Source organism: Pyxicephalus adspersus, chromosome 10 (assembly GCF_032062135.1).
Source record: "Pyxicephalus adspersus chromosome 10, UCB_Pads_2.0, whole genome shotgun sequence".
Lineage (NCBI taxonomy): Eukaryota > Metazoa > Chordata > Amphibia > Anura > Pyxicephalidae > Pyxicephalus > Pyxicephalus adspersus.
The window spans coordinates 24,338,417-24,410,505 of NC_092867.1; the positions used below are offsets into that span (position 1 = coordinate 24,338,417).

The 72,089-nt window shown below is 35.9% G+C and overlaps 4 protein-coding genes across 6 annotated transcripts in view; all 4 read right to left on the bottom strand.

Moving 5' to 3' along the window:
- Positions 1–2,699, bottom strand: part of LOC140339685 (uncharacterized) — a 4,716-nt gene extending 2,017 nt beyond the window's left edge. Inside the window, exon 1 of the mRNA XM_072424483.1 lies at positions 1–2,699. This exon is cut by the window's left edge and continues 2,017 nt beyond it. Within this exon, the coding sequence (XP_072280584.1) occupies positions 1–2,506 (2,506 nt within the window). The 5' untranslated portion in view covers positions 2,507–2,699.
- Positions 2,700–7,053: 4,354 nt separating this feature from the next.
- On the bottom strand, positions 7,054–21,571 carry LOC140340141 (Y-box-binding protein 3-like). 2 transcript variants are annotated; one of them, XM_072425189.1, is made up of 9 exons: positions 21,331–21,571; positions 18,565–18,628; positions 17,932–17,965; positions 14,896–14,985; positions 12,879–13,001; positions 10,318–10,412; positions 9,947–10,133; positions 8,516–8,597; positions 7,054–7,632 (listed from the first exon to the last, which is right to left on the bottom strand). In XM_072425189.1, the coding sequence occupies exons 1-8, from the start codon at positions 21,428–21,430 to the stop codon at positions 8,541–8,543; spliced, it is 750 nt and encodes a 249-aa protein (XP_072281290.1). In that variant the 5' UTR covers positions 21,431–21,571; the 3' UTR covers positions 7,054–7,632; positions 8,516–8,540. The 2 variants fall into 2 exon arrangements, with proteins under 2 accessions (XP_072281290.1, XP_072281289.1); XM_072425188.1 differs by having other exon boundaries at positions 8,504–8,597; positions 21,331–21,570.
- Positions 21,572–24,507: 2,936 nt separating this feature from the next.
- Positions 24,508–34,049, bottom strand: GSTK1 (glutathione S-transferase kappa 1). Of its 2 annotated transcripts, none has more exons than XM_072425190.1 (8): positions 33,929–34,049; positions 29,953–30,034; positions 28,422–28,550; positions 26,980–27,080; positions 26,852–26,887; positions 26,121–26,237; positions 25,888–25,981; positions 24,508–24,796 (listed from the first exon to the last, which is right to left on the bottom strand). In XM_072425190.1, exons 1-8 carry the CDS (start codon positions 33,995–33,997, stop codon positions 24,753–24,755), a joined length of 672 nt encoding a protein of 223 aa, XP_072281291.1. In that variant the 5' UTR covers positions 33,998–34,049; the 3' UTR covers positions 24,508–24,752. The 2 variants fall into 2 exon arrangements, with proteins under 2 accessions (XP_072281291.1, XP_072281293.1); XM_072425192.1 differs by lacking the exon at positions 33,929–34,049 and adding an exon at positions 33,849–33,914.
- A 6,591-nt stretch (positions 34,050–40,640) lies between these two features.
- LOC140339963 (taste receptor type 2 member 39-like) lies at positions 40,641–41,510 on the bottom strand. The gene has a single exon (XM_072424892.1). The coding sequence runs from the start codon at positions 41,508–41,510 to the stop codon at positions 40,641–40,643; it is 870 nt and encodes a 289-aa protein (XP_072280993.1).
- Between the last annotated feature and the right edge of the window lie 30,579 nt (positions 41,511–72,089).

The following is a 72,089-nucleotide window of genomic DNA, read 5'->3' on the forward strand; positions in this document are numbered from 1 at the left end:
TTTCTCTAGAATTAATTGCATCATTGTTTCCTTCAGAGTTCAAATTTGCATCATTATTACATGTTGAACATGTACATTGTTCTTGTGCAGAATCTAAATGTGAATCAGAGCACATTGGTTTATTTTTGTTGTCGTTTGGAAGAGTTTTTGTGCAGAAATTGAAGTTGTCTCCCACACCAGAGTGTTGATTGTCCCAATTAATACTAACACTCTCCTGGAAAACATCATTTTCTTCATTAGCATTATGTTGGCTTGTTTGTACAGTAGTGTGTGCATCGATCATAGCAGATAAAGAAACATTACTGTCCTGTCCTGATTCCAAACTGATATCTGCTGTAGGAAATGCAGTGTTTAGTAGAGTGGAACAAGGTTCATTATGAGCCGATCCAAAGTATTTCACACAATGTTCCTGCTTTTTAATAACTTTTGAATGACAATTGCCTTCTTTTTTAACCTCATGGTTGATTTCCAGATATCCATTTGTGATTACATCATTACAATTCTGTTGTGGGTCTTTACATATGTTCCAGTTCTGGAACTCAGTATCAGTTTTTCCACAGCTAATTGATTTTACATCAGAAATAAACTCACCCTCAGTGACCACCATTGAATTGACTGTACCAAATGATGTAGAATCATTTACAATATTCTCAACTGTAGTCATTGTATAATCTGCATTGCTGGTTGTACAGTATAACTCAACACTTTCCTTAGTGACATCAATATCTTCATTGTGTTTTTCAAATGTAGGACTTTTTGTTAAATCCTTAGAAAGTCCCATATTTATTAAAGCAACAGACATGTCTTTTGTATCAAACTGATGTTCATTTTCTTTTCCTTGAATATTTAGGGATGCATCAGGACCCTCAAAATCTAATGGACAGATCAAGGCAGGTTGTTCAGCATAATTATATAGAGTGGTGGCTCTGCTTTTTTTCAACAATGGTAGAACTTTAGCTTTGTTTGGATAACAATGAATGTTGTCTGCCCTGTTTTCTTCCTTTGAATTTATTGCACCACTGTGTGAAGAGCTTTGCAAATTTTTCCGAGCTTCATATCCACCAGTGTAAGCATCCATGCATGAAATACATTGCTGGGAGGTACTACTTTCTTTATTAGGCAAAACAATTTGGAATGAAGGAATCGTATTTCCAGTGTCATCATCAACAATTTTCTGTACTGCATCTTCAATAGTACTTTTTGATTCCACATTTATTATTTCTGTTACTTTATTATTGTTCAAAGTAAGTTTTTCTTCCCCATCTAATTGGTAAATGTTTGTACCTTGAGAGTCTATCCTGCTAGATAGTGTTACATTTTGTTTAATATCTATAGAGACATCATCTTCTGATACTACATTTTTATGTGCTACAGATAAGGTTTTTTGAACAGGTGACAGCACTTCTGTACATGGAAGGCTATTATGAACTGCAGAACTGCCAGTGAAATTGTCAGATACCACAGGGACATTATGAGATTTAGGAATGCATTCATCATTTCTACTTCCTATCTCTGCTTCAGGAGCAATTGCATTGCATATTATTTCAACTTTATTTCTCCCACGGATTTCTATACTAGAAAGCCATGAAAATTCTTCTTTATCATATTCGATACCAATATTGTCAATATTGTAATTCTGCTCCCCTGCAAAGGTTGTATCCTTTATGAAATGTTTTTCAGAATGATAGTTTAAAACTCCATCTTCTTCATTTGGTCCATCGATCAACGTATCTCTTGTCACACCTATTACTACAGTACTGTGCTGTACAAATGACTCAGCACCAGGATTATCCTGAACATTTTGTTTGTGCTGAAATCCTGAGCACCTTGTATTCAAGTCATCAAAACACTCACCATAACTTGAACTTGTTCCAAAGCTGCACTCAGGATTGTGAATACTAGCTGACCTTTCAAAGAGCGGACTATCACACCTATGTGTCAGACGTCCAAAAAACATTTGATCCTCTGTAGCATTAGTTGCACAGCATCTAGTTGTTGCAGGGGGGATTGAAGCATTGCAGACAACCTCTCTTTGAATGAACAAGTCTCTGTCAGCTGGAAATGTGGTCACTTTATTTAACTTGCAGTCAACTGATGTCACCTGATTCTCTTTCTTAAGAAAATTATCAAATGATAAGTCGATTTGTTGACCATTTTCTTCTTTTGTGATGGTATTTTGAGAAATGCATGATGTTTCTGCAAAGTCATGATAATCCTTTTGAAATAGAATACACTTTTTCCCATCCCCATCACTGACCTCTGGTGGGTTTGTATTCCTCAGGGGGATTCCATCAAGGCAATCATTATAGGTTGTCTGTTCATCCTGAACTCTTGAACATAGGTTGTTTTGTTGGTCTTCCCTATTACAGTCTGCCTTTTCCTCCTTAATATCACGAGAAATAAACCGTTTGATAGCCACTGCTGTGGCAGCCGCCAATGCCAATGTCCCCAAGGCACGAACAAGAGCTGGGATATCCTGGTTGAATACAGTATCTTTTTCACTCATAGCTGTAGATACCAGTATTGAAAGAGGCAAGGTTGATAAAGACTACAGGCAATGCTTGTTTCTTTGGATTTAGAAGGAATCATACCATAAAGGCCCTGTACAGGTCACTTCATTTGTTGAAAAGTCTTCATTGTCACAAAACTCTGCTGACTGTTAGCTCTGGTTGCTTGTGGTGCATCTCTGTTAATATATCTCTCAGTAAGCCTCTCTGTAGCTGGCTGCACGCCACAGGTAATGTGATCAAGAGAGAACAATTTACTTAAGGTAGATCTTTGCATACACCTCCATCACCTGCTGACAAGCAGATTATATAGGTAATGTTTTTTAAAAATAAGAAAGCTTTATGTGCAATAAAAGAACACTTGTGTAGCTTCAAGCTGTAATTACAGCCTTTATTGTGAGTTTATACATTCTACAGCAATGTATGAGTCAGTGTTTCATTTTATTTTTATTGCAATAATGCAGCAATGCATGTCTGCTTGTATTACTAGAAAAGAAAATTTAGAAAGCAGTTTTTTTTAATAATAAAAGGAACATTTTGCAAAAGAAAAATGGACACATAGTTAAACACCAACACTACATAAGGGGTTACCTTCAAGTCATGTCAAAGTGACTAGTATCTAACAATACAGGCAACTAATGTTATAGGCAAAGCTATATCATGTCAAACTTGTCCTCACACTCTGACTTCCCAGGAATCCAGACTGTATAATAAATTCATGACTGTATAATAAATGGTCTGAATATTCAGACCAGGGGGTTTAGCGTTCAAACCTGCTCACAAAGCATGGTTAACATTGAACTGAAGGGTTTGTCTAGTATTCTTTATTTGACAGTTAAAAAGAAGACGTTGCTTTTTTTGGGATGCCACATGCACCATCCAAATGCAGTTTACTGCCCTTGCCACCTACATAGACTTAAACTGGTGCTGCATGCAAACAGCTTAAAAGTTTGCAAATGGATAATCAAGCCATTTCAATTCACAATAATTAGATAATTGGGGTGAATATTCACTTAATTTTTTTTTTTTAATATTAGGTGAAGGCCCCTAAATCAGCTTCATTGCATCAAAACCACGTATTTGGGGATCTTCTGTTGTAATATATGGAGAAAGAGTTGGAGACAGCCATAGCTCTATTATGGGTCTAACTGTCAGCCCATTACTATACCAAATCTTCCTATCAGTGTTTAGGAAAGCAGTGGTGACACAGCAAGGTATAAAACCCTGGGCCTAATATACCCAAATTGGGATATTTACTGTGTAAAAAATTTTTTTTTTTACTATCTGAATAATAGTTACATTGATGCAGCATTGTACCTGAAAAATTCGGAACACATTTCTTACTCATCAGCAAATTAGTAAGGCTAAGTTCAGACAGGCAATGAAGCTGTGGTGCAGTCACCACTTCCTTATGGACCTAAATTCTGCACGAGGTAAAGATGCTATGTGAAGTGTCCCACCTACAACCTCCTATAGAGAATGAATGAAGGTTGTAGTAAGCAGTTCAGTTTTTTTACACAAATGTTCCAATAAGGTTCATTAGGAAACGTTGCAATTGCTGGGTTAGCCAAACACCTAGCAAAGTGCCAAGCATTGAAAGCCACCCATTTGAACTTAACCTTCATCATCTCATTTAACAGATTATGTAATTATTTAAACCGGAGCCAAACTATGAAAATAAGAAACAGGGCTTTTCAAGAGGTGATCCTGACAGAGGGAAATAATGAAGGACACCAGCATGGGTATGTACAGGTTCCAGTATAGTAAATCTTACCCTTGTCATATGTTATTCTTGTTCAATAAAAAATCTTTATAAGATAAACTCTTATGTGTATATTTTACTGCTGGAATTATTTTTAAACACAAAAGGCAAAGAAAGCACAACAGGTCACCATTGATTGTTCAGAGGTAGCCCTTTTGGATACCTAATCAAAAAATCAAAGAAGCCAATTAGCTCTCCAGATTCCATCTATTACCAATATGACAATTTTAGTAGTGGACTGATCCTTTAAGAATTAGTCTTTAAATTTTAAGGTAATATTTATGCAGTGAGTACAATATATATAAATTATATCTATTATGTGTACACATACACAGAAACAGAAAACATTTTTGCAGTTTAGGTAGAACAGACAGTCTACCTTAACAGCAGCACCTTCCTATTCAAATATACACGTACACAGGTATATCATTACCGAGTCACAGGCTGCTCTGTGTCATGTTACCTTTGTTTATCTCTTGAAGGTACGGCCCGGGGGAGAGGGATGTAGACTATAATCATACAAGGCAGACGATGAGAGGTATCATAGTTAAATATACAGATATTTACCTATAACATTTAGTATCCATTTAATGATAATCTCTTGCTGGTTTTTAAACTTACTTTTCATGTACCTGTAGATTTTGTGTGCCATAATGTTTTAGTTATTGCTTATGCACTGAAAAATAATCTTTGGTCACAAAGGACATATGTTGCTAGACTACAGACCTCAGATAACCTAGTATTTATTTTATCTTAAAGGTACACTCCAATCAAAACTGGTATTCAGGTATACAACATGGCCTTGAAGCTGTGAAATGTAATAAATCAATTTAAAATCAATAAATAACATAATCAATTAGGTTGGCATGGTAAGTTTGTTAAATGATGAAAATTAACAGTAGCAATGCTGCGATATGAAAGCTTTTCTTCTCTCCTCTTCGATAGTTCATAGACATTTCACTATTAACTAAAACTCACTATTAACTAAAATTCACTAAAACATTGTAAATAATCCTGCATGTGCTGGCCTTTCATCGGTGTTGTCAGGTATAGCTTTCTAATAATATACAGTTCGTTGCTAAGATTTGTTTTTTCTTTATATTTTCTGCAGCAACTCCTAGGTTACGTTTGCAGTTTCACTCATTCATATATGTGTACAATCTGAATATTATCTATACTTAAGGATATAGAATTCTCTGATTTTTCTTTTCTGTAAATGGGTTTGGTCTGGGGTAAATGGGTTTGGTCTGGGGTATAGCATGCACTTCCCTATACTCCCTGTAATCATCTACCTCTTTATTTTTAAACATCCAGAACAGGCATTTTTAGTTTAAGAGATAGGGATCGAAACTTTTGATAAATGTAAACTAGTAAGCCTAGTAAGCCTATACTGTATATGCTATGCTATGCTATCCAACTTTTTCTTTTTTACAGACTCTTTAGCTTTAACTGTATCTGCAACAGTGTTTAGTACTTTGGCTGTAGTTGGGTCAATACTCATTTGGAAAGCTGCTGCAGATGTGGCTCCTGTAGAGATGTCCCCTCACACATGCCTGGGCCCTTTTTTTTAAACTGGGAAAAACAGATACACAGAGACGGAAAATTCCATCATAACCATGTTTTTTTACAATGGATAACAATACACCAAACATAACACTACCATCTTGTGGCAGAACTGCTCATCACAGTATATAATTTGAAAATGGTTGTAGCACTTATGTCTGTATAAACTGTATTCCAACAACAAATCATTACAGGAGTTCTTACTAAGTAAATCTGAGCCAAGGATTTGGTAGATACATTTTTGTTAGATATGTTTGTAAAGTTAGCATGTTGCATTACTTGATAGTGAAACATGTCCAGCATTTAAGCATACATACCTACATAACAGTGGCATTAAAAGAGCCCCAAAATACTTTTCTGGTCCATTGTAGTACCATAATTTATAACCATTTATCTGTGCAATTGGTTCATTAAAATGTGTTGTGTTGGAAAGCCTATTCATTTTGATTTAGATACCAACACACAACAACAGATACAAAAAATCTACTTTTACCTTTGTTACAGCAGCGCACAATTGTGAAGCCAGTCTAACTGAAATACTGAATTCCCCACAAGTATTGTAAAAATTTGAAACGTCAGAAGTTTGTTCTGACCATGGGTCTCAAATCTGGGCTGGAGGTGCAATAGTTTGAAGTTGAACTCCATATATATTTTTTTTATTCCAGAAACATATTTTAAAAAAGACAATAAATATTTTAAGGGATATTGTCCAATGCCCAATCAGCAGGGTAGAGAAATAATGTTGAACTGGATATATTTCAAAAGATGAAAATGGCCCACAAGGCAAGATAAACACTATAACAAATATGTTTCAAGTAAGACATATCGGTATACAGTATGTTTTTCAGCTATATGTTGAACTGTTACCTAATTCATGTTTTAAACCCCGTGGTCTATATACTATAACACTTGGCTACAGAGTCATGTACAACCAAGCCCCACTTGTGCACTATAATGAATCTAAAACTTCAGTACACAGGGGAAATTTGACTTTATGTATTTTTTTGATGCTAAAAGTTGCTGTGTGAAGTCAAAACAATGTATACAATTGGGGACATGGGAAGGTGTTGCACCTGCATTTGCTGATACCTGTTTATGATCATAAAAAATAAAAAGTTCAAAATATAAATATATGAAATTATTATTAAATACATTTATTAGAAAGTGTGGAAATAATTAAAAAAATAAAGAGTATCACAATAAAATAAGACACAGGGAGACTTTTCTGTTGTTCCAAACATAGATTTTATTGCAAAGGCATCCAAGGGTTGTGTTTGATTTTTGCTTAAAACAAATGTGCCAGCAATGTATCCGCGAACCAAGGTCAATATATGGCCTATGAAATCATCAGATGTGCAATAGCTAGGAGAGGAGAGATTTTTTTTTTTGTAAATTTTTTTGTAAATGGTGTCGCATTTAACCATTCTTCTTTAAGCGAGGTTTAAATTTGCTGCAACAACTGTACTATATTCATCAATAAAAATGACTTATGCCATGTCCAAGCAGAAGATGTCTGTATTAGGATTTGCTTAAATGGCCTGAACAGATTTCAATAGTAAGTGTGTAATAACAGTCATCAGCATCTGTTCTATTTGTATTTCAGAAGTTTTCTGGCTGTAATGACAAGTTGTAGGTTCCATATTTTTGGTGGTACCACTGATTACAATGTTCACATTGTAGAAATCCGCAGCAGGCAAGCTGAGCAGCAAAGATGCAGTCAGTACCCCTCCTGAGTATTAGGCAATTGCAGAATTTTCATTATTTGTCATGGTAAGTGGCCACTTTGATAATTCACATTTCCTGCAAAAGGAAAACATATCTATTTAGGTAATCTCTTCAATGATGTAGTCTTATCTATATTGTTCTGGTAGGGACAAATAAGGAACTAGGAGAAGCATATGATGTCCCATCTTATCCAGGCAGAACCTAAATCCTAGGGCATGCACTGAACAATTATTGATACAACTCACCCTTAACAGTTTGTTTTATGTACCTTGCAGGAATAATAAAAAAACTTTTTTTTTTTTTATATAGCCCAACCATGTAAGCATACAATAAATTTTTCTTTCCATCCGGAAATCTGACATTCACTAATACATTCCCTGGTGGATCAATTACTGTCATTCAAACACATAGACCTGGAAAATTCTCCATCAGGGAATGTTTCAGTGAATGCCAGAATTACTGCTTTATAAATAAACCCCTTAGTGTTCTCAGGGTCTCAGTTCTCAGTGATGCCAATTTTCTCAGTTTGTTCCAGTGGGTGTTTTTATGACTTTAATGCAGCTCCTTGTAAACCATAGGGAAGCCAAATGAATTAAACAGTTCTTGGGTTGTAGAGCTAGGTCTGCCTCACTCCTCCCACCCCACCCAATAAATCGGAAATAGAAGTAGCATTGCCTACCAAAATCTTTTAGTAGTAAAACAAATTTTGGATGGCTTTTATTTTTATTTGTTAAGCTTTTATGATACTGGTGTGAGTTTTATATTGTAGTGTTCACACATATAATTAGTGACATTGTTGAAAAAAGTGTAGAAGTGTGTGCAGATGATTAAGAATAAAACGACAGTCTGGTCTTCATGTTTAATGAAATGTGATCCATGATCTAAGCCCTGGCATTAGTTGGCTGGAGGAACAGAGGCAACTGCACATATTGTAACAGTAACTGACCTTCTCACTTACATGATGGTCGATCAAGTCACTCAGATTACACAGCATTGCTTTTCTCCACCACTGACACAGGCTTCTCAACTGTGCTTTCAGCCTGTTACACAGAAAACAGATAACAGTGTTATAGTAATGTCCCCAGTGGTTACCTAATTAAAGTCTCTGGTAATAAAATAGAAACCGTCACTACATAACAGGTGCACATAATAAAATGTCATAGTATGTCATATTTACTAAGTCAGACTTACTTTCTCTATATGGTGTTTTTATACTTATATTCTGTTTATCATTATGAGTCGATTAGCAAGGACATTCTTTTGGTAATTTTCCTAAAAGTGTCTCTGTAACCTAAAAAAAATGCTCAAAAGAGGTCAAATCTACAAGTACCTGTAAGTATTTGCACATACCATCAACAGATTTAATTGCTTGATGCATGCCTAGCTGCTGTTGTGAATAGGCTAATCGCTAACACTTTTTGGTAATGTTTCAATTATGCCCATTTCCACCTACCACCTCCCTCATATTCCTATTGGATTGGAAGAATGATGGGCTAGCTTACTGGCCAACAAAAATTCAAGAGAGAGTAGGCAAGATCTGTCTAAGCAAGAAATTGCCAGAGCATTGTTGGATCAGACATTAAACCATAAAGAAAACAGTTAAAGTTGCTCAAAGGTATGTGCAGTCATCTTTAGGTGCTTGCTTTTTATACCTACTGGTAACTTTGGTGTAGTTTTTAATTTTTTAATGTTCTAGAATCACTTTAAATGTCCTTGTCTAACTTCCTATTGAACAATATTCATTGCTATAAGAACAGAGCGTGCAAACATAACATCAGGATGAACACCTTGCAGCCAAGATTTATAAGAGTAAGCTGTGGCACCGTTTTATTGGTACAGGAAAAAAGGGGTAATCAGAAGCTGTCAGTAGTAGAAGCTCCTGAAGGTATTAAAAAAGGAATTTCATATTTTAGAATGCTTTAAAATGAATGATATAGTTATATATTTGTCACAAATAATGCTAACAGCTTAGGAAAATTACAGTGCTGAAGGAAATGAACTAAAAACAGGATAGAAATGAGGAACACGTGCAAGCTTCTTAACCAGCACCTTTCATAACATACATTTCCTTCTTATTGCTGTCTTATCAAGAGAAAAAAATATCTTTCCAAATAGGACAATTCATTATTTCCTCTAGAACCTGTAGATTTGTCTGTAAAATATTTACCATCCATGAGAGATTGTAAAAACCTTAAATAACTTAGAACATTGACATCTGATAGCATAAAACTATCCAAAGGTATAAGTCAGCAGAAGTTAAGTTTGGAGGTCGACTGAGTTGTCTTCTTTTGGGGGTATGTTTAGTCTACAAGATGCTACATTAACAATATAATTAATTTTTTAGGTTGTAATTTTATCAATATATAAAAACGTAGAGCTCTTTGCAGACCTTAGTTGTTTCCTTGCCTCCCTGTGTTGGAGCATTTGCCTGGTTAGGTCGACGACGATAGTTGTATGGTCTCCGGAAACCACGGCGGTTTGCTTGTTGCTGTTGATCGGGAGCCCCTGCCTCAAGTTGATTTTCTTTATTTTCATTTTCTCCAGTAGGTGGACCAGATCTGGGTTGAGACATGGGTCTGGGCCAAAATAAAGAATAAAGTTAATTCCTTTGGCAGAGCATTATAAATATCACACAGACTTTGGCAAGTAATCAATCTGGCCTACACTAAATATATCACACATTACCATTCCAGTTACTACTAATAACATCACAAAGATTTAATAAACTGAAAATGTTTTTTTCTCATGGGACAAACTTACCGACGATATCTTCCTCGGTAGTTGGTAGGTTGGCGAAGTGGTTGCTGGGGTTGAGCAGCTTCAGGAGCACCATCTTTTATTTCTCCATCTCCTCCCTGTGTCAGAGAGAGATATCCAGGTTAGAAGTGTAAACTACTATACCATTTTAGTCTGTATATTATTGGATCAGCATTGTTTAAAATTTGGGTAAATAAAACGAGGGCAATGATCTTAAAATTCCGACTAAAATTACTGCAGTTGTGAGAGAATTACATCACCCTGCCCCTTATTAAGCTTTATAAGCCCTGTCAAAACCTGACTCCTGGCTTGGAAAAGTTAAGTCTGATCTTAGGTCTACTCTCTATCATACTACGTACTAACAACATACACGGTAACAATAGTCCCATGACCTTTCATGTAAGACTTTCACAGCCAAGGTTCAATGTCTCTGTAACAAAACATCAATTGGGCTCATTTTATTGAACAGTTACAGGTTCTCTTTTAGAAAGAACTTTTTTATATTTTGACAATACTACTACATTTCAAACTTTTTTTCTCCAGCAAACATTTCTAATATATCTATTGAAGGTGTAAATCTGTCTGCAACTACTTATGATATCATACCAATCAAGCTGATCCTGTTTGATTAGGAATTTGTACAACATTTTTTATTCTTTAAAGTAGTGCAGAGGTGCCCAACTTTATTCTTCGGGGTCCACATGCAGGTCAGGATCTTCATTATAATAAACTATAACTTTATTATTGCTGATTGTTAGAGAAATACTAAAAAAATCTGTGTTTATCCCGGTTCTTAGGGATTGAAGTAGTAAAATGAACATTGCAGAGCACACAATTATATTTAATTTTGTTGAAATCAGTCTATCAAAATTGAAATTTGATTGATTGCTGTTGAATGCTCTTTCCCTAACATCCCATTTTAGGTTTATCTAAATACTGCTACCCATTTTATATACACCTAAAACTTATTCCAAATATGGATATTATATGAGACAGTCTCATTTGCAGCCTTTAGAACATGACAAGTCATTGTGGGCATGGCACTTAGACACATGTGCTTGTAATCTGAGTGATTCACTTGACTGGGCTTTCACACTCCTTTTTCTCTTATAATCCTGAGCATCTGTTTCTCTCCTTCACACAGTATGAAACTCAGGAGACAAATTTAGACTTTCAACAACAGCAGCTGCTCCACTTTATTCTTCATCTACCCTTTCCTTTCCAGGAAGACCTGATACTCATGTAACTTTCACTATGCATAAAAGAGAGTTAGAACTGTCACTAAAATTACCTATAGGAATAATATATGTATTACTTGTTAATGACGTGTGCATAATACCCCCAACTGGCATAAAATATGTTACGTATATGTGCCAAATATGTTGTACCCTATATCCCTTGGCTTTTTTAAAAAAAAACTGTCCAGTTTGTTTTAACAGGAAAAAATAACCTTTACCGAACCCCTAAAGCAATCAGAGAAGTCCATGATCATAATACCAGCACATTTTTTTTTTATAGAAGTCCAGGTAACATTAGATATTATAAAACAAGATATAATTATGTCATTGATAAATTACTATTGTGTGGTTTCACAGAAAGTATATGAATTTATGTTTTTTCAGTCCCAAAGCATGTTGATAAATAGCCACAATTTAGGCCAAGCAGGCTCATATTGCTTGCATAGGATTGCCAGAAATAAAAAAAGAAAAAAAAGGAGAAAGATGCTTTTTAGGGTATGCGATTAAAAAAAAATTCTAAGTGAACTAGCATCTTTATCTCATATAATTAATTATACATTTTATGTATTGAAAATGATAAACATAGACTATTATGTGTCTGAAGCAGCATCAGCTTTGTGCTCTATTTTTTATCAAGTATTTGAGATTGTATCCTATTTGAGTTCCCATAGCTCTTACCTATAAGAACTATTTTGATATTTCCCTGTACCAAAAACATAGCAGAGGGATAGCCAGCCAGTTATCAGATAATAAAGATCTTGGATATTCCGGTATTCTATTGCAGATTTATTTATAACCAGGAAGGACCATAAATAGATGAATAGATGAACAGATTGAAGTCTGTCTTTCATTCCTATTCCTATTCTCTGCAGTCATTTTCTATATTTTTCATGCCATATTATGTTTTATTTACCTTATATTGATAAGACTTCTAGGAACTGCCATGTCATGGCAAAAAAATATTTTTAGTTTTGAAAAGAATGTGCAAGGATTAGAACCCCATCAGGATTTACTGCTATCAGCAGTTCTGCTAGAAATAATTTACAAAACCGCCAACAGGGATACATACATAAAGAAGATGGAGACTTCACATTTCCCGTCCCCTGAAAAGCTGTCAGCAAGTAAAAGGGACTCTTTCTATTGGAATTAAATACCTGACAGCAGTTCTAATCCCAGACATATACCTTAATTCTAATTTACAATACTGTTACAAAAGCACAATTATTAATAAAAAGCTTCATAATTTTTCCAAAAAAAGTACTTGTGAAAGCCTAAGTTCTTGTGCTTTGTATATTATGATAAATATGAAAAATGATATGTAAATACCTCTCTAGGAGGCCCCCTTCTGCGTCCATAGTACCCCCGGCGGTATCTGCGCCGGTCTGCAGCATAGCGACTTCCTTGAACGGGAGCTCCTTTAGGACCTGTTACATTAGCTGCCTCGGCGCCCTAAAAATTATTAGTTTAGACTTAGAAACAGGTAAATTGTCAAAGAATAAAACAGTTGTAATTAGGTATATTGTTTTAAAGCATGAAATTATAATTCTCTAGTACATTTCTAATGATTCAGTCTAAATTGTCATATTTGCAAACCCTACTCAGGTTTATAAAATTAGGTACTGACAATGTAAAACAGGCTGCAGGTAGGAAAAGATTTGCACTAGGCTTCATGTAGATTTTTGACAGCTGCATCTGCAATCCTGAACAGCCAAGTGTGACGTATATGCAAAGATCTGAAATGACTTAAACAAAAAGTATGCAAGAATAAAGCAAATCTGTACATTGTTAATTATAGGCACAGTAACATTTTTGCTTTTAAAGGCATTTCAAGCGGTCTTTTTTTATCTTTCCCATCTTGTCACCTGACAAGAGCATGTGGATGCACAATGGAGCAAATATACTGTAGCTCTGTATATGTGTCAACATCCTAAAAAAGTTCTTACTTACTTAGGATTTCAGAGTTTTGGTAGCAGTTCAGAGCAGCAGGTAAGTCCAAGAATAGTAGAAACTGATTGCCTACAGTTATTTCAATAAGCTAGTTCCATCCCAGTATGGGCAAAGTGTACATACACTGTACGTAATTACCAGGGGTTTGTTTTGGTGAATTGCCACATTTGAACAACAAGGCATATAAAACCTAGATCCTATAAAAATCTAGATTTACTGTAATAAAGGGAGCACTGAGAAATATACTGATCTACTAAAACAATAAATCAAACCTGCCTAAATTGTCCCTTTGTGTTACCAAAACAGCTCACTTAAAGGCATGGACTCTGAAAGACCTTAGTAGCTGTCCTGGGATCTGGCTCTGAGACCATCATAAGATCCTATATATCACACTTTTTCGGTCTTTTGCTATCTCTTCCCAAGGAAAACAATGCACCTGGCCATGCATATATTGTTAATGGAAACATAATTTTTCAGACCAGGCCTTCTCTGTTGTTCCATTGTACAATTTTGACACTCATGTGCTCATTATAGGTGTTTTTTGAGGTGGGTAGCGGTCATTTCTGGCATTCAGGCTGGCCAGTGGGTTTGCAGCCACATATGCAACAAGCTACAAAGCCTTGTGATTGACTTTCCCCAATGGCCAGCATTAAATCCGCTTAACTAGACACCCCCCCCACACACACACACACTCACACACTCGGGTTTTCTCCAAAGACACATTGATGAGCCTTAAGTGCCTAGGACCTTGTCACTGAACTTGTAATGTTCCTTGGACCACTTTTGGTCTGCTAATTGTAAATGCTCTGACCATCATAATTAGCCCATGGTCAAATCAGATTCTGTTTGCCTCTTTTTCCTGCTTCCAACACATCACTTTCAAGACTTGATTGTTCAATAGTTGCCTCATATACTATATCTATCCCTTTGACAGCATGTAAAAACATAATCAATGGTATTGACCTCGTCAAAACACTTGTCTGTGTTTTTATGGTTTTTATGATTTGGCTGATCATCATATTTTTAAGACCCAGTTCAATTCTGCTTGTATTCCTTCTGATAAATGTAGGCAGGCAACAAAGCTGCATTAAAAATATGAATGCCATTAATAAGTGGACCTACACACCTCTACACAGCTGCTTACTACTTTTTTTAACAGAGGATAAAAGAATGATAGAGTAATAAAAAAGAACAATTGTCACACAAATACACATATTATGCATTTTTTATTTTTTGTAATCACATGTAGACCATGAAATATTTACTACTCACTATCCATTATGTACAAAATATTGCAATTTTAAAGTGTATAAAATGAAGTTAAAATTCAAAAGTTTAACCTTTTTAAAAATGTAAGAGCTGTGAATATGATGACAGTATTGCAAAAAACTTGTACCTTTTCTCCAGCAACAACATCAAACTCCACCACCTCTCCATCCCCCACACTCCGCAGGTATTTGCGAGGATTGTTTTTCTTGATTGCTGTCTGTCGAATAAATATAACATAAATGTCAGATCTTACCATATACATTTATCAATTATCCCTCTAAAAAAAAATTATTTAAAATTAACTTCAGTAGTTATCATAAACCATGTTCTAAAAAAATGACATTATGTTTACATAACATTTAAAAAGACTAATAGCTCTACATTATCATGAATATACACAACTAACCTAAAAAAAACATAATACAATAAAAATATATATGATAAATGTCAAATAGACACAAGAAGTTTGATAGTGACCTCAGCACAAGCTAAGGACCTCCCTCTATATCCCAGAACCCAACACCATGACATTCTCTTGGGCAGCATTTTGCTGTGTCAGGCAGCATGAGAAGGAACAGGTGTCTTTTACAAACTGCAATAGGCCATGTGCCAGCAAAGGGAATGAATACTGCCTGAATTCTGGATATTTTCCAGGAATACACTCAGTTGTCTCAAACAACTTTTTACAATAAGGTTTTAAGGTGATACAGATAGGCTTATTATTTTATTTTGGTGCAAGTTTCTATTTTATATATAAATTGTATCCTTATCAAAACTACTACTTATCTACGTTTTGGATAGTATGGGGAAGGATTAGAACCTATATCAAGTTTTTTATCCATCAGGAGATAAATTAATTTGCTTGCTGCCTAGTAAAAAGGTTTTCTTTGGGGGAGGAAATTTCTCTACCATTTCTCTACCAGCAACAGAGACAGAATATAAGCGTATAGATAAAATGTGCGTAATGGTGTAAGTGGTAATAAACTCAAAAGTGAAGATTTGCTTTCCTATAAGAAATACCTAGAAATTTTTATTGTACCCTTTATTGATTTCCTACTGGAAAAAATCGGACCCCTATGACTGTACAGTTTGAGATAATCTAAGGCACTTATCTTCATAGCTTGTTTTATAAGAATGAGTTTTAGATTTATTGATGTTATACTATGCTAAACACTTGTTGGAGAAGAAGCTTTACCCAAGGATCTGCAGTAAAAGAATCTTCCTACTTTTCCTTCATTCATTTTTCGGATCTGGGCTTCCCTCATAACTTTTGCTGCTCCTTTAAGATCAACTACTGAGAGCATTTACACAATACTGGTAACTAGTCCTTTACCCCCTGGCTTGAGTTTTCTTCATCCACCTATTTTCCATGGTAATATTTTGTTTTGGTATACTTTTTGTCTGCTAGCACTCAATGTAATGTTACCTTTTGCTTGAACTGCTAGCTCAGATGATGAAGGTATACTTTTTTCATATGAAACAAAAGTTTACTATGCACACAAGATTATCCTCTGACTGCTCTTATTGAGCCATCAAATTACCTCTCTCTGAGGCTTTAACAACTGGGTTAGTGAAAGTTCCTCTGTCAGGATTATAGCCTGACAGATCTGGCAGAAGCCCTGTATTCTATTTTAGCTGATTATTGCTAAAGTCTTTAGATAGCTGACCTGAAAGGTTGAAGTCAGTGTCAGGAGTGGCTAGTCAATCATAAATTATAAAATTATAAAACTATGAAGCATTTTGGAGATTTGGCTTGTACATTCAAAGAGGCAACAGTCATTAAATACATTCCTCTGTCCTTAAATACTTCTGAAAATAATTATTATTGTTTTTCAACACAACGTAAAAAATGCTAAAAGGGCTTAAAGCCTAAGTTCAAGAAGACAAAACTAACACTGCAGTTGGGATCCCCAACAAATTGGGAAGTCCATTGCTCATTTTGCCTAGGGCAGCCTTTCTTTATATGGGAGAACCCCTGACATAACTTTCAGGTCTTCAGGGATCCCCTGCTATAATTACTATAACAGCTCATAGTACATTAGCCTGGCAATCAATGGGAAGAATGCCTCCTACATTGCTGCCCATTGAGAAGAATGTCACACTCACAGCTAGACAAAAATGTAATTGATGCCACTTAAACTAACCTAAAACCTACAAATTCATTGTTGCTCTAAGAACCCCCTAGCACCCCTGGAGGAATTCTGCTTGAGAAACCCTGGTCTAGAGTAACCTTAAAAAAAACTTTAACTTTAGCTTTTACCCAGCTTTCCTTCTTCCTTTTACAATCTAGAACAGGGGTCAGCAAACTTTTTGGACTACTAGGCCATTTCAGGAGGTGAAGAAGGCACACGAGGGCAGAAGAAACAAGATGTCAAAGGAAAGGTTTTTTGCAACTGTGACTGCAATCACATCCGATCATCCGTGGCGTGTGTGCGAGCTTGGCATCGAAATGCCCCCCGAGATTCGAGCGCCTGAAAGTGCTGTTGGTGTTGGTGTGCTGTTGGTGCCCTTAACACAGGGCTTTGTTGCCGCGTTGGACGAAGAATAATTTGTTAGTCCATTGCGGGTTGAAGAGACAACGTGTACGGTCAACTTTTCAGAGATTGGTAGCTGTGCGTTGCTTCTGCTCCTTAGGCATAGCAATTGGGGTTACTGTACGAGAACTCGATGATATTGCGGGAACTTGCGATAATGCGACAATTCAAATAGGCCAGATCCAACAATAAATAACTAAGGGGGCATTAGGCCAGACTGGAATACTAGCCAGGCTGCATCTGGCCTAAAGGCCGGAGTTTGCCTACCTCTGATCTAGAACATGGGTAGTCTATTGGCATCCTCACTTACAATGCAGGACAAAGAACAACCTAGGGAATGCATCTCAGTGCAGGCTGGGCTCACAATATCCAGTACTAAGTAGCATTTACTCATCACTACATGACTGCTGAGTTCTAGAAAAATGCCCCTCTCCTTGGTGTCAGGGAAGATGGAACAACCTCATTTAACCAGGTGGAAGACTGCTTAAAAAAGGCTTGTAAATGGTTTTGGGGGGGAGGGGCTTTGGATATCAGGGTAGTTACGATGCCATATAGCTTACAATTTAAGCTTGGGGTCTGGTGTAATTAGTAAGGCTCCAAATGACAATCACAAGTGAATATACTCTTACCTGGTGGACAAAGACATCTTCTTTAGTGTCATTCCTACAAGCATAAAATATATATATGATCAATACATAAAAATGGTTTATCAGTCTTAATGCATTCTTAACTCTACAGGAACCCTAGATGAGCAACACTGGCCTAGACACACTGGTGTTTACAGCCTTATATCTGTATATATACAGTGTCAGATCTAAGTACTTCTGGCTGCCTCTGGAGATTTAGCAATATTACTACTGTACAGTCCATTGTTCTTCTTGCTGGAGGCTCTAACACGAGGAAGAAAAGACCTTCACACAAAGACACAATGCATGCAATACTGGTGACTGGACCTTTTTCCATCCTACACCTCTTTTGGTTGAATCATTATTCAGCTTCTAATCTACCAGGAGTAATATATTTTTACAATTTTCTCTATTTAAATCAACCATAACAGGAGGTTTCACTTCACCTTAAATGAACTGATTTTCAATACATAGTAAAATAAGTGATGTTTATTGGCTGTTAGAACAATAGTAAGAGCTCCTACAAATGTAGGAGCTCCAATACTGGCTATATATAGTATTGACGGATACTTTACATATTATGTACCTAAATTGTATAGTACTATATCACCCAAGTATTATTATTTTTTAACCTACCGATTTATGAATCCATAACCGTTTCTCACGTTGAACCATTTCACTGTTCCTTGTACTTTGGTGGCTACAAAAAATATATAATTTTTAAGCTCATAATACAGTTACAATTTTTATTGCACTGTGACAATTGTCTTTGTATACAAAGGTATACTTAGTATAAATATTGCTGACAAAACAAACAAAAAATACAAATGAATCCTATTTTACCTACTGTGAATCATATTTTACCTAAGATATGGGATCATGCAAGCTTTTCATATAAAAATATATTTTTGTTTTCTATTATGATCTTGAAATATTTTATTGTTTATCACAATATTTTTATGTTCCTAATCCTTGATTGCTAAATCTGCCAGAGATTAAATAAATGTCCACTAATTTATGTGACCTAATCTAAGCCCAACACAGATATTGATTAGTCCTGGCATATGGAATTATTACTATAGCAAAAGTGTGACAAACTGTACTTTTAGCAGTGTCTTTTAAAGCCCTTTCTACCCTATTGTGGATTCTGCAATGAACAATACCTGCTGGCATGACTCTAATATCTTCAATGCGTGGCCTTTTCTGGCACCACCCAAATTTTCCTTTAAAGGAGTCCCTTACAGGCCCTGAATATGGTGCAATAAACCACTGCAGTCCATAATTCTGTATGTATGGATGTGCTATGGATGTTCGCTAGATTGCGAATATAGACAGGAATTTACGGGGAATGTGGCACACATGCATGGAAGGCTACTCTAGGCCTCACAATAGAATATACTGGATAAATACCTAGAAAACAGCCAGGCCCTGCATCTTTTACAACTTTCTGACTTAAAAACTCTGCACTATTAGGAATGAAGTAGGCTTGTCTGTTGAGTAGCGCAACTCAAGTCATAATACCTTTGTCAAGCCTGGTTTTTATTTTACTGAAAATAATACTGTATTCTTTTTATCCAGTATTCATCAAAAGCTGAAAATTTAAACATTTTCTGTTTAGGGAAACCAATTATGCCCACCCCCAAAAAAAAAAATATGCAAGGGGATGTGATCCCAAAATGCTTTACCCAGCAATCAATCAAGGAGATAGATGCACTTAACTTGATTGCTGTGAATATAAGCTATTCTATGCCGCTCTTGCTCTATTTGTGTGTAGGTCCAGGTGTGTGGCATACTTTGTGGACATACATAGGGCTAAGCTGAGGACTTATTTAGCACTAATTCTGACTAACACTTTAGAATGGACTTCCATGTGCATTTTACCTCCGAATTTTTTGCAATACTTTTGCCTCAATAAAAAAATGTGATAATCAACAAGGACACACAGTGAAGTTTATAGAAGTGTGTTTATGGGTAAGTATTTGCCCACAAATAATCTATTATGGATGAGGGGGTTCATAAAGATTGATCCATACAGCAATATTAGAGACTGCGTGTACATATGCAACAAGATATTCTGCCTAAAACATAATTTTTTTAGGAATGAATGGATTTACACATGTTCAGATTGGCAGTGAGGTTGGGTGCAGTTAGGGCTCATTATCCCAGTGAACTGCTTCTTGGGGGTGATGGGACAAGTAGCTTCTACCCTGAGACATTCTATAGAGAATGAATGGGGATGGCAGTGAGCGGTACAATACTGCTCACTGCCGCCTGCTATCAAATATGCAAACCCAGGTTCTTTTAGTGAGTGACTGAGTTGCACGGAATTGCTTGATGCCAAGACAGGTATGAACCTAGCCTAGGATTATGTATTTTATAAGATTTAGGTGGAGAAATCTGACCTGGAATACTCCCTGCTAACTCAACTACAGCACTTCACTCATAGAGCCCCACAACTATTAAGTGTTCTGTACTCTAAAGTAAATGATCATAAAAAGAGTGAGTCCATTTTGTAATGGCCAAGACGGAACAACTAGAAAACAGGCAAAGATATCTTTCCATAGGGACCAAATAAGATGGTAATTCTAATCACATTCACAAATAATTATTTTAGATTTCTCATGTTAAACATAAAATGGATCTAACTTCTACACATTTCTTTTTTTTCATCTTATTTGTATCTCAGTGCTTCTAATCTACTCTACCTTTTCATCCATTTGCTGTCTACATGCACTTAATCTGTTAACAGTTGTCCATCATTGCTCAGAACTGGTTTACGGATAGTGACAACAGTAAATCATTGTACAATATCAAATAACAAGGGAGACAGGGACAGAACTTTGTCACCATAAAACAGACCTGAACAAGAATAGTTGTAACAGGATTACCTGTTATTATTTTAATGAAAGCCCTAGATTTAGGACTAAAAATAACTTTAAAATGACATTAACATGTTACAGGATTATATGAGATTTTAGCAACTAGGTTGCTAAATTGTCTATGTTGCCCAGAACACATTTTAAAAATAAAATATAGAAGGCTTGTTGTGTCTTCACAATAATTCCCTTTTTAGGATAGTTTGTAATGGCTTGTCTCAGCTGTTGAATACTGTGATCACATATTTCAAAAGTTTATTATATGCAATATGCTGTGAAAGTCTGCAAAACAAAAAAACACAATGCAGAAAGTGATAAAAGAAAGATTTTGGGTATCTTTATACCAGGGGAAACTTTGTCACAGAATATTGGCACAGATGAACAGACGTAGAATAAGCAAGGACAAAAATAGACCATGACAGGAACATTAGGCAGTGAGTATACAGCAGTGAGATCAGGAAAGGAACAAAGGCAAACAGATTGTAGCTCCATCATAAGGTCATCATTATAGAGCATTGTTACTCACCTAGTACTTTCCTCTCTACTTCACCTGTACCAGATGGAGCTGTACTTGGTTCACTCCCAGCAGCCTTGGGTTTTGGTTCTTCAGCTGTTACTTCACTCATGGCTGCAATTCCTTTGTTTTCCTATATTCCCTGCTATATGGTGTTAGGAGATAAGGGGGAGAGGCAGGGAGGATTGCAGATGGTATTTCGAGGGATCTCAATCCTCGAGTTTACTTGTTCTCTTCTTCTTACTGATCTTACTGCCCTAAAAATGGCCTTGCAGGACCTTTTATATGGAGGGACATTCCACTCCGCCTTCTGTCTTAAAGAGGCATGCTGCGCAGTTACTCACACCTCATTCTGCCTTCCACAACCTTTTACTCACGCTGCACATTTTAAAATGAGCTAAAAATTTATTCGGATAACAAATGGAAATACTGTAACTAAAATAAAAACAGCAGTCAGCAGCAGCCAGAAATCTTCTAACTTTAGTTTAAGTACACAAACTGGTTGTTGGTTGCTCTTTTTTCAGACACATTGTTTTTAGCTTATTTATAATTCGTTGTATTTTACTCAAATAATTGTACCCAAAATAATAGGACCACCTGCCTAATATGGCAAAGGTCCCCATTATGCCCTTACAAACCGCTCTGACACATTCTGGTATAGACACCTTACAATATCTAAAGGAGTTCTTTAGCATCTAGCATCAAAACTTTAGCAGCAGTTCATTTAAATCATGTTTCTTGCATTGGCCTGCCTTCTTCATATACTGCACTTTGCTATTTCTAACTCCGGCAAAGAATATAGATGTACTTTTACAATCACTTGATCTAGAAGAAAACACATTTCATCAGATCAAGCCACCTTCCATAGTTAAGCTCGGACACCCGCATGCTGATGTATGAACTTCAGGAGATGGACAGAGGATAGCATGAGCACTCTGACTGGTCTCCGGCTATCCAACAAGCTGTAACAAGTATTGACACAGTGGTTTAACAATAGTCATAGTGGCCAAATGGGACTGCTAAATAGCCCTAGTGAGAAAGGGGTTTCCATTAAGGGAGGCTGTTGCCTTTGTCCCCACATGCATTAATGAGCCTGGGGTGCCTTTTACCCTGTTCAGTCACCATTTGTACTTCTTTGGACCACTTTTGGTAGATACTAAACAATGCAAAACCCAGGACACCTCACAAGACCTGTCATTTTGAACACTATCTGGTCTTGTCATCTAGCCAATAAAATTTTCCCAGTTCCTTATACTTGTCCTTCTTTAAACAAATCAACCTCAATAACTGTTTATTGCTGTCTAATATAGTCCATCATATATTTACTATATTTATACATCTTTTAGTAACCCTTCATTAGAATGCCAGATGAAAGTATATATTAAAGTATTTCCCAATGATTAATTGAATCAAAATAAGCATTCAGGTATTGCAGTCAGAACTCCGATCTGCAAATTTGTTCTACGTCAGCGAAGTTGTACACTAAGTAGATCAACCAAGATTTAGTAGACATTAGCAGAAACTTCTGCTAATTTTTCCCACCTTAAGATTACCTTACAAAGTACATCCATCTTCATGCCTTGATTATGAGTAGGTAAAGGGCTTAGCTAGTCATTGGGGTCATATTTTTAGGTAAGTAATCTTCGTAACTCAGGCACTCTTCTGCTGACTAATCAATCATTTACAACCACAAATCAGGTTTTTCCACATAACTTGTTTTTTTCAGCCAATTCAGAAGTCAAGAAAAAAAGTTCCTTGCAAGATGATAAATTACTGCTAAGTGAACCTCCTGAAATTAATTTGTAATTCAACACCAGTTTCTTGTTAGATCAGCTAAAGATTTTTCATTTGTTCCAGTTTTAGGTGCATTATTATTATGAAGTGTTACTTGTTTTTGGAACCTCAGATCAACAGAAAATTGATGTGGGTCACCAAGTTTCAATAAAAGATTGGATCTTGTGTTTATCGGCTAGTTTATTAAATCTGTTCTATTTTTGGAATAGTGAGCCATGAGTGTGAATGTGCTGCCACCAGGAGCCAAACAGGTGCTGCTAAACATTTCCCAGTCTGCACTAGAAAAATGTGTGAAATAATTGGTTGCCATAATAGGCTCATATGTTTTGTTTCTTCCACTTTAAATTACTGACCCACAGAAATGTTTAAGAATTGAAACTATATGAGTTATACTTGTTTCTGAAGTCTTTGCAAATTTGGTTTTAACTCTCTAATATTGTTCAGTTTCCATTTTTTGCAAACAATAATACAATGTTATCCCTCAGAGTGGTCCAACATTATTTCAATGCCTCATTTGCAAATATAGTATATATTACCCATGTATATTCTATTTCATAAACTTTATTTGTAAGGTCACTGAACATGAAGTCAATGTCAAATCTCATTGAAGTAGACGTAAAGTTCATAATAATGAAATGTGTAATGTAATAATTATGTAATCATTTCCTGGTATGCGCATTCTTAAAAATTCTTAGACTATTAAAAATACTAAAATTATAAAGTATTTTTTTCTGTTCACAGCAACCATGTTTCACTTTCATATGCTGCTGTAAAAAGAAAAGAAAATTAAAAAGAAATAATTGGTTGGTACAGGAGAAAAGAATATTTTTCTTTTCCTATTTAAGTACCCTGTGTTTTGCACCTGTCGATTGTCTCCTTTTTTTTCTCTCCCCATCAAGCAGGAACAAAAGGAAATCCCTTTGCACATCATGAGTAACACACAAGTCTACAGACTCACCTGCAACAGTACTAACAGTACTATGTAGCTTAGATATATCTGGGTACAAACAACAAAATTACACCTTATACCTAAGTCCACTTCAGAGAACATAGGAATCATATTATTTATTAAACCCAACAACAAAAAAGTATAATTTCTGTTTTATTGTGTTTGTATTGCATTTAAGGTTTAGTTTCCTTTTTTCTGCCTTTCAAGCTTTTAGTTCTCACCTTTATTTTTTCCTGGTCACTTCTAGTCAAGTGACTTTATTTTCATCAGGGACTTCTAGAGAGACAATGCTTACCCACTATACTATACCTGTGGAGGAGCAGAGTAGTCACCCTTAGATAGAAAGCATGTTAAAGAGTGAACTTAAAACGGTTGGGATTTTAAATGTTGTATGATCATATACAACTCCCAACAAAACCAAAAGATGACAAAGGTATGTTCAGTGATATCTTTCAAAAATATTTAATAAGGCATCAAAGTGAAATAGACTTCTGGCACTTTTGGCATGGGTTTATAGGCATTTTGGTTCAGAACCCAGATCACATAGGAAAGCTTTAACATATTCAAACAACACTGGAATTATAGATGCACTTTGTTTTACATTAGCACTACTAATTATGTTTACAGAGTTACAATAAAAAAATGCCTGACACTAGATGCAACAAGTTTGGTACTCTTCTCTTTCTAGAAATCACAGACGGGGCTTCTGAGGGATTGGTCCATACCATTTTTCACCTAAAAGTAAACAGGAACATACTGTAACAAATTGAAAACTGTTGCTTGTACATATTTCAAGGGTCAGGTTGAGTTCCTTTACACTCCTTGCTCACACAGATGGGTGTGTAGTTACCAGGTGCACAATTTAAAACTAGGCTAGGCAACCAAAAGTAGTTACAGGCAGCTTTAATAAACACTCATGCCTGTTATAGGCAACAGTAATCCTCATTTGTTTCTACTTCTTCCTCACAAATGTTTTTAAAACAGCTTTTAAATGACTAAAAACTGGAGGTTCCTTAATATTTTCTAAGTTTTAAAAGGCAATAAAACCACATTTACCCATCCTTCTGATCAAGCCCAAAGTGAACAATGTTTGACTGATTGACCTATTGGCTTTTTGGGGACTCCAACAGTAAGATCTCCCAGAGTTTCCAGCCACCATGGGTGTTCAATTTTCCTCCTTTATTCTCATTATTGTAAAGTATAAGAATGTATACATTTCCAACAAGGGATGTGGGAGGATATTCATGTTTAAATTATTACACTATTTTTCCTTTGGTAAGTGTTACTAAAACATTAATGTCAATAATTATAGCAGGTTTAAAAGTTATTGTGGGACATATAATAGCAATATGTGTTTATACAGTGAGATGTACTGTGTAAAGGTAGTACGGATTACACTGCAAAGCACCTCAACACATGGGGATGTTGGTCCTGCTGCATTTTTGCCACAACATAACTTAAGAAGAAATTGGAAGTAAAATAAAATTAATTATTTGCGTATCAATGATAACCTCCACATTGGTGTCACTGCAGCAATAACAACAACTATTAGACATGTGTTGGTGAGTTATGCCTAAGAATTATATGCCTACAATGTAAAATAAATTTCCATGCAAAAAATTGTACCGCTTTTTTCATGGAAATACGACCAGAATCAGACCACTAGGGAGGTTAAGGCAAAGTGATTTTAACCTGTTTTTGTCCTTCAATGTATTGGAATGCATAAAAGTGTATCAGCGCCAGCACCCTTGGTGCTGCCCTGCAATGTCCAAGTTGGAATTGCATACTATTAAATACAAGTTTATTAAATACATTTAAATACCCACCTAGGCTATGCGCTAGGAGTTCAAATCGATCAGATCCAAAAAACAGCTCTGGCTTTCCATTAATATGAGCCACAAAAGAAGGCATTCCAAATGCCTGCAGGGAAAACGCAAACATTAAGTATTAGAACGAATGATGGCAAGATAGGTTTCATAAATTTTACTTGCATAAAATCTTGGTATTTTTCTCCAAGCCGACACAAAGTTTGACGCCTGTTGGTAAGTTTGACGCTTACCCCATACTTTAAAGCAATATCAGTGTTCTCCTTGAGTTTGTTTTTAACCTCTGGTGAAGAAATAGAGGCCAAAGCCTTTTTCGCTTCATCCTCTGACATTCCAGCTTTTATAGCAGCCTAAAACAGAAATATATGTAGTTAGGACAAAAAAAAAAAACAAAAACAAAAGACAACACACAGACTATTTCAGTGGCAGCCAGAAAATGTTGTTGGACCTTCACTAGAAGCCTAATGCTTCAACTGGAAACTGGCATGTCAACAGGTAATTGAAAAAAGAAAGGAGATCAATAGCCAAAATATGAACATTCAATATACTATGCACATTCAAATTTTTGTTTATGGCTGGAGAAACACTATGAATGCAGTTGTGCATTATATATAACTAAATGTTTAAAGTGACAATAGTAAGGTCAATATTAGTGCCAGTATCAGAAGCTGGTTTGCCCCCTCAGACACATTCCTATTCTCATTAGGACCCCTTTGAAATGTGTGAAAAGGGGGTCAGCTCTTAACTCATGTCCTAGATTGTAAGCTCTTCGGAGCAGGGTCCTTTTCTCCTATGTCACTGTCTGTAATCGTTGATGACCATAGAAGACTAGGGGAACTATGCAGTCTTTGTTGCAACTTTATAATTTTATACTTTTTTTGTGCTGTATTCAGATTATTATTTTTTTTAAGGGGTGTATTATTAGTACTCATATTCATTAGAATTATATTATTGCAGTTTTTACCTCCAGTATGCTCCCAGGTTCTGTAATATCTTTATCCTACAATAAACCAAAATAAGAATTAGAACAGATACAATAGAAAATGATAAAGTAGTAAAATACAATAAACTGACACAATAAGCAAAACTGACCTCAGACCAGATTCGCATCCAAAGCTCTCTTGAAACGGGTTCTACGAATTCAGGATGAGACAACTGAATGGCAGTGACAAAACGCATGGCCGCAAGACTTCCTGTAAAATGTATTGTGTTAGTGAAAGAAAAGTAGAGCAAAGAAATAAGTATGTTTATTACTTGATTAAAAATCATTGCTTGTGTCTAATTCTATTATATTCTTTAGCAACTAAATTCTAGGCAGATACAGAGAAAATACTTATTACTTTTGAGAAAGGAAAAGCAAATGACTTACTTTTCTTTCTCTCACTGCTTGGCAATGACCTAGCCTTGTCGCAATAGTATGGGGATAAGTTTCTTAGCTTTGTGTAATCTGACCAAAGAGCTTATACAGGGCTTGCTTGATTCAAAGAAGCTGGGGGACTGAAAAGCTAAGAAAGCAATAAAAAGTGAAATAAACCCGTTTATGAAGTCTGTATTGGCAAAGCACGGGTATGCTTTAGGGTAGACAACATGGCTTTTTTATTTTCCACCACTCTCAACAATTTTCACTTTAAGCTTGTTGCCATCTACTGGACTTACCCATTATAGCAGCCATTTAACAACATTTAAATGCCAATGTTGCCAACATAATACACCATATTGCCAATAGGATGTGGACATTGGATCTTTAAACCTATATACCTTTGTGAGATTGCATTATTATAAATAGCATGTGGTCTGTTCTATATACTGCACAAACCAAACATAAAAGCGACTTCTGTTAAGTTATTTGTTTATTATGAGGCTTGGAACTGCCCCTGCTGCCATAGTTTCAAAAACCTGGGGGGGGGCAATCAGACTCCTTTAAATAACCCAGGAAGAGAGCACAAGACAGTAAAGGAAATAAAAAAAGAAAAGTTTATTGTTAGGGTTTACACTCAATTCTCCCCAAATAGCCCAAAACATATTTATGTTGGTGTTATTTTAATGAGAACATTAGATTGTAAGTTTTATTTAGTCTGACTTGAGAGACTTGACTGGTAATCACTTTCTTCTTTAAGACAGACTTTTGGTGTAAAAGCCTGCAATATGCTGTAACACATTATCTCTAGAGATGTTTACATAATTATCCATGTGATTTAGGTATAAAGTGTCCTTTAATATGAATACCAATACTGAAAAAATAGTGTACATTGAAATCTTAAATATTGGAGGCTAACTATCTAAAAATACAAGTGTCCTGGCTGTCACATCACATTATTCAGGTTGTTTAAAAATATTTGATTCCTGACCTACAACAAGTAAGTAGATCAGGATTTTTGCTTAGATTCCAATGTGCATCTTTAGTGACGCCAATGAAGCCAGAGAGAGCCAAGCATTTACTAGTCTTACGGGATATTCCTAATAATAGCAGGTCTTTTGCTCCCCTTAATACAGGTTTAAGCTTTAAGTATTGTTACCAACACGTAAGTACTTACCTTTTTTAATAACACTGGTAAAGAAATCACTAGGTTGCTTCAATGGAACCTGGAAATACTCAGATAGTCTAGCTATATCCTTTGCCATGTACAGTCCTCTCTTAGGAACCATTGCAGGAGGAGAATTACCTGGTAAAAAATGAACAGTAGCATCATCTAAATGAGCTAGAGTACAGAGGTATTAACAAATCTTGGTAATAAGGTTGTCAGTATTAGAGATGGCCTACAAACATTTTTAAGTGTTTTCCACATTAACTTGCATTAATAAAACCCCTACTGCTGCCAGCAGCTAATGGCTAGCTAGGGTCACCTTTTTGAAGTTGTCAGAGTCTGAGCTACATTAAACAAAGAGAAGACTTATCAGGGGAAGTTTCATTTTGGCAGTCTTTGGCACTCGGTTCTAACTAGCAGGAGATGTGGTAATATTATTATAGATGAAGGTGGAAAATTTGGTCATTTTGAGTTTCTGTTGATGGGCAAATGCAGTTTGCTTCAAAAATCAGTTTGAGTTTCAGAAAACATTCAGAATGCATCAAATAGTGCATGCAGATGAACACTTTCTGCACTGGACCTGTTTTAGGCTGCTTTTGCAGTTCTGTAAATGTTTGTGAGAGAAAAGCAGTGTGAACAAATGCCCATTGACTGGGTTACTATGAGTCTATTGTGTGTATTGAGCCAGCCTGTTCATTAAAATAGTTGTCTAACACAAAATGGCCAGTAAGACCACCAGTAATTTTCTTACCACAAAACTTTACATACTTACCAGTCCCACACCACAGACAGACAGGAGGAAAATAAAATACAACATCCAGGATCTCTATTAAAAGAATAGGTTAAGTGAGCAATGGTATACCAATTTGTGGACCAGAACCCAGGGATTCTTTTCTTCTGCAGATAGTTTGCCAGAGGTAATGGACACCTCATTTCCTGTGCTTTGTGGGAGTATGTGAAATGTGAATGAATTGCTGTTGATTTAGTGGTATTGCTCCACATGCCTTGTCTGTGCCGTACCCAGCAAATGATGTACAGTGCCATCTCACCTTGCCCTCAACTCTATTCAGCAGTTGTTTCCGCCCCAAAATCAGGCATAATGTCCTGGCAGTGGGTAAAGGGAAGGCCCTCCGGAGCAGATATTTAAGGGCCCTCTGAAAGCTAACCACTGGGGAGGGGACCACTGAAAGACCATGGCACAAACATGAAGTTGTCTCCTGGAGGATATAAAACTCAATGAATGGATACGTTTAAACTGGGACTTTAAATGCTTTTTGTTTTTTGTTTCATATACAAGAAGGAACCAATCATTACTCCGCTGCTGTCCTGGGTAAAAGCAAATAGGAATGTAGCAACTTAAGAAGAGCACCGCACAATAGTGAACTGCCAGTTGTTGTGCTGTGACACATGTGCATTGGGCAGAAATGGTGAGGTGCCATTCAGAATGCACTACCACCCAAGAATGAATGTTCAATAATGAAAAACAAACTTGTTATTACAGTTTAAAAGCAGTTTTCTGCTTGGTCCTCTGTTTCTTTACCTGTTGCCTGCATTATTCCTGCGAGGTATCCAGGACGAAGCTGAAGGTCTATGTTCCATACATTCTTGTAGCGGCAAAGAACCTAAACCACAAAGGAATGTAACATTTATTTCACACAAGGTATATCATTTTCAAAATCTAAAATCCCTTTCCCATTACGTATTACATGGACACAACTCTGTGCATTCTGAACAAGACAAAATGAAGATTACAAATAGAACTTTTGCATGTACAGTAACAATACTTGTTTTAAAACTTTTAGGCCTACCTAAGAGATTTGGAAAAAAAAGAGATTGAGAAACCATCACGATGTTACATGGTGTACACTGCTGACAATTACTTATGGGTGTCTAGGTGGAGGCAACCAGGAATACCATCAAAAACTTTATTACAGACAATTTGTTATATATTCAAAATGAATGTTCTTGACTTTGAAAAGTTGCACCTTAAAAAATGCAATATGAAGAGTATGAAGAATGAGAGTATGAAGAAATGTTATGACAAGGCATGGTCATCTTAAAGACCAGAAAGCTGCACATTATATACATGTATTAATGTCATTTGTGTACATATTTGTGTATTAGATCAAAGGACCGGATTTATTAAAGCTCTTCAAAGCTGGAGAAGATACCCTTTCACCAGTAATGCTGGGTGATCCAGCAAACCTGAATTGGATTTCCTAAAAGCCATTTGCTATTTGTTAGCAAATGCTTTCAATCCTGGACCAGATCCATTTCATGTTTGCTGGATCACCTAGCTTCACTAATGAAAGTGTATCCTCTCCAGCCTTGAAGAGCTTTAATAAATCAGCCTCAAAGAGGGGAGGAGGCCATCAGCTGGTTGGCTGCTAAAGTGGAACTAAACATGTTGGAGAAAAAAAGAGCAGGCAGATTTATTATAGCAGAAAGGACAGGCAATGTCCTATCTGTAATAAAATAAACTTATTTGCCTCTTTACAATCTAAATCGACACATCCATGTGCGTAGCTTAGCATATAATGCTGGGTATTCCGCCATGTCCCTGGATGCCAGGACTGAATTAACTACCGTGCATAGGAGTGGGAATCTCATCATTCCAAGCTGGCCAGTCAAGCCAATCATATGGACCCAGAAAGAACACTAGGTGAAGATGACTGCACCTTCAAAAATGTAACAACAGGTTGTTATTAAAAAAAAATTGTGATAGGGCTGGTAAAGTTATTTCATTGCAGATGGGATATCACCTGCATGACACAGTATCTGAATTTGTTCTACAACATTCACTATCAATCCAGAGATTTCCAATTCAGTACTTACAGCTTAAATGCAAACCGAACATACCTTGTGCAGCTTAGCGTGAGTACTGCAGTAGAAATCTCTGGATTGATGGTGAAAGCTGTATACTTTATCTTATAATAGACCATTTATTTCATCTTATTTTTATAGAGTTTGGCTTTAAAAAAATGCAATGTAAAACTATTGTTAGCTAACACAAAACAAACCAACAGTCACAAAGATGTAATGTGAACATTGCTCTGCTCCATAAAAAGTAAATATCCTCTAGAAATGACCTTCTAGAACGCATGATCTTTACTAATCATGAAAAACATGCAGCTCTGAAACTATAACTATTTAACATTCTGCATGTCTACAGTTTCCACAACACAGCAAGCTAAGCACCATGTCTGTGCAACAAGGCTTAGAATAAGGGATGCATTTTCTCCCCCTACGGTTCTTCAGTCATTGCATAAAAATCAGGCATTAAAGCAATCAATGTACAAACATTAAATCAGATACTGTGTGTGGCAAAGACGCTTCTTTCTGTTGTCCTTAGGCTACGTGTACATGTCAGAAGATCCTTGTCTGATAATCACCTCAGGGCTGATATTAAATGAGAATCTGGCCTGTGTACAGCGCTCATCATTCATGGATCTGTCCTGGCGGATCCAGGAACGTCGAATCATCCGAATACGAGTGAAGGCAGGAGAGTACAGCGGGGTGCCACTCCATCGTTCTCCCCCCTACACTCTCTCTATAGAGCAGAATGGCGCTGTATGTACAGCACTCATTCATCTTTTGTCATTGGAAAGGATCGTGATAGATCCATTCCAACAACAATTATTGAACATGTGTACGCAGCCCTAGTCCTGATCTGCACAGTACAGGCAGGTTGAATGTAAACAAAGCAGCGTGTACATCGCCCTGGACTTGTAATGTTAAGGGTATTGATGGCTAGCTGTGGTCTGCATACTTATGCCAGCTCCATCTCACTGGGACGTGTAGTGCAAGGGGTGGGAGATCCAATTTTGCTAAATCCAGAACACCCTGAAAAATGAATCAATATAAACAGAATAACCCCAAGTAGCTAACATTTAACTATGACGTTAGTATAAATATTGTAAGTACCCCTGGACCAGCATATAGTTACCAAAAGTACACTTATAAGGTATGAATGCAACAAAAAAAACATTCAAGTTTATTTTAAGAACAAGTTTGCTTGGATATGACTTCCATAAAATTTAGTATTTAGTAAAACCCATTACCATCAAAAATACACCTGGGTCTACACTACCACCTGGTGGTGTACTTGGAAACTGCTGTCTGACAGGTGCTTTAGCCCTCCCCCATAGTGACATCGTTGTGACGTAGCATCGCCCACTCTTGTATCGCAGATCTAGGCCCTGTAATGGGAGAGTGGGCAGGTTATGTCCAGGGACACACACAGCCTATCCACTTTCCTAAGCCTGGAACTTGTACAGGGACGTGTTCCACGGCTCTGGCCGGAGGTGTTTTCCAACGTGTCCTGCGTTGTCTCGGCATCCAACTTCGGGTCGGCACGCCAGGCGTTGCCATCTTCTTCTCCCCTTCCTGGTTCTCCGAAACAGGCGCGAGATTGGGTGACGTAGATTGTAAAGAAAATGGCCAATCTCACTGCACATACGTGAGATTGGCAATTATTTTTCCTTTTGATGAAAGGGCTTGAGATGCCTGGTCATCCGCAGAAGGAGCACCCAAGAGCCTCCTGGGATGTGTGACGTAGGTATCCTGGGGGGCTCTGCGTTTCCATTTATTCTCGATCGCCTAGGCATCGAGAATTAGGAGGCGCTGCTGCACCCCTAATTTTTTTATTTTTTTTAAAAAGGGGTTGTTGCACTTAAAAAAAAAAAACAAACAAACAGAATTTTTACTTAACATAAAGGGTTGTCTACTCCTGTATGTAAAGTGAAAATTCTGGGTTTATGTACGCTTTAAATGTCCAGCAAAATCACAATTACTCAGTGAATCTGACATTCACTAAAACAATCCCTGGTGGAGAATCAAAAACTGTTATTGAAACACATGGACCTGGCAATTTCAGTGACTGTCCAATTCACTGTTTTATAAACAGACCTGATTTGAGAGAATACATCTCACTTCCTGTTGCATTTCTGGAACAGGAAGTGATGACACATTTGTACACCTGACAGCAAATAGATTTTCTTGCTCTAGCTAAAAAAACAAGTTGTGCTATACATTCATTGTAACCTAACAAGCAAATATAGGGGACAGCACACAGAAGCAAGGCAGGCTGAGGGTTCTCTGTGACCCCACAATGTGCAGGAATGTGGAATGATATGGAATAATATGTAATGTTATCAGATACCAGGGAATGATAAGGGATAATAGGGAATGATATGGGATTATAGGGAATGATTTGGGGGTAATATGGAATTATAGGGAATGAATTGGTGATGGTCACGTGTGCTGCCCCCTGTCTGTTTATACAATGTAACTTTTTAATTACTTTATTATTGTTCTGGTACAAACCAAGTAACACGCCATGGAAGGGGTACAGCATATAAACGTACACAACGCATGATATGTATATAGGAAGAGAACAGCCCCCCCCCCCATAATGTTATGGAGTAGTCTGCTCACCTTTGCTTCATGCAGCTGCAGAATACCATAGCAGCAGCTGCACCATTGCATTAAGTATGTGACTACATGCAGGCTCTCACCTCAAACCCCAACCAGGAATATGGGGACAACACATCATAGAAGAGCTCCAGCACCCGCCGCTGAGACATGTCTGCTACTGTCACCGTGCAAGCCGCACTGCATTGTGGGGAAATAACAAAGTTTAATCTCTGTTATTGTCCGACCTTGTATTTGCCGCCACCTGCTGGTTATAGCGGTCACTGCAGCAGAGCAGCAAGACAAAGGACAATGCAGGATTTAACTGCTTGTGTACCATTTCTAGATCACTGCACAAACTGGGTGGGGAATATTATTACAGCAATTAGCCATGCCATTCCAATTTTACTTTTAATGAACAAGAGATCACAATATTCTGTCCACCCATTTTTGTAGGAACAGAGGTGCATACTGTATAGTCTCTCTACATACTGTATATCTGCATTCTGCCATTGGGGTGGCTCAGTGGCTAGCACTCTTCTCTTTGGAGCATTGGAGTTCCCAATTTTAATCTCCACCAAGACACTCTCTGTATGGTGTTTGTATGTTCGCGTGTTTGCAAAATTACAGTTATGGTAATTGGCTTCCCTCAAAAATTGGTTTTAGACTATGTTATTAACTAATAATAATAATTAAAGTTTAAGACTGGAGAAGATAGACTATCATGGGAGAACCTGGGTGATCCAGGAAACCTGGAGTGGATCTGCCCCACTGTTTTTTATCCACATATACCTGGTATACCCTTCTGGTTTTCCCTTAGAATAATGTCACCTCCTGATTCTACAACTTCTATAGAGTGAAATAAAATATAACAATTTGAATGCTGCCTTCAAATGAACCATTTTTTCCAAATTAGGTCAAATATTTACCTTTACCATGCTATATCCATACCATTTCAGCTGTGATGCCCTTCCCTCCCTCCTGTAATGTTGTTTCTATTGCCTCAGCGGTGAATTTCCAGTGCTGTTATGATGGGCCAGGATCTAAGACTTCAAGCTTCAACCCAAAGCAAAAACAGGTATTTTCTTCAGGATGACCAGGACAGCAGGGGTATATTGATAATGGGTCTATAAGTAATGAATGATGGGGGAGGCCATCATGCACACCAATTTTATTTGCACTTGAATGAAAAGTAAAGGTTCATTAGATTAAGTGTACATTATCTGTTCTTATGGTCCTGTCAATGCATAAAATATGCATATCATTACCTTTTTAATCAAGGAACTCTGATCTCAGAGACCCAAAACATTACTAATGTCACTTAGGCACACATGCAATGGTTCTCGTCCGATAATCGGCTCAGGGCTGATATCAGATGAGAATCTTGCGTGTGTACAGTGCTCGTCATCCATTGCCCGAACGACCGTCCTGGCGGATCCATGGACAACGGACGACAATGGATCCAAAGGATCATAATGGAAGTAAAGGGGGAGAGAGCGCAGCAGGGTGCCGCTCCATCATTCTCCCCTCTCCAAAGAACAGAATGTCGCTGTATGTACAGCACTCGTTCATGCATCTTTCAGTCCTTTGTCATTGGAAAAAATTGTGAAATATCTTTTACAACGACAATTATTGCATGTATATACCCAGCCTTACTTTTTGTGTAATTTTGTGACCCATTGAGTTTACTTCTTGGAAATTTGTGGTGTGCAACCTAAGGACATTGTATTCAGAATTAATTACTATAATAAAATTGTGATTTGTGTAAAATACCCTGCTACACACCTGCTAAAATTCCTACAACACAGAACACCAAATGTACATTAGCGGGGTAACCAAAACAACATCCTGTCTTGCCGTTAATTATATTATGCAAACTTACCGGGTTTGTGTGTATGAAATACAAAGCTCCTATTCTTATGAAGCATGACAATGTTTTTCTTCAAATAGATGATGCTTTTGTCAGTAAAGAGATTTACGGTTAGAGAAAATACATTTCAATTCTCTGGTTATGCAGTACAACAAAGGTTCTATTTATTTCCTTTTATAAAAGAAAAAAGATTTACATTGTAATTGCCATTTTTTTTTGGAAGTCAAAGACAGTGTAAAGGACGCCCAGATGGCAGCATGGAGGTTTGTATTGACCATTCTAGGCTTATTGTATGTTACCTATATGGTATTTTTAGGATAACCTACCACTGAAGTAGAAACAGCAGTTTAATAAAAAAATGACTTGAAAATAAGGAGACTTACTAAAGATAAAATGATTGTGCTTAAGGTAATGCTGTGCAAAGTGCATTAAGTTATTAACCTGGATAGGTATATTGTCTTAGATAGATTAGATTTTCTATCTGCTATTCAAAGAAGACTTGTCAAAAATCAAACTTAACTCTTTTCTATATTTTCAGTTGAAAATATATTAGTGACCTGAAATAAGCATGCATCTGCTAATACCTACTGATACTCATACTTCTTCCCATTCAGTGACCCATAGGTGTTGGAATAATATGACATTCATATGATTTGAATTTTCAGAAGAGGAGTTCACCAGTGGCAGTGTCCCTATTTCTTTGGCACAGGTTGCATTAACATCTAACCTCAGGTATATCCAAATAGAACCTCCACTGGACAACCACATTAGTTTTATATAGGTATGAACAACAGAAGATCCCTGTAGGAGGTGAGGAAAAAAACTCTGATTTGTTTGTAACAGAAGCACATCCTGTAGATGGATTTGGTACGTTAACAACTAAGCCCTATCTCATTCTTTACAAACATTGGAAGGAATCAGAGTTGCAAACTGACTGAAGTGTTATTCCTACATCTTCTACATGATTTACACCAGTACCATATTGCACTCCAGTAATCAAGGTTCTGGCCATTTGATCATCCACAGTAACTTCCTAGGAAAGAAATCTGCTTGTAGACCGAGATGTTTTATGGGCAAATTTTGCTAGGGTTGCAAAGACTTCTGATTTCCGACATCCTTTAAATGTTTATATCAACACATGGTTGAACACCCCAACTTAATTCAAGTCAAAAACTGTTGTACACATACTACATCATTTTATTTCTCCATTTTTTTGTACTGTTTACCATATGGACATAAACTTCCAGTCCTGATTAAAAAAGATTCCATGTCTAGTCTCATGTAAAATGATCCACAACCACCTGCTATGTTTTTCCCCCAAAGCTAAATACCGTGTTTACCTGACCCAGTAACCAAAATGGTGTGTTGTTTCGCAACTAATTGTTTAATGCAAATTCAAGGCACTTGCTGAATTTGTTTGTATGGAACAAAATCTGAATTTTAAGTTTGCACGCTCGTGTAAAAAAAACAAAGTGCTAGCAACCCTTGGATTTGTTTTGCTTTAAATGGGTGCTGCTATATGTTAAAGAGATTTACAATGAAAATATATTTCCATTGTCTGGTCCTACCTAACCCCTTAACAAATATTTCTTATGTGAAGAGACGCACTACTGGCAAGCAAAATATATTTGGATGCAATTTAAACTATCAGTAGAACACAGTAGATAGGTTTGTTATGTTAGATTTCAAAAACAGTAGAAAGTAGCAAAGGCAATCTGGTGATTAGGGTCTGCACAAGTTGTATTTTAGTATGGTTGTTGTTACCTAACCTTGCAACATGGAGAGGAAGAAAAACTGATTTCACGTGATAGTAAATAGTAAATGTTTCACTCACCAGGGTAGACTTAGGCTACCTAGACACGCACAATAATTATTGTTGGAAAGGAATGACTAACGACTATTTGTCCCATAATCATTAACAAAAAAAGTGCACAACCACGCCGATGAACAAGCTATTTTGCTGGAAATAAACAACCATCCCGGCGGATCTGATTGGGCGACAATCGTACGCTATCTATTGTGTGTACGGTCATTCAGTGATAGTGGACTGTTCTGTGATATACTTTCTCCTGTACATGTCACTTCCTGCATCGTTCAAACGATCGTACCTAGTGTGTCTACATAATTGGTGGATTATATTTAAACGATCATATCATTACAACATATACAGAAATGTGCACAATACGATCGTTCAAAATAATCGTGCATAATAGTTGATCAGTCGTTAATCGTTTGTTTTCTAACAATAATTTTTGCATGTGTATACGTAGCCTTACTAGAGGAGTGGAGACAATCCACTTTAGCATGTTTACGTAGCTTAGTGAATGCTGTTTAGTGAAAAGAGGATCTCTTGCCATGATGTAGTACATAGAAGGCAATAGGGTGGATAACAGGTCATCCGCTTATAGAAAGGGGCTTCTATATTCAACCTTTAGCCTCCACAAACCTCCACATTCTTTTTAGAAGATCAGATGTGGAGAAGAAGCCATGTTCCTGAAAAAGTATTAGGAGACAGGCATGAAGCCTGGTATGGAACAGGAAAAGGCTGCATGCATTCTTGCCCTCTATTCATTGGTCACCTAGGCTACATGCCTGGATAGGGGCCTGGATAAAATTTAAAATTGGACCCCACTCAGTACAGCATGGGGTTCCCCTTAACATACAAACCAATCCCTTCTGCAGGAATGAAGCTTTGGTGGCCAGAAGAATGAAGGCAGTGGGAGCTGACCCCATCTTTTGTACCAAAGCAGGTCATTTGCCCTTTCCTAACTTTAGGAGATCTCTCTCCTAAGGGAAAGGGCCTGATCTCTACAACTGACCCCTTAAAATGATGTAGGGTTTGCTGGAGAGGGATCTATGGTGGGATCTGGAAGCCCCCTTTAGTAAGGTTTTTTTTAGATATTCTCCCCTCTCCCCAAGACTAAATACAAATAGGGGTTTGAATCTTTTAGGAGAGTGCCAATCCAAGCTGTAAAACCTCAGTAAAATAATTCAAGGACAAAAACATCTCCCTAAAAAATGCCAGGTTGCTGAACCTAAGCACACTTCTGGAACTTCACTAGATCACCCTGCAAGAAATGTTAGACTTACTAATAGGGCTATGTCAGGTTGTGGCCCTGCGCCACACCAATGCAGAAGGTAGTTGATTGGGCAACAAAGGCTGCAAACAATATCAGATCTAGGGACATATCAAAAGTCAGGGAGGTCAGCAAGCAGGTGTAGTCAGGAACAAGTGGGGTCACTGGAGCATGTGACATAAAGAATTACTGGAGCACAAAGTCAGGGATGGTCACAGTAGCAAGAATTGCAAGGCCGGCGTAACAGAACCGGAGCACAAAGAATCATGTGGCAGAGTGGTCTCTCTAGAAAAAATATTGATGTAAAAAGGGATTCAGCAATAACGTTCAATATGTTTCAATGTACTCCAGTTCTGGTGATAACTCTATAAAAGGGTAATTACATTCAATTTTTTGAGATTCCTTCCCCCTCCTAGGTGCGTCCACAGGACAAGGAAAATCGATCTTATGGGATGCAACAGAAAAAACTAATAATTTGCAAAAAAGCAAAACTTTTTTTATAGTATTCTATAAAGTTTAAAGTATAAAGTAATAAAGTTTTTATTACTACCCAGGACTCCATTAGAAATATTTACCCTCACTGTGCTGTTGACATTTTTATCACACAGGAGCTGAGGGTAATTCAACAAAAAGTATAAAGTAAAGACAAAAGTGACTGATTCAAGGAACATCCGATTGCCTCACAGAATCAGGAAGGATTTTAATACCGTTGGAGCAAATTGTTCAAGGGTTTTTTTGTTTTTCTCAGGATCAACTATGTCTAAAGGGTTTTTCTTTGGGATATGTTTATTTCCCTAGTGGTTGAACTTGATGAACTTGTAGTTTTTATAAAGATATACTCATTGTAATGTTATGAAAAAAAAGAAAAAAATAGAAATTTAATGATGGAAAACATGAAGGTTAGAAAAGAGAAACGTGAACTAGCTGATGTAAAGCTAATGTCCTTGACTCTCATTTATCTGTAATACCATTTGTACTTTGTTTCCTAGATAAAGAAGTGCACAGTAAATGTAATCATATCACACTTTAAAAAAATCAAAAACAATAGTTTAGTTAGATAATGTTCATTTTTTATTAATCTGTGAAATAGAAGAATTTTAATGGTATCCTGCAGTATTTTTATTAAGATGAGTATGTATCAAATTACATTTCTATGTATGTCTACATACACAAATAAAGAATGCATAACTTGTCAAGCATTAAACAAATAGCATTTCTGAGGTTAAAAACAGTAGTAAATTATGTTCACATTCAAATGATTACTTATTTTATATAACTTCTGTAAAAAAAAAAAATCTCACCTTGCAGTCTATTTATAAAGTAGTGAATCTGACATTCACCAAAACGTTCTCTGGTGGAGAATTTTCCAGATCCATGTATTTTCAATGGCAGTGATTGAAAGTTTCAATGAATGTCAGATTCATTGCTTTATAAACGGACCCTCTAAATCAGTGTTTCTCCACCAGGGTTCCGTGGAATCCTAGGAGTCCTCCAATGGTTTTTAGGGGGTCTTTGAGCAATGAGCATTTTGTGCCTCTCAGTTCAGTTTAAGTGACATCAATGATCTGTAAGGATGGCATTCTTCCTACTAACCACAAGTACTCTGAGCTCTGGATATAGTAGTTATAGAAGGGGTTCCCTGGAGAGATGATTGTTTTATCAAGGAGTTCCCCCATGTTAAAAAGGTTGAGAACTGTTCTAGAGTCTTCCCTTTTCTTTTTTATGAATTTCACCAAGACAATTAGGCATACAGTAAATAGAAGTACGAGACTTGGAAAAACAAAGCACTAAGTCTTTCCTAAAAAATATAATAAATGCAATGGTTCTGAGCATACACAAAAAAATATATAGAAAATATACAGTACATGTCTATCTGTTAGTAGTTTCACAACAGTCCGTACGAGATTTCATACCTAACAGATGCTGAACAGCATTGGTCAGCTTTCTGTTTCCAGTGATTAATATAATGGAATTTGTTGTTGGAAATATTGAAAGCATTATAAAGCAAAGTGAAAACATCAAGGAGCCTACTTCTGTAGTTTCATTGAAAATGGCATTAAGCACTCCATAGAAGGCTAAGTAAAGTAGAAGCAGAAGGGTAACAGTCCTCGCTGCAGACAAGTGGGAACTGACTTTTGCATTGCTGAAACCTTCTTTGTTTTTCTTGAGCCGGTTCATGTGTCTGCATAAAGAGGTGATTATTGTCCCAGCTGTAATGAAGATAACTGTGAATGCAACAGAGGAAAACAACATATATGCTTGAAACAGACAATTGCATTTGCTCTTAATGTTAAAATAACTGGGGTTTGTGAGATTCCCAGGGAAGGTGTCATTATTAATGGCCATATATAGGTAAAGATCCCAATACGCTGGCAGCCCAGCTGTCCAAGACATCAAAACTGATAGTGTCAACAGACAAGGTACTATCACTGGAAGCTTTGCCTGGAGTTTGTAGAAAAATGCCCCACTGATGTTAACAATCTTCACGCAATAGTAAAAGCACAAACAGGTGGAACACCAGAGACTGGTGAATGCCATTGAAGACATGAGCACTGCCAGAGAATTCACTACATTATTTTGAAAGTAGAATGCCACAAACATGAAGAAGCAGACTTCGTTAGTTAGAATTGTTCCTTGGAGAGCCATGTTTGATAAGACAATGCAGTTGATGATCACATCACAAGGGTTGAACTCCCGAGTCTTCCACCAGTCTAGAAAGTGGACAGCCAGAATAAACATGTTTCCCATGAAACCAGACAAAAATAAAGTACAGTGTATAACCACTGCCAAAATAGGGTTTAATTCTGACATCCTGAATCAGATAAAAATAAGGCCCCAATCTTCACAAGCTTGATGAGTTATGGTTCTGTTTCCTGAAAGTTACTGTTTGGATAGGCTATCTTGATTCATTTATGTAGTAAATTAATTCCTAAACTTGATATATTTTTACATTGGTTGAAATGTGATCCCTGGTCTTTTTTCTAAAAAACAGCAGCTTTAGTTTAAATATATTCATCATCCATCTGTCCTTTAACGAGTTGAGAGCTTTAGCTATTCTTCTGTAATCGGCAACGGACAAGATTCTGTCTTTCACTGTCGATATATCCTATTTTCAGTTTCGTAATTCAAAGGCAATCTGGATTTGCCATTTACAAGTTTGTTTTACCATCTATGGACAAACAAAACAACATGGAGACAGGGAGATATTTGCAAGTCAATGCAGTATTTGACAATTTATTTCCTATGCTTCTGATTGACATATGCAAACAATGTGGGATGCCTATCTTTGATTTTTTTCTAATGTTGAATGTAAAGTGGCTCCTGTTTTTGACAATATGGATATTTAATGGCAATTTGTTTTTTTCCCTGCCAGAAAACAAACTTTTTTCACTGGATTTCTAAAGCATTTATACATTTGTGAATTTCCTAAAGCACTCTTTATTAAAACATTCTCAGAATAATATGCCCGAATAGGATTCTGAGTGGATTATCCACAGTTAAATATAACAGTGATATTGGTTCTAGCATTGATGCAAATGTTGCCAGGCCAAGCTCAAAGACGTTTCATATGGTTTGCCAGTATCAACCTATAATCATTAAGATAGCAGTGGATCCCAACACTGAGGCCCATAGACTGCGTTTTTGGCTTCCAGGAAATAGCCATGCAAGGGACTTCCAACTGGGCACAAAGCTATGTGAACTCCCCAACATTGTCCTTCTAGTGCAAGCTCTATTGTCAAGTGCATGGAATATTTTGGCCAAGTGAATGTCTGTTCTGCAGTTAAGTGGTGCCAATTTACCCTGTTTAATTCCTCCCTTGGACCTGTTCATGAATTTTTTGGCCATACAACCATATTGGGATCGCCTATATTCTGATTTGTAACCTACAACATCACCTATAGACGTATTACCAATAAGTATTTGTGCCCACAGATTATGTGTCCTTATTTTACAACTAAGGTTAGATGAAGGAAGCTGACAGTGAAGTTCTGTGCTTATGTGGCATGCTGATCTGGACTTTTTCCAAAGACTACATTAGCAATGAGAAAGTGGATATGCAACCCTTGGCTGGGGGTGTTCTTTGTAAGTTAGTGTATCATATGCATCCTGTAGTAAAAACACCCTGATATAATTTGTTTTGTGCATCTCCATATCACACAAGCATGGAACTAGTTGGACCTATCATCACATTTTTACCATTTGGGTAAAATGGGTAGATAATGGGTGAGTAACCCCTTTATATATAATAAAAAATGTGATTTTTTGTATTTTTGGGGGGAGGATAGAAGGGGAAACCTCCTGTGATGCATACATCATATATCCCAGGAGTGTCGGGCATGCATCATACGGTGTTTCCTAGAATATTTTTGACATTTTCAGGAAGACAGAGCACCTGATCTCATGCCTGAGTAGTGTGAGATCGGGTGACGTGAGCAGAACCAGAAGATGAAGGAAAAAGGTGCCTGTGCCTGCTGTCCCATCCATGCCAGAAATAAGCCGGTACAGCGCGGGACCTACTGGGCTCGAATTGCCGAGTGATCAAAGGCTCTTCAAAAGTAAAGGTAAGTGTTACACTTTTTTTTTTAAAGTTCTGCTTCAAGTCAGAATTCCTGAATGAGTATTTCAGATCCTTCACCCTGTAGTTGAGCCATGAAATGAACTTGACTACCTGGAAAGAAGCGCTCATCCCAGATGACAATCCCCCATGGCCGATTGGTGAATTCAGAATGATTGGGAACAGTGGGGTACGGCTCATTTGTCCTCCCACCTCCCCTCTCCTCAGAACAGAATGATGCTGTGTGTACAGCACACTTTTGTAAATCTATCACTAGAAATTACTACAAAAAATTTCCAGTGATAATCATCTGACATTTGTCTCTACCCAATGTACTTTTAGTGAACCTATCAATAAGAACCACTGATATGAATCATTTTCATTTCTACATAGAAAGATTTAAACATTTCACATTCTAGAATATGTATAACCCTATTTATTATTAGATGTAATTAAAAAAGAACAAAATTATATTATATATAATAAATTAAACAGGTACTATTATATATTATTATATATAATAAATAAACAGGTACATAGTGATTTTCCACACAAAAAAATTTCCAATATCATATCTGAGCTCTGATCATGCACCTGGAGAGAACCAGAATAATATACACTGCAATCTTACATGTTTTAATATAATAACTAGACTTCATTTCTTCCCCTTCTAATTCTACATTAAGAGTGGATTATACATTGGCCTAAGTTACTATTATACATAGCCCTATATATAAGTTAATCATGTGTAATAACTGAGACATTAGTATTTGTCATGCTTGCTTTCATACCCAAGATCTTTTTCACTGTGTTTAAAGGTTTCCTGTTGCCCAATATTAAAATAATAGAATTTAATGTTGGAAAACAAGCAACCACAATAAAACCAACTGTGATTGTTACGTCATCTGTTATACTTGTGGGATTGCTTAATATTGTAAAAATGATAAAGAAAACCAAGTAAAGCACCAGAAGAGAAGTGACAGTTCTCACAGCTGATAGATGAGTTTGGATTCTGGATTGGCCCCAACTTTCATTATTCTGTCTCATCCTTGACATGTGCCTACACAAAGAGGTTATGATAGCTCCACCTGTCAAGATTATTATAGCAAAGGCAAAAGAAGCAAGAAAAATACTCATCTCAAAAAAACAATTACATCTGCTTCCATTACGATAAAACATTAACATAGTTACATTTCCTGTTTTATTACCTGAAATTAAGGAAAAGTGAAAGTACAGGTCCCAGTAAGCTGGCATTCCAGAAGACCAAGACAGAACAACTGAGAAGAATATTAGCCAAGGTACCACTTTGGCGAGTTTTGCCTTCAACTTGTACAGCATAAACCTGTTAATATTAGTGATCTTTACGCAATAGTAAAAACAAAGACAAGTAGCACACCAAAGGCTGGACAATGTTAGTGATGTCATGATGCCTATGATTAAAAAAGATACCCATACTTGGCTGAAGAGTTTTGGAGATATGAAGAAACAAATCTCTTGGAAAGAAACGGCTCCTTGAAGGATAATGTTCGAAGTCCCAATGCTATTGATGATGATGTTGCAAGGATTATGCTCACGGGTCTTAAGCCAGTCTAAAAGATGAACTATTAGGATAAAAATATTTCCGGATAAACCTGTTACAATAAGTATACAATGAATGCCAAAAACTGTGAAAGCTAAGCTTGACATGCTGAAGGACTTATGTTTTGTGAAGCTTAGTAGAATCTGCTGCAATTCTCCTAAATTTTTTTTCTGTAAGAATTTTTACAGGTTTTTTCTCCTTTGAATTATTAAATTAATGAAGGGTGCAACTGCAGTCCTTTTTGCTGCTATTTTGTCCGTTTTTTTTCCAAGTTGTATTCTTTCCTTCCAGAAGACCAATAAAAAGTTTTATTTTATCACTTACTGCCACAATTGGTTGAACTTCCTTTCAATGATTCAGTAGTGTTCAGTTTTTGTTTTCTGGTCTCTTGTATCTTCCTTTATGTGCAGTTTCAAAAAGGTGCATTCCCCTTACACTACCTTACTCCTAATAGAGTGTTTAACAAAAAGAACATATTTGCAAGTCAAGTACTTTTCTCTTTTTCTTTTCTTTTCATATACAAATGATGTGGTTTGCTATTAGTAAATTCTATCATCTTGTCTCTTCTAAATACAGTGTCATGTACTAAATGTGCTTGAATGAAGTGCCAATATTCACAACAGTATCTAATTTGGATATCTACTTTTATCCACTTTCAATTTCTGTTAAAATTAATAGATAATTATTTCATTACTACTTCTTTTTCATTACTACTTCTACTTTACCACTTATGATCCAGTCACTGACCACAGATAAAGCACGTTACTTAGTGGGTATTAGTCAAAAAGCAACCAAAACAGGGGTGAATAAATTGTTTGTGGTGGTATTGCAGCTTTGAAAGATCTTTGTGTAGGGGGTGTGAGGTTTTAGGGCTGACACTTTTCATGCTATGTGCAGGGTTATAGCTCTTTAGAATAAACCAAAAGATCTAAAGCATGAACCAATCCTATACCTCTAGAGCTCCTTTTTTAATCTGGATTCAGTGAGGCAGGCCTTCTAAAAATCCTATTTTGCAGAGGTTCAGAGTGCTTATCTAAATATTAATGTGCTACTTTGGTGCATAAATGATGGATACGTTTTTCTGCAAATGTAAGGAAAGTCATAGAATTTAGTGTTAGGATTAGGGAAAATGTGGATTATGGAAAACAATCAATTCAGACTAAGTTCCAGGCTTAGGACTTTGGGCACACATTTCAGTGAAAAAAAATCCCCATTCCTCAAACTGCTCTGTTACCAACCAAAGATACCTTGACAACTGCTAATTGGTGCCCAAAAGCAGTAAATAGGTTAACATTAGGAATCACATGATGAATTAACAAAAAACGAAATCATAAAACCAAAATTACATCTTGGTGCAACTTATGACTAGCGTTGGTTGAATGTGCCTTTGTTAAGTTCCCTAACAGTTTGTCAAATTGACCCAGTGTTAGGGTTGATACGTAGCCAAACTCAGATTCCATTTAATTCAATGGCATAGGCAAATTACAAAGAGCGGGGATCAGCTAATTTAGCTGACAGGCTGTTATATCTGTCAAAGTTTGCTGGTCAGACTTGCTGAGCCTTAAGCAGTGTGGACACCTCCCTACAATATTTAAACCAGATTCTTAATAGCCTCAGGACCTTCCTTGATAAGAAAAGGGGCAGCAAGCATGTGTGGCCCCTCTCTTATCCATAAAAGGTCCTCCGAAATTTGTTTTTTCCAAGAAGGAAGAGGACAAGAAGTGTGCACCCACCTTCCCTTTTGGAAAACCAGACCACATCTCCTCCCTAATGGCAAGGGTGGCCATCAGTGGGGGGAAAGGATGATTCATTCAACCACAGGAACCTTTCATGTTCTATGCTCATCAATATATCCTGCATTGGCTGTCTAATGTCCCACGAAGCTTCTATTCAGCTCTGAGCTGATCTTACTTGTCCATCAAAGTCTGCTAGGTGTCTGAGAGGCACAGGTGTCAAACTCAAATCATAGATGGTCAGAATTGTTCAGTTCAGCTCAAATGACCAATGTTCTGGCTTGTGAATTTTTGATCGACCTGGGAGACAAAGCCTCCTTATAATGTAAGCAAAATTAATTGGTGCAACACAGCTTTTTGCTACACATGCCATGGAGTTTATGGCAGCATAATATGGCATCCCAAATGAAGTGTAATATCTATAAGGGATATGCAGTCCTACACTTGAGGCGGAAAGACAAGCAGGTATCAGCAAATCTTCTATTGCTGGCAGATACGTACAATGGTACAGGTTCTTTTTTCAACTTTTATGTACTTGTGGCTAGATGTGGACATATTTTTTTTACCTGTAGTATATAACAATTGTTTGATGGCAGGATTTCGAGATCAAGTGATACTCAACTGAAATCAAGGAAAAAGAGCACAATAAAAATGTTTCAGACTTGATCTGTGAAAAGAATGCCTATAGCAGTGTTTCACAACCAGGGATTCTCCAGAGGTTGGTAGGGGTTCAGTAATCATTGGGCAAGTTGTACCTCTCAGGTAAGTGACACCAATTATATTTTTGTAAGGGTGACATCCTTCCCACTGGCCAGCAATGTAGGAAGCATTCTTTATACAGTCCAATATGCTAATATATTGTGAGCTGTGATTATACAGGGGTTCCCTGAAGGCCTGAAAGGTATTTTTGGGGTTCCCCCATGTTAAAAAGGTTGAGAAAGACTGGACCCTTTACAAGGTAATGTGCTAAACAGAAACTCAGGAAATTACTTGTGTCCACATTTCTTCAACTGGGAAGAATATTTTTTAAAGAAATGCACTCCCAAGCCTGCTTCATTCTGTGTAAACCAAGCAATCAATTCATAGATGAAACAGCAGGCATGTGTAAAGGAATGCCAGGGATGCATTATTTTATCTTACATTTAGAACATGGAAAAAAGGACATCTGATCCTCTGTTGATGATACCTTATAACTGCAATACCATTTCAGAAGACTTAGAGGATGCAATTTCTGGTACCAGGCATGTCAAGTAGAAGGATGAAGCATTGCTAATATATTACAGAGTATGGGCAAAGTAGGACATTGGAGATCTCTTTAAATGTTAGTGTTTTCCATTTTACAGAGCGTTTGTTAAAAGAGAAAACGTTTATGGAATTACCTTATATTAGTGTATAATAAATATATATATATATATATTTAACCCTTAGTTCTACTTTAGCCATTCAAACAGATAAATGCAGTAATTAGAGTATACACATTGGGCCAAATTAATTAAAGCTCTTTAAGGCAGGAGGGAATACACTTTCAGCAATGAAGCTGAATGATTCAGCAAACCTGGAATGGATTTCTACAAAGTTATTTGCTATTTGCTAGCAAATGTTTTGAATCCTGGACCAGATCCATTCTGGGTTTGCTGGATCACCCAGCTTCCCTGATGAAAGTGTATTCTCTCCAGCCTTGGAGAGCTTTAATAAATCAGGCCCATTGTGAAAAATAATTTAAGTAAATAAAAATACAGACACATACATACTTACCAACTTTAATAGTTTAATTTAAGTTTAAGTTTAATAATGTGCTCTAATCATGATCTCTAAGAATTTAATCATTGACAATCACAACAACCTTACTAGGAATGGTGTCTGAGTTCGTCTTTAATTGAGTCATTAATTTTTGCTGCTTGCCAAGTTCGGGAACTAACGTAGATGTTCACAAGCAGCAAACTTCAAAGCAGTTACAAAGGTAACCTTGCTGAACATTGTCTAAATGGTGCAAAGCCTTCCTTACTTCTAACTTTCAAAATTCACTGGCAATGAGAATGCTGATGACACTAGTTGCCAAACAATATCTAATGTACACAACGGGCAGCGGTCCAATTGGCGAAACTTTGTAACGTGAGTCTTTCGTTATAACTTTTGTTATAAAGTTTGCATCAATAGGGTTTTCAGCTAACAGGTTTGGTGAGCTTCCATAAACTTCAAAGAACATTTGCCAGGTGTGTAGTGAACCCGGGCATATTTTCTAATCACTAGACACAATGCCTGCCAATGTATATTCACTGCATTCACATCACTAATCAACAACTGATTTATCTGGTTGCCCTTTAAATGAATGTGTAAATATCTACCTGTATAATGTAATACTTTTAGTAGTAACAAGTTTAATGTAAGCATTTGTATTGTTTGGGTGTGTGGCTGCAGAGTGAGTATCCTCTGGTGGAGAAACTGGAAAATACAGTGATAATACAGGGGAAATATTAATGTGTGTTTTCTGGAGGTGGGACCTCACTGGAGAAAATGCCCTCTGTGTTCTGTTCTGAAGGTAGGACAAAACTAGATAGAACTTATACAATTAGATGCCTATATATAGGCAGATATGAATAGGTTTTCATATCTGTTACATACAGTGAATAACTTAGGATGCAATAAAGAGGCAAAAGGCAGCAAGATAAGCAGTCTTTTTCAGAAGTAGTTCACAAGCAACTTACAATAAGTCTTCTAAGGTTTTTAACACCTTAGAATGAATATTCTAATCCAATACCGATACTGTTTGAATTGCATGTTCATGTCTCTACACTTCCGTTTACATGCTATGTACTGAATACATAATGAGGGTCGGTGCATCTTATCAGGCACAAATCTGAATTGAACATATTTGCAGTCTACACAAACTTGCCTTAATGGGTTTGGGATCCTTCCATTTTTTTAGATAAGCCTAAAAAGCAATGACTGTTACATTTATGAACACATTATCCTATAATATTTATTACATTCAATAGAATGTTTCTTAGCAAAAGATAAAAATAATAGAATACTCCTTTGACTACATCTGAAATTCAGATTGAATTGAAATTCGTACTGAAACATTATTTATTATATTGTGTATATTAAAAATATTTCTGTACCAATAGACAAATTAAACAAAATGCTGTAAAATGAGTAAAATAAATTCTAATTAGTCTCCACATATGAAACAGGTATGATGTGTTATATCTTGTTTTTGTCATACAATTCTTCAAAACTTAAATAACATTTTACATATTCATATACATTAGTAAGTGGTTACAATGACTTCAGTACAATTAACACTAGATTTCATACCAAGTATCTGCTTTAAAGCATTTACCAGCTTTCTATTCCCCATGATTAGAATAACAGCGTTTACTGTTGGAAAAGTGGAAATAACAATTAAACATATTACTATTGTAAAATCATCTACATCATATACAGGATTGTTTAAACAACTAAATGTCATATAGAAAATTAAATAAAGAACCAATAGAGCAGTCACTGTTTTAGCAGCTGATAAGTGAGTCCTAATTCTTGAATAACCATGTCCTTTATTGTTCCGATTCATCTTTGACATGTGCCTACACAGAGAGCCGATGATGGTACCAAGTGCCAAGAAGATTACTGCAAATGCCAATGAAGCCACTATGATGTATATGTAAAATATACAGTTACATCTGCTCCAGTAAGGGTAATATGTTTCATCTAATGTCAAATTACCTGTAATATTTAGGATTGAGGTAGAATAGCTTGCATACAGGTCCCAGTAGGCTGGCATTCCCACAGACCAAGAAAGAACAGTTGAGAACACAAGTAGCCAAGGTATCACAACATGAAGCTTCGCTTTGATCTTATAAAACAAAGATCCATTGAGGTTGACAATCTTTATACAATAGTAGAAACAAAGACAGGTGGAGAACCAAAGACTAGACAATGTCAGAGATGATGTAAGGGCTATTGATAAATAATTTACCCATAGTTCATGGTAGGCATCTGGATATAAACAGTATATCAATTCAAATATGTCATTGGCTATTTGCAGAAAGATGTTGGAAAGCCCAATGCTATTGATGATGAGATTACAAGGATTATGCTCACCAGTTTTTAGCCACTCCAGGAAATGAATAATTAGGATAAAACAATTTCCAGATACACCAGTTACCAAAAGTATACAGTGAGCAGCCACATCTGTAATGGCTAGGACATCCATGATCAGGTATCTAGGATAAAGATTATTCTCTAATTCTGATCTGGCTTATTATTTGTCAGAACAATTGATCAATAGTATAAAATAGTTGTCATCACGCCATCAAGAGTTCTTCTTAGATCTTGAATTGCAGTTGTTTGTTGAAATTAATTGAAGTTTTTTAGATTTATGAGTTCTTGAAAGTATTCTTGTATGTATGTTTTCTTGTGGTTGTTTGTAGTTTCAAAAGCTGTCTATTTTTTCACCACTGCTTGAGCTACACATAATATCAGGCTTCTCATTACACTTCAACACACTGCATGTCAAAAAGAAAGTATTTGCAAGTTAATGTAATACATGTCAATCGATTTTCCCTATTTCTTTATGTCAAATGATGTGGTTTGTGATTACTATGTTTTTCGACCACATTGCATGATTTTCTTGACAGATCATTTGTGTGCAGTGAAGGGACAAATGACAAATTTGTGCAAACAAATATATGGTTTTCAAACCATTGGGCCCCAAGTCTGTTCAGTGAAGCTTATCCAATACACGGAGTTTATGGGTATTTCAATATTGAAATATATCAGTCCAAACTGTTTTCCAAAACATATAATCACATAAAATGTGTATTTAAAAAAGGAATGAATGCCAAACTGTTTTGGCAAGATTTTTGTATTTTAATGCATTGTTCACTGTTTTTATTTTTAATTTGTGTTGCTGTAGTGAACAAACCAAAGGCTTAGCACACACAGTTGGTTCCAGTAAAGTTACTGGGTGGTTGACAGCCTACCAGACACGATCAACCTTCACCATTATGCTTGTTCAAAACCGTTGAATGTTCAGAGGCTGTTTTGGTCAATGGTTGTTGACATTTGATAATTAACCTGGTGGATCTTGTAATCAGTAGACACTGCTTGAACTTGAACTACACTTATTAAAAATTAATCATCATGTTACTATTTAAAGATGCAATCTTAATAAATGTTTGAGGAACATTCTGAGAAGACAATATTATCTAATCTTTTAATAAAACACAGACACGCAAATATTGAACAGACCACATCTGGAATATGCAGTCGAGTTTTGGGCACCAGTTCACAAAAAGGATATTGTGGAATTGGGGAGAGTGTAGAAAATGGCAACTAAATTAATAAAAGGAATGGAGGAGCTCAGCTATGAGGAGAGATTAGCTGAACTGAATCTATTCTCCCTTGGACAGAGACGTATAAGGGGGTATATGATCACCCTGAAAAAATATATAAATGGTCCATTGAGAGAACTCTCTACCTGATTATTCACTTTGAGATCATTGCAAAGGACAAAATAGGAACTCTTTGCGTCTGGGAGAAAAAGAAGTTTAAGCTCCGGATAAAGAAGGGATTCTTCACTGTAAGGTCTGTGAAAATGTAGAATAGGCTCCCTCAGGAAGTAGTTTCAGCAAGTTCTTTAGATTGCTATAGAAGTTCTATAGATTTCTATTGAAAAAGTTGGATGCTTTTCTAGCAGCACATAACTTAACTGGGTATAAAGTTTTAAAGTAAAGATAACAGAAACTGTTGATCCAGAGAACATCCGATCTCCTCATGGGATCTGGAAGTTTTTTTTTCCCTGTTGGAGCAAACTGTACCAGGGTTTTTTTCCTTCCAATATTGATTATTAGTTTTGTTTTACCAGCTATAACTTCAGATCATGACCCTACCTGCTCTTTCCTTTCAAATAAAAGTGAATAGAAAACCGTTGAAAACAGTTGAATGTGTAGTGCACTAGCACATGTTGATTTAACATCCATCTCTTTTGCATTTGGATAAGAAGGTTTTTTTTTTTAAATCTTCTTCTAAGCCTAATTAACAACATAAAAATAATTTATTTTATTTGTCTGAACCACAGAGCAATGTTGACAAGTTCAAATGGCCTAAAGTGGTTTATAATCTCTACTTCTAAAGTTATTTTCAGTGCTGTCAACTACTTACAATACTGCCAAGGTGTATAGAAGTATCTGCAGATGATACTTCTCAGGTAACGTCCTTCATTGGCTGGTAGAAAAGGGTTTAATCTCATAGTCACATTTCATTTCTAAATTCCATTTGTCTGGCACCTTTGCACTAGTGTTAATACGTTTCCTGAATATTACAGTGTGTATATAATTTGAATCTACATCATTGTCAAAAGTTAAGTTCCTTAATGTTGTATGTCAATGAAGAGCCCTCTAATACTATTCAATGTATTTGGAGATTTGGGGACATGAATCTTCCATCTCACAAAAGCTCACTGATCATGTACTCTCTGATGACCCTTGCTTTTTCCTATTGCAAATCAGTAATATCCACAGGGGTAAATATAGGAGATTTGTATTAAAACACTTGATTATAACTGCCAGATCTTATATTCCTCTATATTAGTAAAAGTCAACACCCCCTTACATTGGGCTATACATTCAGGAAGTTCATGAAATAATACTGATGGAGGATCTCCCATCACACAATAGTAGGTTCACTTTCCTTATCATGTGAGGCTGTACTGCCACTTCTAGGCACTTTTGATGACCACTAAGGGCTACTGCTTCTAACGTCCATGTGCAGTGTGATGTTGAAAGAAGAGACTGGCCGTACACAATGGTTATAAAGATTGCCCACCTCTCTGAAAGCCAAGAGCCCTACTTAGATATGTCCAGTCACTTAGCTAACACCAATGAAAGCTAAATTTTGTTGTTTTACATAAATAGGTGTTACTAGGGAGGCTTATATTATGGGACACATCATATGTTTTATTAGTGTAAGTTTGCTTTATATTTTACTTTACGCTATTACTCCACTTTTGTTTTTACATTTTTACATATAGCAATTGTGATATGCCTACAAAATATTATCAGTTGAAATCTAAACCTGATGTATATGTCTATTTGTACCTTTGGAAATAGGAAACAAATCAAATAACAAATAGCTCTGCTTTGATTGTTTTTATTGTCAAGGAAACAGACACATCTGGAAATTTGACTGTCACAAATATCCATTACATATGGTTTGTTCATATTATATACTACTAATGGGTGAGATGTTCATTCTATTCAAATTGTTATACATTCTATCAATCTACAACAAAAATGTAGGTAGGCCTACTTTTTAATTTTATTGCACTCTTAAAATCCACAGAAATCTACTTGTGCAAATTTGAACCTGGGAAGTACATAATATTGGTAATATGAATGTATCATTCCACATAGGATCAATATGATGATTTTATTATAATTAGGAAACATAATGTAGTGTTGAATAGACAAAAATGATAGTATAAGGCAGGGGGCACTTCGTACTGAGCATTTCTTTTATATTACATTAGGAAGTTATAGAGTACCTTGATTAGGTTTAACTTAATTTTTTTTTAAATCCCACACATCTGCAACAGATACTTTTTATGTTCTAGAAAAAGAAACAATTTCGTTTTAACAAAATGATTTACTTATATATACATTTTTATTGCAAACATGACATATATAATATTTATTATAATATTAATATTTAATAATATAATAATTGGCCATAGACAATTTTGGAAAATATGGGACAATTTCAAACAGGAGTTTAAATCTTTACTCCAGCCATCAGGACTTCTAACCATTCTTCACTCTACTTAAATTTACCTGTTTTGCATTTCACAGACAGTAATAAAAACCTGATAAAGTCTTTAACCAAGAGCTTCTTACCTCGTGGTAATAATGAATCAAGTAATGGGGGTTGAAATTGGATCTCTAAATCTCAGAAAAAATGAAACAGGATCATCTACATTATTAAATCTGAAATCTAAGTGACAATCAAAAAGACAATGACTTGTGTCAAATGATATATAACCTATACTTTGATTCCATGTTTAAATTACACAAAATGGCAGCAAAATCTCACTATTTGTAGCTAGGTTGTATATCTGTGGTATGCTGCTTTTTAATAAATAGACAAAAGTATTATACAATCCTAATGACTTTCTTGCAGCTGTTTTGTTTCCAGGTATTACCAAGGGAAGGTCAACCATATGATGGACATCTTTTAAAATCATTCTGCTACCCAGTAGGATTGTTAATGAAGATGATATAAGCATACCTGGCAAATAATCCATTAGGGGTCTGAAACTGTAAAAAAGTTAAAGACTCCTTTCAACCAACCCTTTCCCCAACCCATAACCAAAACCAAACATTTTGGTATGAAATAAGTTTTAATATATCAGAATAGCTAAAATGTATACATGTAATTAAAATCCTGATCCAGAATAAATTAAAACACATTGATCAGCTTAAGAATTTGTAGTAATAGTGACTTCATTGTTGACAGCTTTAGATTCCATACACAAGAGATGTGTCATCACGTTCGATAGCTTTCTGTTTCCATGAATTAAAATTATGGCATTTATAGTTGGACAGCTGGCAGCCACAGCAAAGAAAAGATGAACTATTAAACTGGTTGCATCTTCAGCTCCATTAAAGATAACATTTAGACTTCCAAACATAACTAAATACAATATAAGTAGAGAGGTCACAGTTTGAGCAGCAGATTTGAGGGATGTAAGTCTTGTGTTTCCAAAACCTTGATTGTTTTTTGTAATGTGTTTCATGTGCTTACACAAAGAGACAACGATGGCTCCAGCTGTGATAGAAATAATAAAGAAAGCAAGAGCAGATACAAACATAAACACATTGAATAAACAATTGCACCCGCTTTCAATACCAGGAACAATAGATGAAGTGTTCCATGTTACATTTGCAGAGCTCAGTGAGATGCTTAGGTATATATCCCAGTAGGCAGCCAGTCCAACAGTACATGATATAACAATACAAAACAATAGCAGCCAAGGCACTATAACAGTGATATTCGCTTTGATTTTATAGAACAACTTCCCATTAAAACCAACAATCTTAACACAATAGTAAAAGCATAGGCAGGTGGAGCACCAGAGACTGGAGAATGTCAGAGATGACATAAGGGCTACCAAAGAGTTGGCTAGAAAAATCTGAATGTAAAATTCGAGAAACAAAAGAAAGCAGATCTCATTTAATGTAACTGATGCTTGGAGGATGATGTTTATAGTAACAATGCAGTTGATGATCAGATCACAAGAGTTATGTTTTCTGGTCTTTAACCACTCTAGAAAGTTAACTGTCAAGATAAAGGTACTGCTAGTAAAGCAAGTCACAAGAAATACACAGTGGAGCACCACTAGAACAATTATTCTTGTAGGAGGCATATTGAAAAAAGTTAATAACTTTTCCAGTGGAAATAATGATAGTTTCTTTCCCCGATTCAGTATCAGTACACAGTTCTAAAAGTGGACATTTAAATATTTTTTTGTTAGTGGCTTAGCAAAAATAAAATGGAAACAAAAGTTTTAAGTTTTTCAATAATTGTTAAAAAAAAACAACTTGTGAAAGTATTGAAAGCGCTAATAAAGTACTAAACTTTTTCTTCAATGTGATAGTATGAGTACAGCAGTAAAGCAGTAATAATACTTACAATATGAAAAAAAAAAAAGATCCAATAAAAAGTCCAATTCACCTTTCTGATTTCCATTCCATATTTTAAAAAAACAATGATTATGCCAAATGCTTTTGTAAAATATCTTTTCAGGTTACAATAAAGTCAAATGTTAAATTGCTTTTCTGAATTTCAGAGCGAGTTTGTGCTGTAAGTCCCTGACCTTCTCTGAATGAGACAGTTACTGAATTGAAATGTCATGTTGTTTTTCAACAAGGGTGCAAGTTATATGGGTCTATGAAAATCTTTGCAAATATATGCATTTAGTCTGTCAGTCCTCTATACTTGTTTTTACTTGACATATACAAATCTGAAGATCATTATTTTCTCTAATTTCTTTCACAAAACATGCAGAAAATGTATGACTCTAATTTTAAACTGATCTTGTTTTTTATCATCTTAATATATGCTTAATGTATCCTATCATCTCTAGCGGATTGAACATTTTTACGTATATTACTAGTTTTTTTGGCATATTAAACGTAGTTTAGGAAGGCATACAATTTTGAAGCCAGCCCTGATGGATATATCAACTATATGGACTATACCAGTGACTATTACAATAGTACAAGTGTACTATTTACAGTACAGAATTGTCTAATTTTTATTTTTATTTTTTTCAGTATCAGAATTGCATTTGCAAAGTGAATTGCAGAATTATAAGTCTTTACCAAATATATTGAGTCTGATTTATTAAAGCTCTCCAACACTAGAGAAAATAGACTATCATGGGACCTGGGTGATCCAGCCAACCTGGAATAGATTTAATGTTTTCAATCCTGAATGCAATCCATTTCAGGTTTGCTGGATCACCCAGGTTCTGTCATGATAGTCTACCTTCTCCAGTCTTGGAGAGCTTGAATACATCAGACCCATTGTGTGTTGGCTGCATTGGTTTTCTTCTTTTTTTTTTTTTTTGGTTTTCTTTCTTTTACTTTGCTTTTCCCTTCTTTTCAGGTTTATAGAGAGGGAAGCGGGTCAAGAAGGAGGCACTTTGCTGAGTTCTCCACATTACTACACAATGCTGGGGGACTGCTTGCACACATTTGATTTTCATTTGAGATGATCATTTGTCTCGGCTGACAATAATCTTTGAAAAGTACAGAGCTTTAGATATTAGGCTAATATATATAGATTGACATTGACAAATAAAAGCCTAACTACTGTTACTTTTTAAGGTTATTTTTACTTTTTTCATAAAGTTTAAAAGCTCCTAAGTAAAACAGCTGATTATTCTAATCACCATATCAGTTTGAACTGCTTCTGTTGAATGGGTCAACACTTTACATGGGGTTTACATACTTTGTCACATTTTGGTCTTCTGTTTATTGCATATATTGGTATGTGTAACACCAACACAATTAAATTATTTTTTTTTACAAAACCAAAAATGTCTAAATGTCAAATAAAACTTATATTTTTTCCCATAAGCATCAGGTATTAAAGCCTTGAAATAAGTTAACACAATCCTGTTGAAAATATATTCCTGTACAGATTTAGAGGCACAGCTAGCTAGCTGAAACATCTTGGTTAACAAGTTTATGAGTGTTGGTATGACTGGTGGGAAATATGTTTTAGAAAGAAAGTGAAAGCAGAAAATAAACAGCAAGTTCCTTTTCTGTTTTATAATTTTTTATTATATTTATCTCAATAAACAAAACTTTGACACATCCGTTGGTTATGTTTACTCATCTATTGTTATTAAAAGTCCCCATACAACGGTATTCTATATTGTAAAGCAAAGGTTGTTACAAATACAATTTCTACATGAGAGTAACATTTTTATTTTTGTATTCTTAACATTTATCTGTTTGTTTTTGGAATTTGTGTTGCATCATTTTATCTGTATTGCATAATTTCAATACCAAGGCTAAGCATTGTTTTATATTATATTGTTATTGTGCTAGTCATCTGTAGATCTCTCCATGAAAATGGCATTCATTCCTTAGAGCAGGGTTTCTCAACTTGGCTTTTGTGAAACCCTAGCATTCTTCCAGAGGTTGCCAGGGGTCCCTTTAGCCATGAGAACTTTGGACCTCTAAGGTCAGATACCAATGATCTTTTTGGCTATCTGTAGGAGTGATATTCTTCCCATTGGCCAGCAAAGAGATGTTCAAAAAATAAAAAAAAAAAAACAAGCAGGCTGAACACCATAGATTAGTTAGTGCTAGAGAAGTCATATGAAACTTGCATAACTAGGGAAATGACTACCCAGACTTGAATTTAAAATTACAGATCTGGTAAATGCAATTGATCCTTGGTGGAAAATGTTAAAAGGTACAATACAACTAATGATGTAATCAACTGGGCTGGGTTTTCTGGTGAACATACAATCTGTCAAGTGAATGCACAAGATAAATATATTTGTTACCAACATATACATATACAAACACAGCGGTCCTCATACAATCTTTTATTTTCCTATTATGATGTATTGGCAAATTATGTGCTGAATTGTAGAAATTTTAAAAAACTATTCTGAAAGGACACTAAGGTCCGCACAATTTGCATCAGTAGCAGGGAGTACATATATCGGTCTGTTTATCAAGCTGACATTCACTGAAAAATTCCCTGATGGAGAATCAATTACTGTCATTAAAACACATGGACTTGAAAGATACTTGACCAAGGATTGTTACAGTGAATATCGCATTCACTGTTTTATAAATAGAACTCGTAGTATGCAATATCTAATATACAGTCAACCATGTGTGTTTTTAGAACTGTATTGTTAATTTGCATGGATGCATAAAAGTCTGATTGCATTTTGCTGTTTGAGAACATACTGTATAAAACTTTAAACCTTTCTAAAATAGGACAGTAATTTAATATTTGCAAGCTTTCTGTGTTATTAAGCCAAAGTAGCTAAGTTAAAAAGCTGTGGAAAAATTATATTTGGAGGATAAGATTACCAGCAATGACATGGAGGATAAGATTACCAGCAATGACAATGAAAACAAGATATGACCTTTTTCTACTCTATAAAACTATTAAAAAATATGCAGTATGCCAATATGCAGTATACAGATACACAGATCTAGTAAGTAGTAACAGTGACTTCAGCATTGATACTGGTTTGTTTTATGCACAAAATATGTTTCACCATCATTAACAGCTTTCTATTTCCATTAATTAAAATAATTGCATTTTCTGTAGGAAACGCAGACGCCATAAGAACACAAAAAATAAATGTTAAAGCTTGACCATCTTTGCTTTCACTATATAATATATTTATCATTCCATAGAAAATGAAGTATGCTATAAGTAGAGAAGTAACAGTTTTGGTGGCTTTCAAGTGGGATGAGAGTTTACTGTTTTTAGAACCTTCATTGTTCTTTTTAATTTTTTGCATGTGGTTACACAAGGAGAAAATAATTGCCCCAGCCGTGATGAAGATGATAGAAAAAGGAATACTAGCTACTAACATATAAATTTGAAAAATACAGTCACATCTGCTTTTATAATGCAAATGAACATAGGAAGCATTTCTTGTAGCATTAGCAGTAAGTAATGGGTTATCTATGTTTATGTCCCAATAGGCAGCCAATCCAAAAGCCCAGGATATGGTACACGAGAAGACCAGCAGCCAGGGGACCATCACAGGAAGCTTAGCCTTGATCTTGTGAAACCATGCCCATTTGAAACTGACGATCTTCACAAAATAATAGAAACACAGACAGGTGGAACACCATAGACTGGATAATGCTAGAGAAGTCAGGATAACCAACAAGGAATTGACCACCTGGACTTGAATGTAGATTTCCAGAAAAAGCAATGCGCAGATCTGGTTAAATGCAATTGTTCCTTGGAGAAACAGGTTAATAATAACAATGCAGTTAACGATGAGATCAACCGTGCTGAGTTTTCTGGTCTTCATCCAGTCTAAAAAGTGAACAGTCAAGATAAAAATGTTTCCAGTTGAGCCAGTCATGAGAAATATTATTTGGATGACTAATGGAGTTATGATGTATGGAGAAGCCATGGCAAATCAAGATAATTAACTTCTACAATTTGTAGTTTTTTATCTAATAATTTATCATACAATATCAGAGTGGGATCTGTTCCAGTAATGTATGTAAGAAATTAGTTAAAATCAGAGATGTTAAAATTTGTAAATTGCCAAATGCTAGTTTGCTGGAATCAAGTAAATCTGCATTACAGAAGTGTTATGGGCTTAAATTGCTATTTCTAGTATTTACAAATATGAGAATATGAAAATGTGTGCAAATAACTAGAATCTATTTATCACTTTCCTGTTCTCATTTCTTTTTGACATACTGTATTCAAATAATGAGGCTTTCATACTATCTTCTATTTTTCTGTATTTATATACTGTCAGGATCTGTGCAGACTATTCAAAATATTTTTAGTATATGTAAACCCGAACAATTTACTTCTCTTATTTACTCTGCTGTCTTATCTCCATGCAAACAATACAGGAAGTTTATATGGAATACAGAACTCCCTATATTTTTTTTTTACATTTCATTTTTATTGATTTTTTATAGTTTTGCATAACAAAAACATACAAAACATACAAAACAATAATTACAGTGTTACAGTCAATTAATTTTTGTTCCATTACATAAAACTCCTAATATAAACAAAATACATATAACAAACCAAATAGAACCCAAACGTCCTGAACCAGATGTAAAATATCACAATGCCGATATTACAAACCCCCCCATCTTCACCAGGCCCCCCATAACCACAGATTATCTGATATCGGTATCAGGAGACTGGGATGGGGTGATATCCTCCTAAAACTATTATGTTTCTCACATACAGTAATAGTAGCTAGTAATGTGGAATTCCATAGCTTGGAATCTTGGTCAGCTCCAATTAATTGCTCTCACCAAATGAGCAGCAGCATAGTACAGGATCAAATTTGGGACACCAAGGCCCCCTGCACACTCATGCACTAAAAGTAACTTTCTATTTAAACGAGGGCTCGTTTGGGGAAAAGTTATAGGCGAGACAGAACAAATATAGCACTCTGGGCAGGAGATCCATTTTCACTATCTGTATCCTTCCAAACCAAGAAAATAGGCGGGTAACCTACTGCTCCAGTAGAACTCCCTATTTTATGGTGAAGAGGAGGGTTGTGCTCTGTAGTCCTTTTGAACTTTCTGTCTCGGGATAACAATATCACTTCTCTATAGATACAATACAGTGAGTAAGCATTCACACCCTAAGATAGGAGGTATAATTGGGTAAAAATAAATGAATCCAATTATTTTAATTATGGGTATTTTTCATGTGCCTTACTAGAGTAAATATTGAAATTACTTTTTAAAAAAAATGTATATAATTTATTATGTTGACTTGTTAAAAACAATCATATTTGAAGCACACATATCTCAATAAGTACAATGTCACAATCAACAGTTTAATTTGTGCTTATTTTGTGAAATATATAACAATAAACAGAACAAAGTCACAAAATTGATAAACGTGAAGATCCAGAAAGTAAAGGATCTAACAACAGAAGAAGACACTGAAAAGAGAACAGAGACACCACCAAAATAAAAGAGTATATGTTCATTAGAAGATTGGACCCTAGAATTTACCAGTCAAACTCATGTATTTAGTAATCCACTGATTACGAGTATTAGTGACTCAAATACCAAAGTAATGTCACTGTATCTTCAAGGAGATTCGTCATATAGGATGCAAGACTGCATCCTATATGACAATAATAAAAGGATGAATAATAGTGCAATTTACTTTAATACAATAAAAAAAATGCTGGTGCAGCAAAAAAAGTGACATACAGTAGAACCTCAGTTACAGGAATTGGCCGATTACGGATAAGTGTAGTTTCCAAATAACTGAGGTTTCCTTTTCTTAGCTATTCAGCACTAGACTTGGGTGAGTAGACTTGTCTCCATTTGCCTCTAGTGCTGAATGGCTGAGAAAAGGGAAACCCTGATGATACCTAAGCCATCAACAGGGTTTCCCTTTCCTCAGCCAATCACAGAGCGGAGCAAAGAGCTATGCTGACAGTTCTGCTTTCTTGATTGCTCCCGCAGCTCCGCTGTCAGGTGTCGAATATCTGAGTTTTCTGGTTATGTGAGTTACGGATAACCATGGTTCTACTATTTTTCCAAGCTCAACAAGGTGTGGCAATGGGCTTCCAAAGTTGGACATAGACTTTCATGGGTGAACCTGGGTGTTTCAGTACATCAGGTATGGATTTTTAAAAATCTTTTGCTATTTGTTGGCAAATATTTTCAATCCTGGACTTAAACCAGTTCAGGTTTGCTGGATCACCCAAGTTCACCCATAAAAGTCTGTCTTCTCCAGTCTTGGTGAGCTTTAATAAATCAGGCCCAGTATCTGTCACACCCAGAAGCCATACTCTACATATTTTACGCACAAAGATGTCATCCAGGGTTAAAAACGAGATGCCTATTATTCCTTATATACAAATATTATCCCTTGAACCGATAAAAGATAAAAAAACAGTATATGATACAATGACAACCAATATATTATACATATTGGATAATTTGTTTTAAAGCATAAACGTAACATAATATTTTATACCAATACATCCAAAATTATTATCCATCTAAAATAATTTATTATCAATAATGTCCATTTGATCTACATTAAGACCAAAGGAACATAAATTCACAACTTAAATCCAAAAATCCAATGTTCTGCTAGAAATAACCCCAATCTGTTTTTCATCCATCCAATATCTATACCTATATCAAGCCATCTCTCCCACTTATTATGTGTACACCAGGAGGACTATTTGGGTCTCTGTGCACTTTAGGAAGATATACCAGGTATCTTTAGTGCAAGCAGAATTAAGTTATTCCTAACTTGTTTATTTAAAATTACTACTGAAAAGCACACAATAATTTAATTAACCAATCCTTCTTTAAATAAACCAGTGGCATTATATTCTAAAAGTTGTTAGGTATTATGATTAGATAAAATATGTTCAATTTTGGATACATCAACCTTTTTTAAATGCACAATACCTTCCCTTTTATCAGCTGATCAAATAACCAGATTTTTAGAGGAAATCAACTCCCTAATCCAGTAATAGATACATTTATCCTTATGAATATTTTTTTATTTTTTTTTTGGTTTATCCAAATAATCTAACATCAATTCTTTTTAAAGAAATTTATTTTTTATCCTGAATAATTGAATTAATTTTCATATAAACCTATGAACCTCTATAACATTTCAAATGTATTTAACCTCCTCTCTGGGACAAACCTCAAACTTAATTTCATTGTAAATCCCTAATAGATGGCATTTTGTTTCCTAAAGGTCGGTCCATCATCATCATTATTATTATTATTATTATTATTATTAATAAACTGTATTTATATAGCGCCGACATATTATACAGCTCTGTACATAAAATAGGACTTGCAAATGATAGAGAGATATGAACAATGGCCCGGAAGGTGGGGAGGACACTGCTCAAAAGAGCGTACATTCCAAGCTATCATAAAAAAAAAACTCCCAATTTTTTCTACTTTTTCCTATTTTGTGACTTTTTTCCATCTCATTGATGCTAATTTCCTCCCTGTTTACTTGCACCTAGTTTTTCATTGGCTTCACATGGATTGTCCTGCGCTGGCTTTCTGATATTTACAAGATTTGGCCGAACCTGCAAATGTGATACAGGTCCACAGGAATTCTCAATTCAGGCCTTTCATAAAGGGGTGACCATGCAGCAGCAAATTGGGAGGTAACTGTCATTACATTAAAGGCAATGCCTGAACAAGGGGCTTCATTAAATGACCACCGGGTATTAATTTTCTGAATTATGAAGATTTAATTTGATTGAAATTTTGAAAAGTAGAGACCATGTTAAAGCTTATATGATGTTATTAATCTGATTTGGATCTAGCTAAATTGAATTGGAAAGGATTATATCAAACTATATATTGCTATGGAGGATAGGTGGTTTTGCTATGTAGTAATTAAATTGGTAATTTCAGTTTTGAGTATTCGGTCTTCTTCTGAATGACATGAATTGATGGGGTGTGAATTCACAAGTTATTACAATTTAGGATCCAGTAACTTCACTGTTAGTAGCAACAGATTGTATACCCAACAGCCTCTTAAAAACGTTTGTCAGTTTCCGATTCCCCATGATTAATATTATTGAGTTTATTGTTGGAAAGCTTGCAGCCACCATGAAGCAGAGAGAAAACATTAAGCTGCCCACTTCTGAGGAGGAATCATTAAATAAGAAATTTAAAGCTCCATAAAATATCAGGTAAATAAGTAGCAAAGAGGTAACAGTTTTAGCAGCTGATAGGTGAGAATTGATTTTTCCGATGCCAGAACCTTCACTTTTCTGTCTCATTCTTATCATATGTTTGCAGAGAGATGTGATGATTGCCCCAGCTGTTATGAAAATGATTGTGAACGCCACACTAGAAAACACCATGTAGATCTGGAAAATACAGCCACACCTGCTTTTAAGGTTGAAAGAAATCGATAATGTCATGTTTCTCGTAAAATTGACTGGCAGAGAGGGAATATCCAAGTAGAGGTCCCAGTAGGATGGTATGCCAACAGCATTAGACATACCAATGGAGAGTATTAACATCCATGGTACCATTTGTGAAAGCTTGGACTTGAGCTTGTGGAAGAAACTCCCACTGAAATTAGTGATCTTCACACAATAGTAAAAACATAGACAAGTGGAACACCAGAGACTACAGAATGCCAGTGAAGACATGATAGCCACCATGGAGTTTATTACCCATTTTTGTGCATAAAATGCTATGAACATGTAGTAACAGGCCTCATTAAAAAAAACTGCCACTTGAAGGAGCATGTTGGAAATGCTGATGCAGTTGATGATTACATCACAAGGGTTGAATTCATATGCCTTCAGCCAGTCTATAAAATGTACAGTAAGAATAAATGTGTTGCCAATTAAACCTATTAGACATAATACACCGTGCACAGTCACTCCAACAACAGGCGTTAGAGAAGTCATTATATAGCTAGGTATTACAAATATGACTTTTTTAAAAAAGAGCAGAAACAGAGCTTAGGTCAGTTGTTGAACTGTTTTCTTTTCACAATTTGTGTTAAAAATCTGTCCAGATGCTGGTTTTATGCATTAAAAGTACAAAAGTACAAAGTACAAAAATGTAGATGTTATTGAGCAACAAAAAGGTAATCTTCAACACAAAATGTTCAGTATTTTAAAGATAACTAAAAGAAGCTTTAACTGTAATGAGTTGCATGGGATGCATCCTCATATTTTGATAAAAAAGAAGAAAACAGCAATTTTAGCATTCAGCTCTCCACAGGTTGACTGTCCAACATATAATTAAAAAGAATTAAGAATACCAAATACATTGACTCTTCCTTGTATCTGCCAAAATGCTTTGCAGAACGCTGTTAGATCATTGAGTCCGAAAAGGTTTCTGGCTACCAAACAAGTCTTTGTAGATGAAAGAGAATGCCACAACACTCACCAACTACATGAACATATTATTACTGATTGAGGGTGCTTTTTGGTTACTCGTAAAAGCACAGGTCAAAATAGAGGTTCAAAAATGTTGTTTCATAGTTCCAATTCCAAGGGGCACACATCCACTGTTTTCTGTATAAAACAGAATCCTTGTTTAATTTCTTGGTTAACAAATCTAAAAATAAGACTTAGAACTTGCCATACCTTCCAATGCCTAGGTCTAAGCGAGCATTTCACTGCAGATATAACCTCAGCACAGTTTTGGAATCGAAAGACTCTACTCTACTTTTAACTAAGCCCCTAAACCTACCTAATTTTCTAGTCTGTGTCAGGGAAAACAACATGGCGACAACAGAATATTTGCAAGTCAACACATGACTTTGTTTTGAAGCCTCTTCTCTTTATGTTTACCAAATACAAACAGTGTGGTTTACTTGGAGTTACCTGTGTTTTGACTCACAAAAGAAAAAAAAAACAAAAACAAAAAAACAATAAATAAGGGCATAGAAATATAAAAGAAAAAATATTTTGCTGTATTTGTTATATTACAGAAACTAATACCCAAACCAAACCCAGTTTTAAATTACCTAGGGTGACGATTGTGGTGCCATGATAGTTTTGCATTTGACAAAAGCTTTTCATGAGGGTCTTAGGGTCCTGGGTCCTGTTTACAAATGTGCTAACACAGAAGTATTAGCAACACTGAGCCAGGACATTGCAGTGAAAGGAAAGAGAACAAAAAAAAAGCTTACTGGATAAATACCTGAATTTAAATGCTTCCTCACTATATGGGAAATCTCAGTGTCCATAATGATCTAATAATAATCTCTGATTATAAATGCCCAAATATTGCACCATATTCCAGCAAATGCCCTTTTTCCTTCACTTTGATTCAGTGATGTTGGCCCCAGAACTATGCAGGCATTATCAAACTGGTTCAATTAGCAACAGTTCAAGAAAATCCTAGCAACTTAGAAGAATCTTGGTTGAGAATGGCTGTATTAAATTATAGACAATTTTTATAAATAAATTTATATGCTATGGGTTTGATTTTTAATGGTTTTAAATAAAGAATTTTTTTACATACTTTAAAAAAAAATACTTTTTTAGTTTGTGGCATTTGAAGTCCAACAAAAAAAAAAATCCTGAGTTTCTTTTAGAAACTACTTTTTGATTGTCATTGTTATAAATAGCTAACATTATTCTAAATGTCTACATCCAGTTAAGGAAACTCCCAAATGGCCACAATTTGCCTACTTTAGCATTTGGTAGGTATTTCAGTTAAAAGTTTTAGTGCATTTGTGTCTGTTTGGCCCAATATTGGAAGAAATATGATATGAATTTTGCATGCAACTTCTACTAGATGAAGAATAACTTTTCTAGGTGTTAATGACCTTTCTAAATATTATAGGTACTATTTCTGATAAGGTGGTAAATTGAAGCACAGACTAAGTGGATTTTGCTGGAAATGATTTTTCAAGATCAGGATAGGGGAACATGACCTGGTGGCATCTATCCAAGAAGTCATTTCTCCATGGAGTCATCCACTTCAACTTCATGCTGTGTCTCTTGGAAGAAAAATAAACCTTAACAATAAACAGACCTGGTACCCCTACCTAAAACAAAAACAAATGCTGGCATTACAACCTTTTTAATAGGAAATTAAGTAAAACAAAATCTCTCCAAGGGAAATTCTGACTACAGTGAAACCTAACAAGATTATATATTCCTTCGGAGCTCAATACAAAAGTGAAAAAAAGTGAAAACCATCAAATCTAGGTATAGATACAATTAACCATTCTCTTTTCTATCCAAAACAAATAAGTTATGGTTCCACTTGTACTTTACACTGCTATGTGTGGAAAATTAATTATTGCCTTTCCATGACATGTAGAGATACAATTTTAGATGTGCATGTAGGTTGTAGTACAAAGTTAGCAATAAAACAAACATAAAAAAAAAAGTAATGGGTCAGCTGCTATGCCATTCTGAAATATCACAGCAGCATTCAAATAATAGTAAGAATTAGGGATTAAAAAGAGGATTAGTTATGGTCAGACCTCATAGATTTGGATGCTGCATGCACAGCACAATGTAAATAGTGGGCAAATTCAGGCAGTTGCGCTTGTTGTGATTTAAAATTATTTATATTAGATGACCAAGTAGTGGTTTCAATTACGTCACTGCCGTCTACACATGTAAAATATACAATAACAACAAATAACAGCAGCACAAACACACCTAAACATGAGACTTTCTTATTGCATATTTCCTAATTACTGGCATTCATTTTATATATATATATATATATATATATATATATATATATATATATACTATTTTTTTTCTTGGGGAAGACATAGACCAGCCACTCTCAACCTGGGTTTTGTGGAACCCTGGCGTTCCTCCAAAAATTGTTAGGGGTTCCTTGAGCTGTAGACTGTTGACCTTCCATTAGTTGGTGTCTGTCTAGTTTTAAAGCAAATTACACATTTCAGCGCCGGAAGCATGAAACCAGAAATAATTTTACCTGTCCTGTATATAACAAAGTATAAAGCAAGATTTTGTTTCACTCAAAATACCATTAGAAAAATTAATCTTGGTTTTATTTAGGATATACCAGTAGATAGCACTGTATATTCATGTAAAGTGTGTAACAGACTTGCCACAGGAGATGTGCATTTAGTAAAAAGTTTGTTACACACTTGAGGACGCACAGTCATCCACTGGTGGTCAATGACCATATACAAAAGTTAATTTAGGAGCAACCGGCCAATCATCACCAACCCAAAATAACAAAATACTTAAACCTGTAAAAAAGAAAAAAAAGATATATAGACTGAGCCCAAATAATTCTTCCCCCTTTTAACTTTTGTCTGTGAAATTGTTTAAAAGTTTGTAAAATGTTTTAAAAAATGTACACCATAGATGTATTTATTCACATGAACTTTATTAACATTTCTGTTTTTTTTGCAGAATAATATTAGCACTTTGTTTTTCCTTCAGTTAAAGTTTTTTCCTGTATTCTTTGCTTCAAAAAGTTTTTTATTACATTTTTCAAAAAGCTTTTAACACAACACAGTAGTACTTCCAGGCAGTGGTACTTAAATACATATACAACGTAAACAATACAATATAGAAAAAAATAAAAAGAGAAGAGAAAACGAAACAAAAAGAAGAGAAAAGACCCTCATACATCCTAAGAATATTCTTGGATCAGCAGTAAAGTCATTTATTGCCAGTGAAATAATGTACCAGTATAGAACACAGCTTAATGTCCACAGTTTGTTTGTGGGCATGGAGGACATAAATAAATTCTTACACACACAAACAAAAAAAAACACTTGGGTGATGTAGAGAAGCCTACTCCCCGGCCTCATATGACATGAAGCCAATCTTACTTAACCCCCTGCTGCCATTCCATCAACACACACTGTGCAGGCTGATACCTATGCCTCACCAAATGGAAAGCTGATCCCACGCAGCCCCCTACTGTCATTTTTTCAATATACATGCTGCTGATCTACATTTACTTCTTGTAATAGCCTGAATTATCTAGATCTTTTATCCCTCTCCTTGTCATTATGGATTTATAATCCCAACTCTAAGTAGATCACTATCTACACTGGATAAAATTATTGGTCTCTGCCAATCCCCTGTGGAAGCCACACAGTGAAATGCGTCGGTACAAGGGACTTTACATCCTATACTTGTGTTACTTAGTCAGGTATCTGACTTGTATAGTTAATGGTCTACATATCCCATGCCTATTTAATGGGAATGACCACATATCACTGGTGTTGTTATATATTTATACAATACAAATATGTTTTGCCTAAAAAAGCCCAGCTTGTTTTTCTCTAATTCCTATTTACCTACAGATTGTGAGGTGGCAAACATTAACATACAAAGGAAGGATTGCTATTCCTACTACACATTTGAACTTGCTTGGGATTGCAACCACTTGTTCAAAAAAGGCCAAACATTTGCAGCCTGTAATTATTCCCAGGCATTCCCTTATACATCTGATAAATTAACGGTTAGCACAGCACTTACTTATACATAACCTTTTAATTGGATTTCGAAGCTTTGGCATATCAATAATGAGAACCAGGGAATTTAGCAAGGGAAAACTGGAAATCATTAAAAAGCAAAAGGAGAAGAACAAAGTTCCTGCTGTTTTTGAAAGGTTTAGGACAAACCTTAGGGTGACAGACAAGTGGATGTAGAGAACCAAGAGTGAGATAAGCGCTGCAGCTGCTGACATATGGGCATCCAAGTTTGTTTTAGCACCCAGGTTCATTCTTACTTTTTGCATGTGTTTACAAAGAGATATAATTATAGGTAAACACAGCGAAAGGTATAATAATAAATAAAACAGAAGAAAGAAAACAATGGATATTAAAAATACATTAACATTGAATCTCAAAGTTGAAGTTAAAGATTCTACATCATTTCCAGATGAAATATTGGTGGGGGTTGTGGCTCCGTAGAGGTCCCAAAATAATGGTACGGCAACAATTAAGGATGATAAAACAGATCCTCCAAGAAACCAGAAAATAATCTGGAATATTCTAGACTAGCTTTATTAGCGGTTTCCTCTACCGCTAAATGTTTGCAGGTATAGAAAAGGGTCACTTTTTGGCTCAAGTATTTAAACAAATAAAACAAATGTAGCACCCCTGCCATGTCCCCCATTGTGCAGACCGAAATAAGCAAAACACACAAAACAATTTGGTTAAAGTGACAAATGTTTTTTTACCACTATGTTTTCTTTGTTACCTGTTCAAATAACACTTTTTATTAGCTAAATAACATATGTTTTATAGAGGTGTATATACCCACCCAAAAAGAGGGACAGCTGAGGAGGTAAATTTACCAGGGGGACTTGGGTCTGAAAGAGGGACAGTCCATCCAAATCAAAGATAATTAGAAGGTATGGTTTAATTATACTTTAGGAAAAAAAGTTTGAGGCTGGCTTTGCATGTACATTGTGTTTCAAAAGGCATCCCAAGCACTTTACCATCACCCCCTTATGTACAAATGGGGCCCATAGTGCAGTGCATCAAAAAAAAAGTTTCATGATGATGATGAATAGGCCCCACTAATACTTACATTTTTAGCTATCCCCTCCTGCTCCGTCCTTTGTTGTAGCTGCCATAAAAATACCCAGTGTTGATTACTGTCTAAGCCTAGTTCTGTTCTGCACAATAGCTTTGTTTTTTGTCATTTTGATGATGCATATGTCCATGATAGACTGGGCTCATATGAAAAGGTTATATGATGCTGGCCATTATTTAACCTGGGCCATGAGCAGGGGCATTAGATCAATAAGTCAGTAGGGAACAGTGGTGGAGAAAATGTGAATTTTGCAGTACAGGTAGGCCCTGAGTTAAGGACATCCAACATACAGACAACTCCTAGATACGAACGGGCTTCCCTACTGGTTCTGTGCAGGACGAGGCTTGATAGGGGGGTGGGGGGCGGTTCACATGACTTGCAGAAGAAATCTTTTGCTAAACACAGCTGAGACTGAGCTCTTCTGCATCATCTTGTAACTCCTTAATGACCAAGACAAACTCTGCAGTTGTTTCTTTTTGCACAGCTTGCTCCAGAAGTTAATGAATGTCTAGGCTCCACAAAGTTTTTTTATTTTTGTTTTGTTTGCGAGGATTTTATACAGTAACTGAAACCACACTCCCTAATAATATATAAAGACAAACATTTATCCTAATTGCATTTATTAAAATAATGTTCCTGTTCCAACATACATACAAATTCAACTTAAGAACAAACCTACAGTCCCTATCTCGTATGTAACCCGGGGTCTACCTGTACTGCAAAAGTTTTAAAAATCAAAGGCTAAATAAAAAATCAAGTTTGAACCTATTTACCCTTTCATGATATATGGAATCATATTTTATCATTTTACATGCTTGCTTTTCTATGCTGAATGTATTGCCATACTTTGTTGTTATCAGCAGTGTTTTATAAATGAGGAAATAGATGGTTAAAAACAAAACTTTTGCATTTTAAACACTTTCCCAGTTTGAACAAAAACTGGATCATACAAGCATATCCTGAAAATAAACTTAGATAAACCACAAGAGGGCAGCCAGGGCTTACAAATAAAAGTCCCTGTTCATGTAACTCCTGGTTAAGAGGTTTGACATTTACATGACTGTAAATAAATTGTAATGGTTATTATCTGGAAATGACTCCATTCTAAAAAGAAGAAAAGCGTTAAAGAAATGTTCATTTACAAAAC

Bases quoted from the DNA above. Each gene is read 5' to 3' on its own strand.
- GSTK1 (XM_072425190.1), bottom strand. From the start codon at position 33,997: ATGTCTCAGCGGCGGGTGCTGGAGCTCTTCTATGATGTGTTGTCCCCA. The intron at 30,035-33,928 runs GTGAGAGCCTGC...TTTGTGGTTTAG, and splicing joins ATTCCTGGTTGGGGTTTGAG to GTTCTTTGCCGCTACAAGAA. The intron at 25,982-26,120 runs GTAAGCGTCAAA...TTTTCCCTGCAG, and splicing joins ATATTGCTTTAAAGTATGGG to GCATTTGGAATGCCTTCTTT.
- LOC140340141 (XM_072425189.1), bottom strand. From the start codon at position 21,430: ATGAGTGAAGTAACAGCTGAAGAACCAAAACCCAAGGCTGCTGGGAGT. The intron at 14,986-17,931 runs GTAAGAGTATAT...TTTATTCGACAG, and splicing joins AAGATGTCTTTGTCCACCAG to ACAGCAATCAAGAAAAACAA. The intron at 13,002-14,895 runs GTACAAGTTTTT...AATAATTTTTAG, and splicing joins ATGTTGTTGCTGGAGAAAAG to GGCGCCGAGGCAGCTAATGT.
- LOC140339963 (XM_072424892.1), bottom strand. From the start codon at position 41,510: ATGTTTATTCTGGCTGTCCACTTTCTAGACTGGTGGAAGACTCGGGAG.